This window comes from Phaethon aethereus, assembly GCF_964289735.1.
Source record: "Phaethon aethereus genome assembly, chromosome: 1".
Taxonomy (NCBI): Eukaryota; Metazoa; Chordata; class Aves; order Phaethontiformes; family Phaethontidae; genus Phaethon; species Phaethon aethereus.
In genome coordinates this window covers 139,189,449-139,261,537 of record NC_138575.1, presented here as the reverse complement: position 1 = coordinate 139,261,537, position 72,089 = coordinate 139,189,449, and the positions used below count along the sequence as shown (strand labels likewise).

Genomic DNA, 72,089 nt, shown 5'->3' with positions numbered 1-72,089 from the left:
TTGTTTTTTCTGAGACTGACCCTCAAAAGCGGGATAGAAACACAAAGCTGTCGCCGTACAAGGCAGCGGGGAGGGTCGTGTGCTGACAGCACCCCTGCGGGGTTTGTTCCCCGGACCCTCTGGCGCCAAGGCTGGTGGCGAGCCGAGCCGTGCCCCTGCTCACCGTGCGCAGCGAGGCTCGGCGCGCTGCCCCCGCGAAGCGCAGCGCAGGGCCGCCACGCGCAGCTGTTACAAGCGCGATGGGTTCCCCCCCACCCCCACCCCGGATCGTATTTGAGGGCCCTATGGAAATACGTGCGGGGCGGTGGTTCTCCTGGTCTCCAGGTCTGAGTCGGGCACATTTTGTGCAACAAAAGACAAGGTGCCAGCCTTAAAATGTGTACCGAGGCAACTCGGAGATTAAGGACTCAAGTCCTTTAACAGGTTTTTTTTAGTATAAAAGGGTGACCCTGGAAACATCCCCGGCTGGAGGGCTCTCCATCCGGCAGCACCAGCAGGCCGAGCCCTGGCTCCAAGATGTGGCTGCACGGGTGCTCGGCTCCTGCGCACGTGGGGGTCAGCCCCGGGAAGGCAGTGCCATCGCAAAGGGAGCAGCTGTTAAACAAGGACTGGAGGAGGAGGAGGGGATGGTGTTGGAGGGCAGCATTTGCCCCGGGATTGGGTCCCTCCCGTCAGCCTGGAGCGAACGGGCTCCCTGGAGCGCCACAACCTCCCGGGTCTGGGAGCTACTTCGCGGTGAAGCCGTTTGTTGGGCTGGAGGGGAAAGCGAGCAGGATGGGGACTGCAGCCCCATGCTTCTGTGGGGGGAGAGGCAGGCCTCCGCCCCAAGGCCTCACCCATGATTCAGGGCCGCCTCACGTGTGGTGGTGGTCAGCGCTGTGTTGTGTGAGCCTCTCGCAGGCCTGACCCGCTCTTAGCCCAGCATGGTGCCCGACCCTCGAACAGCGGCGTAGCGCCTGTAGGTACCAGTCCCTCTTCCCTTTGCTTTTGCCCTCAGGCTACAGCTTGCAGGGTGCCCAGGGCGGGGGTGTGGGGGGAGGGGTGTGTGTATGTGTGTGTTGATTTTTCCATTTAGTGAAATGGGATCAGGTTGTAGAGTAGGAGTCCAATTCGTTCGTGCGGGTGTGCGCGCGCGCATACACACACATCAAGTATTGGGTTTTCTCAGATTTCTTCATCTCTAGCCCAGCAGAACCAAAAAAATCACACACCATCGTTAATGCCAAAAGAGAAACTCCGGCAGGGTTATGGTAGGCTGCAATTCCTAAACCACTTCTAACATCACCCCAAGGACAAGGTTTCCCCATCTTGCAGCTGGGGGAACTCCTTCTTCGTGGTATGAAGCAACACATCTGTAAGCGCGCAGCCCATCAGCATCGAACGCAGCAGTACAAACCCGCGCCCTGCGAACAGAAGAACTTTGCCCGCCATCTGCATGAAAATAACTCACCGCCTCCACTCAAATCATGAGAAGAGACGTGCTAGAACATACTAATGCCTTTTCTCCTGCAGGTTTATCAGCTTTATTTCAAGCTGAAAACTTAAAAAGGTTTTCAGCAAGGGGTGTGTTTAATGCCATTAAACATCCCTTGTAAGGGGAGGCCTTTTTAGGAGTAGCTATGTAGTAGGGCATTTCCCTTCTCACACTGCAACTCTGAATGTATTTGCCTTTTTCAGCAGTCTGAGAACCATTTCTCCCCACCTTAATCCTACCATTTTCTGAGTGAGGAGACAAAAAGCAGCACCAGAAACCCCAACCTGCTCCTGCAAAGCTCGGCCATGCGTGGCACGAGGAGGAAAACCGTACAGCACCTCTGACCCTTCAGCCCTGGCTTTGAGATCTGTGGCAGTAAAACCAGCTGCTCCAGGAGGGAAATTCACCCTCTTTTTTGTGAAGAAGGGGGCTAGAGGAGAGTCAAGAATACAAACTATACGTGCTGCTACCAGTAGCCTGATTTTCAGTGCGTCCTGTCTTCTGAAGTTTAGTTTCTTACCCCAGATGCTGTAGGGTTTTTCAATTTTATCTAATCAAATCTTGTTTCCCTCAAGAAGCAAGGACATTCAGGGTTGATGCAGGCCCACGGGACTCATCTGACAAAGCCGATGGACTGTTAGCAGAGGGGCAGACTTTAATAGAGATCTTTCAATTCAGTTTGAAAAATGCAGATGGATCTTCCAGAGTCAGTAATGCTTCCCTCCTGCTTCTTCCACAGCCCTAACATCTGTGCTGACAGCTACATTTATTGGAGGAGCCTTTAAGACTCGCTGGAAAGAGAGAAGTGAGTTTAGCGTTTTTTTTATATGGAGCCAATTTTGAGTTATGTGAGTGCAAAAATTCCACTTGGAGCTCATGGGGAAAGGGCTGGGACTTCTTGCCCTTCCCTTTCTGACATAACTCAGCAGCTGAACTAATTTTGCTCAGACTTTCCAAGAAAACTTGAGCAGAGACCAGACACATGATATTTCATACCAAAAGGAATTGGTTTCTAAAGGGAGAGTCATCCTGGGATGGAGTGGGGAGTGGGGCACTGGGGCGAGGTACGCTCCCTTGGTAGGTTTGCCCCTCGGGGGAAGAGTAATATGGTGACCCAGGGACCTCCCAGGAGGAGAAAAGAAGAGGGCTGTCAGGCCATCGCCAAAGGGTCGGGAAGCCCTGATGGTTGGTATCAGCTGCCGGGGTGTGCTGGTGCACCCCATGTGCCCCCGTGCCTCCCTCCCTCCCCCCGTGCGCTCCTGGCCAGCCCTGTTATCTTCTCTGTGCTCGCCCCATGAGCATGTGTGGTGGTTGAGGACGGGTGATCAGAGACTGTGGTTTGGTCTGGAGGAGCCTTTTGTGCCTCAATTTTCCACCATTTATCCCAATTGTTCCGTCCCGCCTTCCCCTTCTCTCTCAGGCTCTCTCCCCTGTGATCTGGTGCCCTATGTTTTTTGAGCTCTGCTGTGGCTTCATAATTTTTTCCATAGAGGTTACTCAGGGTGAAGCTGCATATCAAAGATGTGACTGTATTTAGCTTGCCCACACTATCATAGCAGGAAACTCCTTAATACGTGGTGGTGGGGCCATACAGTAGAATGCTGCAATACTTTGCAGTAATGTTTCTGATGCTGCAGCCTGCGCTTGTGGTGGGAGACTGAAGGTTTGCAAGTGCTATTTACGTGTACACGGGGGTTGCGCAATTTGTCCTTTAATTGTTGGAAAGGCATTTACCAATTTTAATATCCTGTCATCCCTCTGTATTTTCCCAATTTAACTACTCTCTGCTTTTTATGTGCCATATTATGTTTCCAAAAAAGGCCTGTAACTGAGTTCAGTGTTTCCTTATTTTTCCAGGAGTCTGAACCTTGCTCTGATCCAAGGCCATTTTAACATATTTTTTTTTAAACACCATCATTAAGACAGAAGTTCAATAAATCAATTGGCTTGTGAAGTCTTAAATTGCCCATGGATATTTTTCAACCTGCAGAAAACTGTCTGTTTAACTAACCGATGATTTGGCCTGCTTGCTTTTGCTGAAGACATCTTCCCTGTGAGATCACCACCCAGCAGCATCCTACTTCTTGTTTAGAGGAATGTCCATAACCACTTACCTGCCTCCCATGTCTTATAGGGTGCGATGTGACATTGCCGTTTCTAGATCATCTTCTACACGGCAGGTGGTGGAAGAGGAATTACATCCACCCCGCCTTGGCCTTCCTGGCTCCAGGCTAAACAGACCTTGTTCTCCGACCCCTCCCCAAAAGGCATACAGCCCTGATCATCTCCCTGTACTTCTTCTTTCATGTCTTTCAAGGTGACCCTGTTAATAATCTTGCTTGCTGACTTCCTGAACCGGCCATTTTCTCTGGCCAGGTGGTACTGAATACCTGCAGCGTAACTGTGCTCACCTCTGGGAACTTTCTCCCTCAGCCTTTTCCTCTTACAGCTCTTTCTGAACGTTGACTTCAGCTCACTCTGTGGACAGCACTGACCTTCCGGTTATTTGGATTCAAGGCCTGGGTGGAGAGTGCTCTGTGACCATCCTTAAGACTAGGTCTTAAATCCCTTGGGATGGGTGGATGGACAGATGCTGGCAGAGCACCTGGCTCTCAAGATGAGGTGCTTTGCTCAACAGGTCACACTGAGCAGTTAATGGCCATGAGGCTGGGGCACCATGCTTGGCTGTTCTGAGAATATGGTACTAGGAACAGTCAATACAAGTATTAAGGGCATAGAGAGTGGCAAATCATCCATCAGCACAGAGGAGTCTTGTGATAATCACCAGTTAGTAAACCAGTCAGATATCACTAGTTAGTAAACCAGTAAGATTGCATTGTTCATTATTGGGTACTATGGAAAATAAACCCCAGGGATTTTCACAGCCCCCATGCTCCTCGTTTGTGCAGTACATGCTGTCATGTCACATCATAAGAGGACAGCTAGTCTGTTCAACCATTCAGAGCAGTGGTGTGCTCAACTCTGATGGAGTCATGATTGAAATGACCACGAATCATTTCAAAAGCATTGTGTCTGGAGTAGGATCTCCTCTGTTTTATCATTGTATGTATACTGGTACCAGAGCATAGAGAAGCCCTGAGATGCACTGTATTCTGCTTTGTCTGTTGGCTAACTCATTCCACATTTGGAAGAGATGGAACAGATGATGCTTTGAACGTCCTGGAAAAATCACTCCAAACAAATGTGAATTGAGGAACTTGCAACAGGCCTTTAGGCTTCTGCTTTCTTCCCCCAGCCTCTTGCCAGGTTCACTTCTTCCTTACACTACAGCAGAGGAATCACTTGAAGAGAGGTATGCTTTGCTGCCTGCATACTATTAGGTTTCACATAGTGACACCCCCCACTGTCTTCAAGGAAAATAGCATAAAGATGAAAGAGTGTAGGTGAATGTTCATCTGCTAGAAACATTTGAAGTGTTGAAGTAATTCAGTAACTGCGATCTGTTGAAAGTAATTTGAAACTGCTTGGAATTGCATTAAAAAATTGTACTGCCTGCCTCAGTGCAATGTCTCCAATTAAAACAGAAAACAGGATGAAGAGAACGTAGCATGGAACTAGCACGTCTAGTAGCAATAGGATGGGGCCAAGACTTTTCCTTTGATGACTGCTCAGCTAGTCGTTTCCCATCAGCATAATTCTCAGCTTCTTTGAACCATGGGATGTTTTGGTCTGTGCTTGCCATGTCAAATATATTTCAGATCTGATCAGTCAGTCAACATAATACCTAGAATGTCAGTTCACTGATAAAACTCTTCTAGCTGTGGCTTCTCCGTTTGCACATGCTGTAACAGTGCTATAAAGCTGAGAGGTTGCCACCATTTCTATTGTAAATGTAATTTATTGCTCTTCTATAAAACTTGGCTCCAAGCTGTATCATACAGCTGGTCTGAATCACATGATGAGTTTACTCACTGTGAGACCTGCAGAATTAAATATGATGATAACACTACCTTCTGGTTCTTTAAAAAAACAGCAAAAAGTGAGTAAATGTAACAGAAGGGACCTACAGTCCACGCGGTACCTGCTGTTCTTTTTGGCCTGGCCCAGCCTGTGGGGTGGCTCACTCTTTTTGTACCCTAGCTTCTGTAGATTGTTTTGCACTAATCTCTTCTTTTCTTTCTTTACATAGGAGGCTTCAGAGATTGCTTTAAAATTATCTGGTTTCCTACAGTCATCAACCCTCATGGGCTAATCTTTGGACTCACTCTTTTCACCCTTACCTCCAACTGCTCTCATGCAACACCTCTGATGCTTGTAGGGCAGTGTCTCTGGTTTCAGAATATTGTGCATCAAGCATGGCCAGCTGGGAAATCAGGGACTGAACATCAGGGTCACCTGGCCCAAGGTTTCTGGAAGGTATCTAGGGTTATGTGGCAGTCAGAAGAGCCTCTATCAAGAGGCACATTTCCCAGTCTAGCACTGTGACTTCTCTTGATTTATGAATTGATTCCTGCCAGGACCTTGCTCCATCTACAGGACTGCAGTAGTCTGACATGGGCCTAAATCCAGGGAAATCTGCTAAGCAGACTCCAAGGAGGAATTCTTTTGACTTCAGGAGAGATGTAGTTGAATCAAATTTCTTTGTTTCCTCATTCAGCTTTTAGCAAGAATCAGTTTACAATTATTAAAGCAGAGTGTTGACAAAAATGTTAAGTTGCAGTTATGCTAAGCTATTCAGTAAAAGTGAGTGCTCACTGTGAAAAGCTGAAGACGACTCTACTGAATTGCAAGGAGTAAAATGGCAGATGTAATTCAAAGTCAATAAAGTCAAAGCAATGGGGAAAATATCCTTAAGAGGCCACAAAATGAACGGCTTCAAACCAGCCACTGCTCCTCATGGAGCATAGCCTGGAGTCATAGAAGACTGCTCACTGAAAATGTTGGATGTCTACCCTAGGAAAAACTGGTGGAAAGGAATTATTAGGAAAAGAATAGGGGACTAAGTATGAAATGTTTGCCCTTACACAAATGATGGTGCATCATCATCTGGTAAAGTAGTGGAAAGTACAGCAAGGACAACAAAGACATAGAACAACAAAGACACAAAATACATGTGTCGAGCAGTTAGTAAGATTCAACACCTTTTGGTGTATATAAGCTCTGTCAGAGTATCCAAATCTCTTAGATGCTCAAGTGTTAGGAGTAGCTCTGAGTTGCATTTGTTACTAATTATGCATGTAATGGTATTGCAATACTTTCTTTTGAATTGGTAGTCAGAATAATTTGATGAAATGTGGATGACATTTCTTTGTAATCAGTGAACAGAAACTAGCACTTAGAGTAGTTTGGGCTGGAAGGGACCTTTAAAGGCCATCTAGTCCAACCCCCCTGCAGTGAGCCAGGACATCTGCAACCAGATCAGGTTGCTCAGAGCCCCGTCCAACCTGACCTGCAATGTTGCCAGGGATGGGGCATCTACCACCTCTCTGGGCAACCTGGGCCAGGGTTTCACCACCCTCACTGTGAAACATTTCTTCTTTATGTCTAGCCTAAATCTACCCTCTTTTAGTTTAAAACCATTACCCCTTGTCCTGTTGCTACAGGCCCTGCTAAAAAGTCTATTCCCATCTTTCCTATAGGCCCCCTTTAAATACTGGAAGGCTGCAATAAGGTGTCCCTGGAGCCTTCTTTTCTCCAGGCTGAACAACCCCAACTCTCTCGGCCTGTCCTCACAGGAGAGGTGTTCCATCCCTCTGATCATTTTGGTGACCCTCCTTAGGACCCACTCCAACAGGTCCATGTCTTTCCTGTGCTGAGGACTCCAGAGCTGGATGCAGGACTTCAGGTGGGGTCTCACCAGAGCGGAGTAGAGGGACAGAATCACCTCCCTCGACCTGCTGGCCACGCTGCTTTGGATGCAGCCCAGGATACGGCTGGCCTTCTGGGCTGCGAGCACACGTTGCCAACTCATGTCCAGCTTTTCATCCACCAGTACCCCCATGTCCTTCTCAGCAGGGCTGCTCTCAATCCCTTCATCCCCCAGCCTGTATTGCTACTGGGGGTTGCCCTGACCCAGGTGCAGGACCCTGCACTTGGCCTTGTCAAACTTCATGAGGTTCACACGGGCCCATTCCTTGAGCTTGTCCAGGTCCCTCTGGATGGCATCCCATCCCTCAGGTGTGTCAATGTCTGCAAACTTGCTGAGGGTGCCCTCCATCCCACTGCCTATGTCATTGATGAAGATATTAAACAGCACTGGTCCCAGTACGGACCCCCGTGGGACACCACTCATCACCAATCTCCATCTGGACATTGAGCCATTGACTGCTAACCTCTGGATGCAAACATCCAACCAATTCCTCATCGACCCAATGGTCCACCTATCAAATCCATATCTCTCCACTTCTGGGGAAACAGTCTGTCTCATTCTAATGTAGATGTCTAAAATACATTAGAAAACTTGCATATGAATAGAGTTTACCTCCCTTCATCAGCTATGAAAGGAGTCTAGATTTTAGTGTCCAGAGTCTAGTGCAGATTTCGTATGCCAGATGACACAAGTCACACCACGAATTCTCACACTCATCAACAGAGTGGATTGCTGCAGTACACCTGGCTACAATTCATGTTTGGATGAGATTAATTTGCCCTTAACTTATATGTATTAAATTAAAATATCTATAACTGACTTATTTGTGTAAGGATCCAGTTCTGCTGGCACAACTGGAAACATCTCTGCAAACATCTCTAAGAGGGCAAGTTATCTTATCCTGAAATCAACCCTGGAGATTGTTTCAGATGCCAAAGTAAGGTGAGATAAATAAATGCAAAATAAAGAGAAAGAAAGTGATACTTACGGTGCATTGTGCTAGGATATAATTTGGGAGCTCTGTAATACTCAGTCCGAAAGTGCTCTAGCCAGGTTTTATTTACTCGAATTGGGATTTACATAGTCTGATATCACATCTCTGCTTTCAAAATCGTGGTACCTTAAGTGAACTTTAAGGCTGATAATCATCCAGCTAGGTGTAATTTCCAGGTATTGTTACGCTACCTAGAGTTCAAAGTTTGTTTGTTTTCTTAGTCTTTCATGGCCCTGTGGTCTCTAGCACATTTTTCTTTCCCTGGACGTGTTGCGTAGCATGTATTTTTGGGGTAGATTCAGGCTGAGATTGTTATTATCCTACATACTTGTGGTCTGGCCTAGTATTATCCATCACAATATTGTCATGTGTTGGGCATTGACAACATACTTAAAAAGCTATTTTGTTATGTGATATAACTAGCATGTTGGGTAGTTTTCTCGTAGCATTAAGAAAAACTTGCCAACGCTTTCAGCACAAGAGTTCCCAGAAGTTTCTTTATGCAGCAGGGTGGGCTGCCTCGTGCAGGCAAGCAGCAAGCAGTCTGAACCGCAGGTTCCTTACAGGTCCTTCTTCACTGTATAGGAACTATAGGCTGAAGTAAATGATCTGCAAAATATCACAACGTTACAAAATAATAGCACGCTCTAATCCTTTCACCTCATTTCCGCTTGACGTTCCAGTCCTCGGTCATGGTTTACAAGACACTGAACTGAAGGTCTACTTGCAACTTCAGCTCTCTGGTGTCAGCCACAGCATCCCACCTTCAGACTCTTATTTCCCTTAGCAAATGTAGGAGCATGCTCTCATCTGTTTGGTGAAGTACTGCTATTCTCAATTGTCACTCCTCTTAACTGCTGCTTTTTAAATCACCTCAATCCTGTGGCAGCTTATTTGTACTCCGTGTGGGACACCTGCTCTACATTTGGTTTCCTTCCCCAGGCTGCGACTCCCTTGCTTGACTCTCTTTCAGACATGCCGTGGTGCTTGGAGGTTACTTGATTTCTGCTCTTAAAAGGGCTTCTGTAGAATTATAATGGTGACCTGCTGGTTGTCTGTAAGATAATGCTTTTCTCGGCTGCTTGCGCTGAGCACATTGTCTGTGCCGTCCAAAAAGTCCTACCTGATGGAGTGCAAAGAGCAGACAATGACAAAGCTGAGTACTCACGCTTGTTACATCCCTAAAGTCACCACCAGGGAAAAAAGTTAAATGAAAAAGATTCAAGTAAAACAGTTGAAAATGGAGAGAGAGGAACAAAAAAGGCAGTAAATAAAGGGGGCCAAACAGAGCAACAGGGTGTATGGAGAGTTGATTAAAAGCTTACCTGCCACATTGTTGCCTGTTCCAATTACAGAATTGGGAAGTTTTCTCACGGAGTCAAAGATCCACATTCTGTACTCATGAAATCCCCATTTCCATACCTGATGGAGGAAAGTGGGTAGCAGTGGTTAGTGGTGTGCTAGCCTCATCAGTGACCTGCAAAAGTTATCTCGTATCTGTCAAGGAGCTACAAGCACTGCAGGATCAGTTCTACAAAACCCCTAAAGTCTGCATCTGTCCCCATTTTTTCTTATGTTTTTTTCTTGTGTGTGGGGTGGTTTTTTTTTTTTGGTAACCCATTGTTACGTGTTTTTCTTAAAGCTTGCTATTTCAGTTTACAAACCCTAGGTACTGTCTGGAAGACCCCCTTTCCCAGGCACCTATTTTAGGGATTAATTGCTCTTTAGAGCAACACTTTGTGAAGTGATGTAGAAGTACACAGTCCCCTCCTTGAGCCGCCTCGACCACTGGAGCCCAGCCTGGGGACCTGGGGTGTCTGCCCAGGCTGAGGGATATGGCTGCCACTTTCCCCTCTGTATGCTCAACCAGTAGTGAAGCTGAGCATATACCCCAAAGGCACACACACAATTAATAGCTCTTCAATTAGTGTGAGTGGTGAGGTTTGTTTCTTGATGTTGTCTCCATGTTTGCTTTGTCAGGTCTGTGTCTCTGTGTATTTTGTTTCTGGTTTCCCCCTTTCCCCCATAGTTTCCCAGCTGACAAAGCCCCTGATCAGACAACCTCACTGGAATAGACATTCTCACACTCCCATGTGCCCCTACCAGTGAACGTGACTGACCAGGTTTGGTTCCCATCACTGTCTCCCTTATCCACTTGCATCAGGTTTGTGTCCCTGTACATTCTTGTTCGTGGCTTCCTCCTTTTCTTATTATCCCTTGCTGCATTGAAAAAGGTCCTTGACCAGATACCCTTAAAGGAGCAGGCACTGTCCTGCCCCAGACCCTTACACACATCTGCCTCTGTCTCTAGAGGCAGCCTAGGTGGTTCTTACAGTCCAGACACCAAACTTTTGGATGACTGAATTTAAGTTGGATGAATCCAACCCTGTGTGTCTGAAACTCATTTAATAGATTCTCATGTTACTAAAGGCTCCTCTCATTGGGAATGATGTCAGCCTTTTCTGGAGCTTGTCATGTTAGTGACTACTTTGGGACCTGAACTTTAAAGGAGATAACAGTAATTTTTGCACTTCAGATGTTGCTGAGCTCTTTATGGGAAAGAAAGGTACGGTGATTATGAGTTAACTTCTTCATGCTTTGCTTATGTAGATTGCATGAACAAGGTATAGTTTCCAGGGCTTCAGAGCAATGGGCATGGTTGTTTCTCTGCTTTCATACTTATAATCTGTAAACTCAGAGAGCATGTCCCCAGAAACTTCTGGGCTGAAAATGTCCACTCATCCTGTGTGCCACATTCTAGGGTGTATGTTATTTCACAGCCTACTTTGATCTCCTTTTTAGATATCAAATGCCCCTGGTAACTGCTTGTTACCATAAGTTTGGGGATATTTCCTCTTGCCCTCTAGCAGGGCATGCGGTGACTGTTTCTCCCCCTGCTTTCTTAAAAGCAAATTTGGTGAGTTTGTGGGACAGAAGGTAACCACCCAGGTTCTTCTAAGAATAGTTCTGCTCCTAGCCCTTGAGAAGCAAACTTGAAGAAGATACTGCGTTTCTAGACCTGATGCAGAGTAAACACATTGTGATATTGAGCTTTGCCTTCTGAGCAGTGGAAGGAAAGTGGATCAATGCAGGGAGCTTAGAGCATGCAAAACCAGACAACCCTGCAGTGTTATGACTAACGGTGCCATGTAAATTGCGCAGTTCATGATGAATGGTGAATTCTAGTGTATTATCATTTGTTTTCTGAGCTGGTGACCTTGCGTACTCAACGATCTCCCTGCAGGCAGGGAACTTCTTCCGACATATGATCAGGATATATCATTGCAGAAGTCGTTCAGAAACGTCCCAGGTTTGGGGGCTCTGTTTTCAGGAAAGTTGGGATTTCTGCACTTGGACACTGTGCTTTTTTGTATGTGCTTTTCAGGGTTTGCTAAGCTGTTGAAGCAATCTTCAGCAAAATACTTTTTCTAGTGGCAAGGCATAGATTTCAGCAAGTGCCCACCAGGACTGCTGACTCATGTTGTCTTGACTTTGTGGTTTGTGGAGGTATTTTGGAAAACTTGATTCTGAAATGTCTGACAAAGCTGCATGAATTTATTGACATATTTGTTTTTCCTCTACATACAGACCCTAATATGGTCAATGCAGGAGACATGAATGGTTCTGGCAACCTGATGGATTTTCTGGATGAGCCTTTCCCTGACGTTGGGACTTATGAAGATTTCCACACCATCGACTGGCTGCGTGAGAAATCACGTGACACTGACCGTCATAGAAAGGTAAAGTTGTCCGGCTTTGATGCATCGCAGTCCCTGTGTTAGAGCCATCCTGGCGGTGAGAAAAACAAGCAGTTTTCCAAAGTTATTGCTTCCTATCTTGTTGTATGACTTGAGGAGGACTTCTACAAATATGGATGTGGTATGTCTCGAGTTTGTAAATATGAAAGGGCTTCTGGCAACTTAATCAGCAGAGCATCTCTAAAAAAATAATTGAGATTAGGGGGAGTGGAGAGTAGAGAAATTGTATACACCTTCTAGGTGTGTTTTAAACATTATACAGTAAAATTGTGTCAGCCTGAATTGGCAACATGTTTCTATATATGTTTAATTTCAGATTACAAGCAAAAGTAAGGAATCCATATGGGAGTTCATCAAGAGTTTGCTGGATGCCTGGTCAGGATGGGTTGTAATGCTTCTCATAGGACTACTGGCAGGTATGCGTGTGTTAGCATTACAGTTATGCCCAAAACCATCTCACCCAAGTTTGCTGCAGTGCCATCTGCTTCTCTTTTTACTTCATTGTCTCTCCGCTGATGTTTCAAGCTAAAAAGACAGCTATGCATCCATGCAGTTATAATCCTTAATACAAGTACCCACTTGCAAAGTCTCCTGCTGAGTGCTGACCTAGAAAAACTGTTATTCACCAGTAGAGGGATTTTTCTATTGCTCTTGGAAGTATGCATCTGAGTGCTTTACACTTGACGGTCTACTTTGACTTTCTGAATCTTTGATTCACAAAAGTCAATTTTACTGGTAAGATTTTTTTCTTTTGTTTTCACTTTAATTCTGCAAGTGGATGTTATGATGTGGGGAAAAAGTTGGTTGTGGACACTCAAAGGGGAGCTTTGTAAATTGATATATCCACTGGGTTATCTTATTTATACATGTGTGAAGGGAAAATACACTTTCAGACTCAGTTTCAGATCTGCTTCCAGGCCAGACAGACATTACATATTTAACAGCCTGCTCAAACTCAGATGGCAAATTCATTAATTTCCCAAATTGCTGCTGTCTTCTGCTCATTTTAGCACATCTTCCAACTTGGAAAGCTGCATTTCTCTTACCAAGCTGAAACAGCTGCCATTTTTTATGCTTTTTCAGTGATGTCAGGGTGCTCTTGTATCACACTGCTTGGTAAAAGCACAATGTAAAGTTTCACAATTTCCAAGTGGTGTGAATTTCCTGCTTACCAACTGTCAAGTTAATATGTTTATTACAGTTGTTCAGGAGCCTCAGAAGTACAGGGGAAGGTCTTGAGAAAACGCTGCTGAAGTGGCATTTTTGGCAAATTATGTTATTTTGTAGAGATACATTTGTTTCCACAAAAGATTTGACAGGAGGGTGAGATGGGAAGGCAGTCTGATAGACTGTGTACTGCAAGGGCTGCCGAACCCTGCCTGTAGGCCGGGGTTGGCCTCATCTGGGATGGGGAATTCTACTTGCAAATAAAGTTAGAGCAAGCCCTTGAGGGCGCCAGTGGCCTCCCGCAAGCTGGTCAGTAATCCCCTCACTCATACAGAGAATGTGGTATACACTCACACACTCCCATTTCAGTAAAAATATCCCCAAAGGTTTGTTTCAGTTCCAGTTTGCAGCGAAGCCTCATGCTGAAATCCTTAAGGTTGTTGAAAGCCAGAGTTGCTGACCTCTTATGAGCTCTAATGCTGGTATGTCCAACTTGGGAACAGAGGTTGAGGGTGAGCTGCAGCTGAGATGTGTTAAATTTTGCAGTCTTTTCAATGACAGGGGTGCAGAGCAACATGTTTTACCTGAAAGAGTCAAATCAAATTAGTCTGTTTTTAAATTTGGACGAGGACTTGTGAATCAGCTAGAGAACAAAAATTACCTGTGTGCTTGTGATCTGGGCTGAGCCCTGGAGGTTTTTTCTGCTTGCCGTTGAAATGATACATGTGCTCTGTGCCTTCAGTGTTCCTGGGACAGGGAAAAGATGGAGTCTCACCATCTCAGCCTCAGCGAGGGGTCAACACCCCTTTGAAGAGTAGATGAGGTTTCTAAACCAGGTTTGGGGAGTGAGGAGATGAGGTTGGTGGTGTAGTCAAGAGGCACTTCACATAATTTCCCTCTCAACTTGAAATATTGCCTGCTCAGAGAAGCTGGCCTGCCATAAGGGCACCTGTGTGATCACACAGGGTTATTGTAGACCAGCCTGGCTCCTCCATGGTCCCTCTTCCTCTGCTGAATGGGCAGAGGCTACCACTCCAACGGGAACAGCCTGGCTGAGCTGCACGGACACTGGCTGAGCTCTTGGGCAGCTGAATCCAGGCATTGCCAGAGGCAAGGAGAGAGGATGGGGAGGAGCGGGCGAGGAGGGGGAAAGCAGCAGCAGTAGTATCCAGGGTGTGAGGATTTTGCAGAGATCCCTGCCCCTGCTGCTCCCTTGGTGGCGATGGAGGGCAGCAAGGTGGGACTCCTGGGGAAGGGGATGGCAGGGGCCTCTGTGTGTTTCCAAAGGCACTTGGAAAGGTTACTGAGGCACAAGAGTTTAAAGTGTTCTTAACTGATCCAGAAGCCTAAATCCCACCAATTTTGTCAACTGAATCTTTCAGATTTTGCAACATATCAAAGGCTGCACCTCCACAGCCAGCAAAAGCTGATGTGGCCAAAACGATTAATCGCTGCCCTCCAGTGTCCCCACCATTGGGCCCTGTTGCCTTACGCATGTGCAACTGCACAGGGCAGGTGAACCTGGGAACTGGCCTGGTGGAAAAAAAGGGTTTTGGCCAGAATAGTTTCCAGCTGATCAGGGGGCACAGCAGGGTTTGTCACCACAGGGCCACAAGTAATCAAAGTATTGCTGATGGAAAGGAGCTGATGGAGGGAGGAAGAAGTGGCATATTTGGCAGTATGAGTTGTGTCATTTTTGGCATGTCACCAAACCTGCATCCTTCTTTAGCCCCAGAAAAGCGTAGATGGGAAAGGGACCTCTGCAGCGGGTCTGCTCTGACCTCCTGCTCGTAGCATGTCCAGCTTCAGAATTAGAGCTGTAAGTTTTGAGTAACATCAAAGTACATTAAGACTGTGACAGCAACCATTTGGGATCAGACCAAAGTTTCACGAGTGAGTGTGCACATGTAGAGTAGCCTGAGCGGAGCCCCTTGCTGCTGCCACAGTCCGACACAGCTACCTCCCAGGTTCTTTCAGGACCAGGTACCTGCAGGGCCTCGAACACTCAGGTGCTACATGGAGGGAGAAGATGGTGTATGAGGATGTCAAGTGGCTGGAAAGGCGCTAAGGAGTGTCTGGAAATGAAGCCTTGGGAGCCAGAGCTTGCTCATTTTAGGAAGGGAGAAGGAGCAGTAACACCCACAAATACTGTTTGGTGTGGAGATCAGGTGAAAACTGCTCACATGGTGCTCCAGAAAAAGATACTGAGCTCTACCTGGGCCTCTCAGTCAGAAACTTTGCACAGTTTCTAGAGAAATACAAAGTAATGTATGGGGAAATGAGTCTAAAAATTTTAGGTGTGAGTGCCAAATTTTTAGGCACTCATTTTTAAGGAATTCTGAGTTTTTACTTTGCCCTTCCTGCCTGCCAAACAGTGGCCATCCCTCAACCTAACCATTACGACTAGGCAACTTTACGACTAGCCAACTGAATGTATATGCTGTTTACAGATCAACAAAAGAGTCTGTTTTCTAAAGCTATGTGACAAAAAGTACTAGCATACTAATGCTAAAATGCTCTGTTACTGGAGCAGGATGTGCAAATCCCCTTTGTATTTCAGTGCCATGCCACTTGGGTGGTGCACAGGTGCATTGGGAAAAATATGTTTTCAAAGCAAAGTTTTAGCATTTGCATTAGGGCATTGTAAAGTATGAGTATTGGCCATCATCAACCAAAGGAAAAGGAGAGAGGTAAAAGGCTAATATCTAAAATGAAGTTCAGCATTTCCTGGCTTTGGAGTGGCTCATTATTTTTCATTCTGGGCAGGAAGTTACAGAGAAGGGGGAACAAGTTCAGTTCTTTGATGGAGAAGTAGGAAAATAAACTTATGCTGTATTACAGAGGTGCAATGTCTAGACAGCTGTGGTAAGCACAAGAAATTAAAGGCTTGATTTTCTGAGATGCTGAACACTCTGCAACTTCCATTAATTTCACTTAAAGTTGCAAAGATACAGAACTTGGAAAAATTCTAGCCCTGATCACTTGGCTTGTGAAGCATTAACTGTTGCACTATTATCCTGCAAGATTTTCCTCTCTGTAAAGCATGAAGTATTTTCCTCTTTATGTGGATCCCAAAGCATTTGGCAAAAGGGATATATTTTTTTTTTTTAGGGGCACATTTTCCCAGAGGCACTGTGATGCATCTGAGCTTGTTATATTAGAGAACTGAATGTTTGTTCCTCACTTTGTTTATGAACTTTATTGGGGAAAAACATTCAAAAGCCTGACTGCCTTTGCACCTTCTGTTAGGTAGCATTAACACTCAGTTGGCTGATTAAGCGTGATCTGAGCTTTGAAGGATGGGGTAGCACCAGAGGACGATAAAGGTCCATCAAGAGATGCAAGAGGCACAGCATTTGGTGCTTATGGCCAAGGGCTGAGGATTCTTTGTGCTATTATTTCCTAAATGAAATGATAAATTTTCATTTCAGAAAATTGGAGGAAAATTTAGAGTTTACTGCAAAACTCAGTAAGCTATGCATGCTGACTTAGTAGTGATGCAGTGATTTATCATCATCTAAGAATATGGTTCATTGTTTCCATAGAAACTTGGGAAAATGGAAAAGTGTAAGCAAAGAGAAAGCCAAAGTCTTCATGAAAGAAAATAATTGATACAGACATCATTACTCCCTGCTGCAACCTTTTTTGTGATCTTGTCTAGTCTATCAATATAGTTCTTCAAATTATTCCTATACAACAAAAATTCTTCACTGCTATATGAGTCACATCACTTGTCAGTATGGTGACAAGTATCCTTCTTAAGGGAGCAAACTTATGTGTAAGGCTCTGTGAACACTTGTGGGGTTTTTCTGTTCTGTGGAATAAAAACCAGGTTACACATGCCTGAATTATTTGAAATGTTTGGGTTTTTTTGCTTTTTCACAGAAATGAAAAGCAGAAAACTTTAGTTTCCGGTCAAATAAACTGGATCTTTAACCCACCTGTGTGCCCCAATTGCTAGGGGAAAGGGGAGCAGCCCCCACCCCTGCTTCACATAACTGCATTCTTAGCAGGAGCCACAAAGCTAAAAGTTTTGGAAACATAAAACCAAACCGTTTTGCATTTTCTAAAACATTTTTTCAGTGTTTTAGTCCTACTGAAATGCACCTATGAATTCTGTTCAAATTCATTACCAGATTCCTGAAATTGTATTAATGATTACCAGTAAAAATGTTGTTGACTGATCCTTTCCGTTGTATGTGAGAGGGGTTTGGAAAACACTAAATGACTTTTCTGTCAGTTGGTGGTTCAATGCTTTCCAGAAACTATAGACATAGGGACCAACCACTGGTCTACTTTTCTGTGTGCTCCCCATTCCTGCTGGTGTTGCGTTCCTGAGCACACATCTGCTCTGAGGGTGCTGGTCCTGGGGCAGGTTGTTATCACTGATGGGCAAATGTCCTAGAAAAGGAAGATTTTCTTTTTTGTGTCTGGCCCACATAATTTTTACCGTTGTCAGTAGCCGGTGGCCACCGGGTGTCACTGTAGCTCTGTGTAACTACTGAGGAAAAACTAAAGGGTTAGTTTGGTACAGAGAGGATTTGAAGGATAGTTTTATTCTGCGTGTTTGGATTGCTAATGAATGTACACATCGAGAGTCCAATTCCGTTAAGTTCATAAATTATAATTTTGCACCTGTATTGTTTCTGTACTGAAATCACCCTTCTAAAAGGTTGCTGCACTGGCACCAGTAAGGCTATAGGAAAACATAGGTATCCTCCTCCCCTGCCCCTGGAATACAGCATGGTTTGAGACCTGCAGCTTAGTATGTGTATGGAGACCCTGCATAAGGCCTGCTTACCTCAGTCAAATGGTGCACCTGCCTGGGACAGACTGCAGGATCAGGCCCTGCATCAGTTATGCCTTCCCTATTTGGCAATCAGTCAGTGTGAAAATGATAACATTTAAAACAAAAGCTTATGAGAGAGCACTGAAGGTCAGACAGCAAGCTGGTGTGGCTGTTTCTTTGCAAACTCATTATTGCCCCCAGTTCTGTGCTATATTCCTGCTTACATTGCAGCTGCTTCCCCAAATCATGGGGGTTTTTTTGCTGTTATTATAATTAGATATATCTTCCTTGCAACTCGATAATTTTTAATGCCACGGTTTCTTTTTCTGCATTTCTTTTCCCAGGCACATTAGCCGGAGTGATAGATTTAGCTGTGGATTGGATGACAGACCTGAAAGAGGGTGTCTGCCTGTCTGCCTTCTGGTACAGCCACGAGCAGTGCTGCTGGACATCTAATGAAACGACATTTGATGACAGGGACAAATGTCCCCAGTGGCAGAAATGGTCTGAACTTCTTGTAAGCCAGTCTGAGGTACGGGAGACCTGACTAGGTTGGGCTCACAGCAGGACAGGGAATGCCCTTGTTTCATACTTGCTGATGCTCCCTCCAGAGATTTCCTCTGAAAGAGAAAGTAATGAACTGAGAGCATCGCAAAAAAACCCAAACAGACAGACATTTCCACAAGCAGTATCTGCTTAACTTGGGAGAGATCCTGTTTCAGTGTCATGTGTGATGGAAATTGGAAAACTGTGAGATCTCTCTCTACCAAAACTGTTTCATAACACTCATAACATAATCACCAGGGGACCTGAGCCGCTATCTATTTTTTCTTTTAAACACAATTTTATGGGACAAAAAAGATGATCCCTGGCAAATACATTTCAGAGGAAATTTTTGGGACTGCAGATGGTTTTTATGTATTCAAATGCTGTGAGTAGTAGTGGGAGCCACATAAGAACCACTTGTTATGCCCTTGCAATCAGTTTCTCTATCAGATAGCAAAATATTTATCTAGCGCCAAAAGCTAGGGAAAAAATGGGCTTCCTGGGAGAGGGCCAAAGTGAAAAACTTGCATGGGGAGAAGACAGGAAGGGAAAAAGCTGATCTGGACTGACATGAAACTTACATTTTAAGATTTTTTTTCCTATCCTTTTTTAAATTGTAGTAATTTTAAATACAAAGAATGTTGTTTCAAAGCAAAGCAGGTGAAAGTTTTGTTTTGAAGACATCAGATGAAGCCTTTCTATACTCCTTTCAGCAGATGATACTTTTATGAAAAATAGCAAAAGGAGATTTTCTTTTCAAGCTAAGCTTTTCAATGTATTGAATGATACTGATCCCTTCACAACTCAAATGTTTTGGTAGAACCATTGTCTTGAGTACCCCTTCGCCCCATTTCTACAGGTGACTTGAACATGACAAAAACTGAATATGACCTGGAGGTGGGATGAATGTGGCTTTGAAGAGAACTGGGACTTTAAAAAAAATCTGGTAATGTGGTTTGGTGACTAACAGGAGAAGAAAACATATACTTCCATGGAAGAAATCATCTCCAGCCAGGCAATTAAAAAAAGGGTGATGGAGAGATTGTCTCAGATCTTACCCCAGTGCGAAGATGGTCTGGTCCCGCAGAAAGTGCTTGAGGGCACCTTTATCGCCATACAACTTTGTCATTCATGTTCCCTTCAGTGCCGCTTTAGGTTTACAGTACCAATAGTACTAGATGAGAGCGCCTGTGAATATGCATAGCCCAATTTTCCGTAGTTCTAATTAACCACAGCAAAAGTAGAGGGGTGCTCACTGTTCCTGAATATTCCCACCATTTGATCTCAGGCAGAAATCTCTGGCAGTCCACAGTGCCAAGCTTTCCTTTGCCAGAGGTTTGCTGGGTTCACACTGCTTGCTCTTCATCAACAGATGGTTTGGGTGGTTGTGTTTTTGTAACAGTGCAGAAATATTACCCTGGTATAAAGTTGCAGGATTGGGGATGATGATGTAATTTAAGAGAACAGAAAAATGTGGGAAGGGAAAAAAGAGGAGAATGTTACAATTGTTAGGGGATTTGGAAATCCTGTGCATGTGTTTGACATGCTGTTACTCTGAAAGGCTGCAATGTATGAACAGAGCATATCCTTGAGAAAATTTATTGCTTTCACCTGCTACCCGAAATCAGCAGTTGTGAATGCTGTATGCTGGGGCTGATAAGAAAAGTATCAGCTGGGCACTGTGAAAATTTACTCACTTTGTATTTAAATTGGGCTTCTCACCCCCTAGTATACTGTCACAGTGGGAAAAAAAGGTTAATCTTTGCTTAGTTTTAGGCTCTTTCTCAAAATAAATGGGCCTCTAAGATCTTGTGGGTTTCTGGCTGCCAAGGCCTGATGGATGCTGTAAATATTAATAATATAGCTGTCTATTACTGTTACATTGAAATCCCAGGCAAAGCCCAACAAAAACGTGAATATGGGAAGAAAAAATTCTGTTTTGCAGCAAAAGACTTACCATATGGGCAAGTTTTGCATGATTCCTGTAGTTGTAGAGGACTCTACAAGGGATCAAAATACACTGAATTTGACTGCTTTTCAGAATAATTTTGCCTTTTTTTTTTTTTTTTTTTTGGTATGTTGCTTTATTTTGTGCCTGCTATTTGGGTAACAGCCCTATAAAATGCACAGTGCACAGAAGGACTAATCTGGAGCACATTTTAGACAGAAAATCATAGAGTCAGAATAGTTTGGTTTGGAAGGGACCTTTAAAGGTCATCTAGTCCAACCTCCCTGCAACGAGCAGGGACAGCTTCAACTAGATCAATACTTGGAACAGTTTCCCTAAAGGTACTCTGGTCAGATGTGTCTTTTTTTTAAAGCATGACTATGTCTCTTTCTTATCATAGACAACTAAATTTGTCATTTTGAGAACTAAGATTTAGGTATTTTCTTCCTTGTGGTTTTGCTGATATATGGCTGTGATAAACCCTGTACATGTGTTCTCGCTGAGAATTGTGACATTTCCTATGGCATCTCCTGAAAATTTTTTTCATTTTAGTCGTCCTATAAAATGAGCCCAAAGCAGAGTCTTGATATAAATTATTGTGGAAAACATAATAGCCCATCCGAAACATACCAGGCTATGTTTTCTTCCCTAATTACTGTTTTGTAGGCCAATGGTAACCTTCATCCCTCTGATCCAGCACTGCTTCCAAAGAGCAGGTGAAGAATTTTTTGATGCAAGAGAGTTTCAAAACCTCAAATTCACTGGAGGAGTGGGTGTCTTAAAGCACATCAGATGCCATCCACTTCAGCTAGATCTCTAGCCAGTATCTGGTGATCTGGAGCTTCCCTATTCTGCAGATCCAGGTTGGTCCTAACCTGAATTTCACTGGAGCTGAGGACCCCATTTCTGGTGCCTCACATCTATCCAAAGCAGAGGGAAGAGCCCTGTGTCTTCCATGGCTCATGACACTGGATCCAGCAATGGACTGGATTCCCATCCCAGGGCTTCTGGATCTCCTGTCATGAAGCTGAGACCTGAAAGACAAGGAAGGCCCTCTATACTTGAGACACATTTCCCAATTTGTAACATCCACTGGAGGGAGTCTGTAAGCTGTGAGATGCCAAGTCAAGTCAGAGTAGAGCTCTTGGCCTCTGGAGGAAACAAGCATTGGTCAGCCATGGACGGCATCCTGAGAGATGTGTTTTATTTCAGTATTCTGAGTTTGTGAGGGTTGTTTTCAATTGTCTCCATTTGTACATAAATTGGACTGACACCAGATCTGAAATACTGTGAGGTCTTGCAAACTAAAATACAATTTTCTTCAGTTTCCCTGCATGCTTCATTACTATTGCTGCCAGGGTAAGTCCTATGAGCCACTAGTGGAAAAGGTCTTAGCAGAACCATCTCTGCTGATGAGAGTTTTTGGTCTCTGATTCCAGTGAATGTGCTTAAGATTCTTACTGATTCAGGGACTTAGTAATGGAATGTAATGAGTGAGAAATGAGCCATTTGCTATACTGAGTTACTACTACTTTACTTCCCAAAGGTTTTCTTATTACTGATTATTAGAAACTCCTGCAATTGGACCTGCAGAATGCCAGATATCTGGAAAATGTAACAATGAGAGCTGTCCCAAGGGATAAGACTGAACTGGCCATATAGACTCTTCTGTGGTCCTGCCAACAGGGCTGTAGGTGTATGTGTGATTGCAGTAATGAGATGACATAGTTTTCATGTGACCTCTGAGATGTAACAGAAGAGGAAGTAAAGAGAAACAAAGTTAATTTGACTCCAGTGAATTTAGAAGCAAAACTGCAGCTTTCGCTCAACATTTTAGGGCTAAATTGCTGTAATGGCATTGGTCTTCTTTGGAGTTACTCCAGATTAACACTGAAAGGAGAATTTTTCCCTGGGGCAATATATCCATAGCTTTGTCTAGAGGAAGGGTAAATATTGCCATAGCTGTTTGTAATTAAAAGCACTAGGAGAAGACATTCATGATGAATTGAGATCATCTTCAGCTGTGGCAACAAAGATCCATGGTTACTACAGACAGATGTCAATCACTGTAAGTGTGGGATCCGTGACTGCTTAGTCTCAGGGCATTGAGGGGGATAGCATCGTATTGCTCTTCTGCTGTTACAAGAAAAGCCATCTGCTAACTTCAGCAAGCACAAGAGGACCTTAACAAATTGCCCTTCTTCCAAATATATCCATAAGGATAAGGGCAGTAGTTTCTTTACTGTATTTTCAATTGGATAGAGACCCGGAAAATGAAGCTAGCAAACATTCTTTCTGTTAAAGGTTGATTCCTTGCAGGCTTGCGAACAGGGAGACTTCTCAGCTCTAGGTTTTTTATGACTGGGAACTGGGCTTGGCCAGTTCTGCTAACTGAAGACATGATACAACTGATTAATGCCTGTTTTCCTACTTGATTTATCATAATGTTGATATCCAGGCTGCTGTCCTGCAGAGCAAAGACAGGGGCCCTGATGTTCTTGAGCAGCTGGGATTGTATCTGGTAGGAAGAGTTCACTTAGAGGTGAAGGATTCGTATCAATTCATGCACTGAGGTTCATCTTTTTATTCTGCAGTGTCATGTTGCTAGAAGAGATTGTTTGAAGACTTAAGCTCCTTTTATCAATTCAATGCCTCTGACTAGATTCTCTTGTCTGTGTAGGAGGGGTTTTCCAAATTAATCTAAAAATTATGCTTGTGAAGAGGGAGGTGTATTCTAAGGCAGATTTTAACAACAGTTTTGACTTCACCATTGGAGACACGTAGAAAGCCTGAAGGTCACTACTGACTATGCTTTCACTATGGCACTGCACAGTCAACCATTGCTAATGATCATTAACAATTCCATTCTGTCAGTAAAGCTATTCAGTTTGAAGATAGGTTTTATTATTGACTGGACTGCTTTTTAAATATCAGGGCAAAAATTATTGAGATGTGTCTGAGTGGGATCTGCCAAGCTATTGTGTTTTCAAATGTGTTTTTCAACCCTATCATAGATAGCGTCATATAGAAGGAAAGAATTTATTTATGGTTTTACCCTTCCTGTTTGTGAACTGAACTGGCTACTGATATACAGAGGGATGTAATTTGAAAAGATCAGCATCTGCATGGATAGTTGACCTTTGAATACCAGCCCTTGGAAAAAGATGTATCAGGGTCTCATCCCCTATCACCCACCATGGGATGAAACAGCAGATTCCATTATTAGGTGCTTTTTTATCAATTACTTTTGCCCTTATGACAGATCTGTTTGATGTTTTGGAACTTTTTGTGGTTGGCTTAATTTTTTAGTGCTTGAAAGATGCTCTGTTTAAGGTGTTTGAGTCCCTTGCAAACAGACTGTATGGACTGGGTTAGGTATATATTAGTATGATGCTTCTCTCCATGAGTAATAAAATTGTTGGAGTATATAAAGTCATTTGTCCTTTCTGAGAAAAAGCAGCAGCTAGCGTGTAAATGAAAAGACCAGGCTCCATGTCATCATGATCCCTAGTAGAAACATGAGATTTAACAACCTGCATTTGTCTAACAATGTTTGTTACTGTTATTTTTCTAGGGTGCAAGTGCTTACATTCTAAACTATTTTCTATACATTATGTGGGCTCTATGTTTTGCTTTCCTGGCAGTCTCCCTGGTCAGAGTGTTTGCTCCCTATGCCTGTGGCTCTGGAATCCCAGAGGTGAGTTTTTCTTTGTGGATGAATATCAAAAAAACATGAAAACAAAGACAAGATAATTTGCTACCTTTTCCCATTCCAAAACTGTACTATGAGATAGCATTTGAACAAGAAGATTGTCTTTCCATCTCATCTATCTTCATTCCTTTGTCTAACTTGCCTTTATGGTGCCCATCTAAATTTTCCATAGTAGAAAATGAATATTTGAAATGCCACTGTGAAAGTTTAATGTACATACTTCTTCATTGCCAGAGCATGAATTAAAAATCAATGGCTCCCAGTTATCACTTTATGGACTATAACTATTTGTGGCTGAGGCACATACTCACTAAAAGTTTATATAGAATTTTTCTTGGATAAAATTACTTGTGCCAGTTACAAAACCAGTCATTTTCTAGGCTAGGCTTTAAATAAAACAAAAATAAAATGAAGAAGGAGGGCTACAAAGCTAATGCTTCCTAAACTACTGAAGATGCGAGTTGCCCATCATTTGGGATGCCTGAAAATTGTCTGGCTGTCCATCTTCTGCAAATTGTGTCCTTGTACACCATGTCATGCTGGCATGACAGCGTTATGGCAGCCAAAATCTTCACTTGTCTTTTTACATATTGAGCCTCAATCCTTATTTAAGCTGTTAAAATGACGAACCCTGTAATTCAAGCAGCACAGCTACACAAAAATTTTGAAATCAGGGCATTCTTTTGTTAAAAGTGCTATAAATCCACTGGGATTATTATGTAGGAATCTGGCAGACAGAATCAACAGCACAAATTTTAGAAATCTTGGTATATTTTTTTCCTTCATCTCTAGAAGAAGCATCCAAATGTTTCATAGCCAATCAGCAAAAAACCCCACTGCAAATAATTCAGAATATTTAAATCACTTCCATGTTTCAAAGTGGTCACATGTGTGTGTTTGTTACATATTTGATATATCTGTAAGTGTTTTTAAAAAGTTTTCATACTTAACTGTAAATCTAGTTTCTGAGTGGTAAGCCTCTTATGTGAGGTGATGCTCAGCTCCAGTTCATTTCCAGGGCTAGAATCCAAACCCAGATCCTACCTTGCATCTATTCTAGCCACTCACATGCAAAATTAGAGGAAATGTGTAAAAATAAGATCTCTTGGACTTTCTCATTTCATTATACTTGCATACTTTTATGGCATGGCCATCCCAAATATTTAGAACTTCTTTTTCCTTATTTTAACTGGGAGAAGTCTGTGGTTGTTTATTTGCTTTTTTTCTGCTTTGTTAAAGTTGGGTCTAGTTTAACTCTGATCCTGTAAGCCAAGGAGATATGTAACAGTTTCATATTTCTATTGATCTCTGTAAGACTCCTTACTGATGCAGGGGACCACCTATACGAACAGTAAAAGTGTGGTCTGCTTAACCCCTGCTCATCTATCACTATGGGAAAATTGCCCTACTTATGGTTTCTTTCTCTCCATCGCTGTCTCTTTGCAAGCAGTCTGAATTTTTTTTTTTTTAACTCTGCTGGGGTTTTAACTCCATTTGCAAGTGCAGAGTAGAAAAGGTTTCTTCAGCTCTTCAACATGTTCTTCCTGCTTTCCAGATAAAAACCATCTTGAGTGGGTTCATTATTAGGGGCTACCTGGGAAAGTGGACACTTTTAATCAAAACAGTCACCTTGGTTCTGGTGGTGTCTTCAGGCCTCAGCCTTGGGAAAGAGGGGCCATTAGTCCACGTGGCCTGTTGTTGCGGAAACTTCTTCAGCAGCCTTTTCTCAAAGTACAGCAAGAATGAAGGAAAGAGGAGAGAGGTGAGGTTGGCTTAAATCATCTCTAATATCCCTGTCCAGATACTTGGCGATTCAAAGGACTCATGCCTTGTACGTAAATGTTTGCTTTGTAGGTGCTCTCAGCTGCAGCTGCTGCAGGAGTTTCTGTTGCCTTTGGGGCTCCGATTGGAGGTGTGCTTTTTAGTCTGGAAGAGGTGAGGCCTGGCAGTTCCCTTGCTTCAATTAGTATATATTCATTTGATACCTTTTTCTAAGATTCCTCTTTATTTTTCAAATATTTATATGCTTATTTTTCTTCTAAAGCAAAAATAATCTTTGGTTTCTAGTAATAAGAAATAGCCAGGTACTTCAGCCTAATTTGAGCAGAATAGCACTGCCTTTCTGGAAACAAATGAAATGATTCAATCTGGAAATGTGTCCCTGTGCTGTGGTTTCTCCAGCTTTCAGCTTGCTGCAGCATGGGCTGAGCTGTTGGAGTCTTATCATCTCTAGCCAGCAACTTTGGATTTAGATTTATCAATTTTTAACTGGTTGATGCTTCCTATCTGAAAATGCCTTTTTTGATACCTTTGTGAACACATTCTGGCTGTGGTAAGGACTAGTGCTCCCAGTAAAGTCAGACACAGAGTCACAGGTGAAACACATGATGATGGCAAATTAAAGCAAACACCCTCTGTCATACCCAGTGAAGTGTTTACGGTCTCTGCTTGGTTTTAGGTCAGCTACTACTTTCCTCTGAAAACCCTCTGGAGGTCATTTTTTGCTGCTCTCGTGGCTGCCTTCACACTGAGGTCCATCAATCCTTTTGGAAACAGCCGGCTGGTCCTGTTCTATGTGGAGTACCACACCCCCTGGTACATGGCTGAGCTCTTCCCCTTCATCCTGCTCGGCGTCTTCGGCGGCCTCTGGGGAACTCTCTTTATCCGATGCAACATCGCCTGGTGCAGGAGGCGAAAAACCACCAGGCTTGGGAAATACCCAGTGCTGGAGGTCATAGTGATAACGGCTATCACCGCCATCATCGCCTACCCTAACCCCTACACCCGGAGGAGCACCAGTGAGCTGATCTCGGAGCTCTTCAATGACTGCGGTGCCTTGGAGTCCTCGCAGCTCTGCGACTATATCAATGACCCAAACATGACCCGGCCGGTCGATGACATTCCCGACAGACCTGCCGGCCCCGGGGTCTACACTGCCATGTGGCAGCTTGCCTTGGCTTTGGTGTTTAAAATTGTCATCACGATATTCACTTTTGGCATGAAGGTAAATCGGGGACAAGTGCAGAATCTGTTGGGAGCATAAGGCACAAATGGGTTGCCATCAGCAGCTGTGGTCTATCTAGCAGGGTTTGTGTGTCTCTTACCTACACCCAGCCATGCAGGTGTAGTTGACATGCCTGCTGGTTCACCTGCCTGCCAGCACCTTGCTCTGCAGGCCCCTGTTGCAGCAGAGGGATGAGCCTTGCTCTTGCACCTTCTAGTCATCCACAGTTTTATTAAGTGAAAAAGAAATCTGGGCAAGAATTTAAATTGTTGCCAACAAGCAAATTCAAGATGATTCCCACTGCAGCTGTCTTTCATCTCTTCGGGGATATTGACTATTTATATTGTTGTTTGTCTTCTTGGATTGATGTCTTAATGTGCCTTAAGGTAGCTATATTCAGGGAAGTAATATCTTTGAATTTACCGATTTACACATTGAAAACCTCACAAAAATGTAAAAGTAGCTGAAAAATTCTATTTTTTAATCATTTTAAGGACTGTATCTCAGAAAAAAAAGAGGGAATGATTGGGAGGATTGACAGATTTTATCGTTTGATTATTCTGGATTTGCAGCTTTTTCATTCCACTCCTCCTCCTCCCCATACATGAGTGATGAAAGGTCCAAGAACAATTTATCCAAGCTTTCAATATATACAAAGCTGTTTGTCATGAGTTTTATATATCTGATTGCTAGAGCCCATATCAAACACATATCTGCCTGTCTACAGCTCCCGTTATCTGAGCATTTATTTCTGGATCAGATTGCAGCAGATGATGGGAAGTTTTTCTGAGTTACACACTATGTGTTATGCCATACTCAAAGCTGAAGCATCTCATCTTTCTCTTAAAAACTGAGCTGGAACTGAGGATCCATCTTTTAGAAGGCCTGTTACCTCAAAAGTAGTGGGAAGTTTTTGGAGTTTTGCCTCTTTCGTGTTTTCTCCATTTGGGATGTCCTTGATGACAAAAACTATTGAATGGTAGAAGGTCATGTAGGACCAGTGACTGAGCCCTGCTGATTTCCTGAGCACAGAGAAGGAATGGGAGTTTAAGAGCTCAGGGGTAATATCTCTGGAGGAAGGTTTGAAATGAGATGCCCTTCACTGCAGAAAGTGATTTGTGCTGGGGCTGGCAGCCAGTTGTTATGCTTGTTCATTTGTTTAAAAATTTCTGAGTTTGGTTCTTTGTTTGATATGTGATTCTTTATTCTATATATTTAAATTTTTTTAGAAACAGTTGACAGTTTCAACTATTATGGAAAAGAACAGACAAAATAGCTTTACCCACCAAATCTAGAAGGCCCAATCCAATTGTGTTAGCAAAATTAACACTGTGGTAGGACAGATAGCGCCTGCTGTTATCAGCCCTAAAACCCCTGGGCCATGCTGAGGTTGTTAGTTTAGTTGTCTAGGAAGCTCGAAGTATATCTTCAGAATTAGAAAAATATTACAAACTTTCCTCTCTAAAACCAACAAAAACTCCATGCAAGCCCTTGCAACAGATCTGAGTCATCTTCTTCACCAAGGAAATTGATCTCCAACTTGACGGGTACACTTGACATCTAAGAGGAAATGCACGTAGACAAGGCAAAGTGAATCTTAATTTTCTTTGGGTTTTTTTCCCCCCCTCATTTCAGTACTGTTTTTTGATGTTTTGTGTAGCAGACAACAAGGCAATGATTCATATTGCTTCCTGGAGAGTATATAGCTAACTGCGATGACTGCCTTTGAGCAGTCAGCCTCCTTTCTCTAAATTTTTATTGTGTGTTTGACATTTAATTTAAAATCTGGTCTGATTTAGGCTGAAAGAGTGGTAATAAAACCCTAAAGTACTCTGTGTGATAGGGGTTGAAATCAAGATGTTATTTTCAGTTAAGCTTATTCTCAAGCCCATGACAGAACCATCAGCAGCTCCTGACTTCCGGCTGAGAAAGCAATAAAGGCAAAACCAGGAGCATCTTGACTTTAAAAGCAAACTGTTATTCAGAAACACCATTTATCTATCAATTTCAGTATGATGCAGCAGACAGAATTCAAAATTACTTGAAAAAATGCATTAAAATTTTATAAAGCTATTAACACACATGTAGCCACACAAGCTCAGTCACGGCAGAAACATGTCTCAGATCATGGAGAACATCACTGTAGGATGCCAAAAGGCTACATCCTTCTCAGCTAGCATTTAATAAGGAAACGGGTTCTCTTACCACTAACAATAAATTGTTTAATCAATAAGTTCATTACTAGTCATTTTTGTCAAGGTGCTCATGTGTCCATATGTTATTCAAGATCCCTTCAGGTCTTTTCATTCCCAGCATGGCTGTTGGAGCCATGGCAGGCAGGATGGTTGGGATTGGAGTAGAGCAGCTGGCATATCACCATCATGACTGGATCATCTTCAGGAACTGGTGCAGACCTGGGGCAGACTGCGTCACGCCAGGACTTTATGCTATGGTGGGAGCGGCAGCTTGCTTAGGTACAGTACCTGCTGATCATTGCTTCCTGCATGGGTAACACTGATGTCTGGGGACCTACAAATTGTTTATGAGGGCTTTGTGTTTGTGTTAGGCACTATGCTGGCATTTCTGGGTGTAATAGATACGATGGGCTAAAGCATGGGTTCCTCAAATGGTGTCTTCAGTGATCTGCCAGGCAGTCAACAAAAGAGAGGCCTACTCCTTGTAATCTGCCAAAAAGCACATAGAAGGAAAGAAAAACTTAAAGGTAGGCTACAGGTTTCCAAAAAAGTGTGTTTTTTGCTTGGTTTTTTTCCCTTTTGATGTAATGAAATCCACTGTAGATGGACTAATGCTACTTCCTTGTTTAGACTGTGCTCTCTGTCAGTGCAGGGAACAAACTTCTCAGTTCTGGCCAGATTTTAAGCTACACAGAGGTAAAAATTCTGGGTCTTGTTTTGGCTGTGTGTCACATTATGGTCAACTGGGCTGTCTTTTGGTTTTTGTTTTGACCATAGGCCAATATCTGATTACATTCAATCAATAGGATTTATTGGATATAACAGGAATGATCTGTTAACTATTAAAGCAAGATCATTGAATAATACCTCACATATCAAATTTCTAGTCATAGATACAACAGGAATGTTACAAGCATACCATCTGAACATGTTTTTGCCTTATCATATATTTCCCCTTCTGTAATTGAATGTTCTAACTAACTGCTTTGTTGTTGTCATTGATACTGTCATTAGATGATGAAATAATAGTGGGGAGGCATAACACACAACTGATGTAATTAGGTAGACTTGAAATGAATGATGTACTTAAAGAAGAACTGGAAAAGTTTCAGTTTCAGAGCCTCTTGTCAGAAAAGTAAGATCGCTTGTGTGATCAGTTATAGAGAAAGGATGGGTGGGATTTGCTTGTCTAAATTTTATGTCTGTAATGTAGACATCAGCATCTGAGCCAGCTCTGTTGATACCCTTCACAGTCAAAACAGAAAAATGAGGTACTGGAAAGATCAGTCTCATCTGGCAATAGATGTCTAAAAGCAGGCAAACGGACAGATGAATTTGTCCTCAGAAGTGCCTGTTTCTCTCCAGAGATTACAAAGGCAATCTGGATCCACCCCTTTGGATGTGGACACCTACAGCAGTGTAGACACATTAAAATAGCTAGGATGAATCTTACTGTCAAAAAGAGTAAAGTGCTTCCTCTTGTCCATAAATGATCTTAATGTTTATAAAAGAAATGATACACAAAATATTTGCTCTGCTATGCCAGTTGATCTGTTAGTCAGCAATCACTTCCTCTTTTAAAAGGTCCAAATAAAGGTGCAGTGATTTTAATAGTATGGTGAGACATACAGCAGAATGGTCACTGCTCATTCTTAAGCCCAAGACCTGTCTTGCTTAGAGTAAGAGACACAGAGTATTAAATGATCCTTATTCTGGTATCTGCTTTCCGCTTTTCAGAGTCAGAAGTTTAAGGCATTCCTCAGATGAAAGTCGTATCCGGACCATTGTGTTAAATAACCTACAATTTAATTGTCCTGTGTGCTGCTAGATTAAAAGCATCTCGTAATGACCTGTTTCTGATTTCTCTCATCTAAAATGGTGCTGTATTTTGAGGCCTAAAAATAGCAGATTTATTACATTTACCTTTTGAACAGAGGCAAAGAAATGTTACCTAATAATTCAGTGACACATACACATTTGTCTGCAGTTATGTGATTATTTTTATCCTTTAATATAAACTGAGGGAGTAAGGAGCTCGCTTATGAAATTAATACAGAAAGACTAGATTGAAAAATACAGCTAAAACTCTGTCTATGGCTGCATGCCTAAATGGCCTCAAACCAAGATGTATACAGTTCAAACTATGTTATGCTGATATCAAAAGCTAGGGTTTAAGCTGTAATGTAGCTCTTGCAGTGGCCTTAAACTATCCTTACATAGGATTTTGCAACCATGGTGAGCCCAAAGATAATGCTTATCTTTCTCTTCAGTATGAATGCAATAGGTAAGCCAATGTGAAGGCCAGCTCCCAGTACCCCCAGTGCTGTGCTCCCACCTGCCCCAGCCACGGTACTTAGCTGATTCTTGGAGTCATTTTAGAGGGCTAATGGCAGGATTCAGTTTTAGTTTCTCAAGTATCCAGTATAGCTGGGGGTTTTTTGCATGCTTTCCAGTTTGATAGCTCAGTTGTTTGGTATTCATTATTTGTTTTTCAGTGTTAGCATCTTTGGCTTCAGTGAGTTCACTTAATCTTTTTGATGAAAATTGCATCAGATGAAAAATCTTTCTTTAGTGAAATAAGTCCCAAACTACTTCACAAAGTGTAAGGGCAAAGTACTCAGCTTAAATAATCTCATGCCTTTTTGAGTGTAAGGCACAAAAATACAAATGAGTTGCTTTGTATATATACTTCAAGAGCACTGAGGGAAACTTGACTTCTTTCATTGTTTTCAGGTGGTGTTACCCGAATGACAGTCTCTCTGGTGGTGATTATGTTTGAACTAACTGGAGGGCTGGAGTACATTGTACCTCTTATGGCTGCAGCTGTCACAAGCAAGTGGGTGGCAGACGCCTTTGGGAAAGAAGGGATCTATGAAGCTCACATTCATCTGAATGGTTACCCATTTCTGGATGTGAAAGATGAATTCACCCACCGAACATTGGCAACAGACGTCATGAGACCAAGGCGTGGTGAAGCTCCTCTCTCTGTTCTGACGCAGGACAGCATGACGGTAGAGGATGTTGAGACACTAATCAAGGAGACTGACTACAATGGCTTTCCAGTAGTGGTTTCAAAAGACTCGGAGAGACTTATTGGATTTGCACAGAGACGAGAGCTGATTCTTGCAATAAGTGAGTACAGTATCAGTGTACATATTTGGTTTTGACAGGTTAGTATGTTACCAGTGTTATTCACCTTGAAGAATGGGTAAGTAAGAACTGAACCTAACTCTTTCCCCAAGTCTGGCTTTTACTAGCTGCTAGGACCCATAGCTGGAAGCTTTTCTATTGCAACATACCACCTAGTAGAATTCTGTGGGCTTTACTTTTGTAGGCTTAATTTTGCTGTCACTCACAGTACCATATGATTCTGCTAGAGACAACAGAGATAAACCTGACTCGTATGGCCAGAATTTTTGTCAGAACCAGATCAAAAGCCACTGTAATGCTGAACTTCCTGCAGTCTCCATGGGCTGCTGGCAGCAGCTGGGGCAGTCGTGAAGCTTTGTCTCCCTGTGACGAAGTGCAAGTCCATGTGCTTCTTTCTGCTGCATTATCTCAGTTTTTTCTCACAGGCAGGCCTTTTGCACTAGGGGTGGAAAGCATTTCAGTGGAGAATGTTGTTTGGTAAAGACGGCTGAGTTTTGTCAAGCATTCAGTGGACAGCTGGCTGGTTACCTGAGAACCCGATCCAGGTCATTACAGGTTTTGACCCATCAGGTCCTTTCCTGGTTGGCCTGATGGCTAGGTGGGGATTGAAAAGACAGGTATGTTGGATGAAAGCAAGTATTCCCACCTTCCCTGCACCCAGGGCATCCAGTGCTGCAAGCCTGGCAAATCAACCTGTTGTGGTTTAACCCCAGCTGACAACTAAGAACCACACAGCTGCTCGCTCACTCCCCCCTGGTGGGATGGGGAAGAGAACCAGAAAGTGACAAAACTTGTGGGTTGAGATAAAGACAGTTTAACAGGTAAAGCAAAAGCCATGCATGCAGGCAAAGCAAAACAAGGAATTCATTTGCTACTTCCCATTGTTCAACCACTCCAGGAAAGCAGGGCTCTATCATGCATAATGGTTACTTGGGAAGACAAACACTGTAACTCCGAACGTCCTCCTCTTCCTTCTTCTTTCCCCCAGCTTTATATACTGAGCATGACGTCATATGGTATGGAATATCCCTTTGGTCAGTTGGGGTCAGCTGTCCCAGCTGTGTCCCATCCCAGCTGCTTGTGCACCTCCAGACTCCTCTCTGGTGGGGTGGGGTGAGAAGTAGAAAAGGCCTTGATTCTGAGCACTGCTCAGCAATAATGAAAACATCTCTGTGTTGTCAACACTGTTTCCAGCACAAATGCAAAACACAGCCCCATACCAGCTACTGTGAAGAAAATTAACTCTATCCCAGCCAAAACCAGCGCACAATCCCACAGTCTGCTCCCAATTCTGTCAGTCTGGTGACATTGAGGACCAGCTGGGCAGACAGGCAGGATGCTGGCTGGGCATGGTTGCCTTATACGTTGCAGGGGAGTGGAATATCTGGCATATCCAAATCTCCTTGACATGGAATTTTTCCTCTCTGTGTGGGCTTTTTTCGTCCCTCCACTTTAGGCACCTTTAAAAAGCTGTTGTGTCAGATGGAAACTCCCATATTCTTCAGAAAAGAAAATCCATAAACAGAAAAACAGGGCTATTTTAGAGGGCCACTTTCCTGATCATTTCTCACAAAGCTAAAATAAAAATAGAAATAACAGTGCTCTTTAAAGCACATGTTTTTTTAATGCATAATTATTTTCATCTCCTGCATGTAAAAAGACTCTAAGTGATTAGACCTAAAATATATATTCATTTACTTAAGGACACTCAGCTGTTACTTGATTCCCTCTCATCCCATAGCAGAAAGTCATCAATGCTGCATCAATACTACATGCAGAAGAAGAAAAGAAATGACAGAGCCCAGTTTTCTCGCCTTAAAATGTAGTGCAGAGTTCTCTTCAGTAAGAAATTTTCTCATTTTTTCCCTTCTGTGGTGTAAGTTGTCATTTCAGTTAAAGAAGATAGTTTATGAACTGAATTAATTTTGCATTTAGTTATACCACTAATTTCTCAAAACACAGGAAAGCAGAACAGGCCTTACTGCCAGTTCTACAGCTCCTCTAATTGTACAATTTTAATTTAATTTCCAAGGAGTGTGGGAATCTAACTTTTTCATTAAAAGCCCACTGTCACTGGTTGCTCCTTCCTCCCTCCTCCAAAAACAAGCAAAAAAAAAAGTCCCCATGAAGTTATAATCCTCTGTATACCAAACTCAGTATAAGAGGATTTTAAAGCCACCAAGATGAAGTCCAAGGCTGCTAGCTGCAATATCCCTTTCAAACAACCGATTTTCTCAGGGAGCTAATCTTCCTTCAGTAGAAACAAAAGATGCCTTGTATGACCAAGCTAGGAAAGTAAATATGTGTCTGAAGTTTCACCAAATGTGTAAATGCCAAGAGCTGATGGCATTTATAAAGTAGTTTGTATTTTATCCTGCTTTTGGTAATGATTTTCAAATGTTTTCTGCATTTCCCTGTGAGAAGTAGAAAAGCCTTAATTAGATGTATGTGGCCTACCCCATCTCAGTCTTTTATACCATCCATGGCATGTCATGGCTGTAACGCTTGCTGCCATCCTAAATTTATAGCCTTTTGTGTCTCCTTTGCAGAAAAGTATGTCAGTGGGAAAACTGCATGGAGTGAAGATGCAGAGCCCTTATTTTAAAAGCAGAAAGATCAGGCGTTGTCTGAAGCGAGTCAGAGAATATTGAGGAACTGAGTCATGTCTGAATGGGCTTGCTAGGAGATGTGTGAAAATGTCCAGCTATGCACTGATAACAAAGAAATCAATTTAAAATAAACTCAGCGAACATTTTAGATCAAAACGCTTTCCTGTTTGAAAACTGTTTCTTTGACATCCACATTGCTCTAATTAAGAGCATATTTCATAGGATCTAAGGCAGAACTGAGATTTAAAATCAAAAACTTCACTGCATAGATAAGTTTTCCTGAAATCCTCAGTCGTCAGGGAGGTTTGATGACCTTTTTTCTGTTGGGCTGAGTATGACAGCTTCTGATGTCATTCTGTGCTAACTCTGTGATAAACAGTTAATTTTTCCAGTATGATTTGTCTTTGAGACTTAAAATATGGATTCGGTTTCACTTTTCCAAAAGACACAGTATATGGTTCCAGTACAGGGCAGGGCAAAACACTGGTTTTTTTTATTCTCCTGTTCAGGTTCTTATCTCCTGCTCAGCCTGACAGCATCCAGAGATACTGGAGTTATGTCTGAGAACAGTATGAGCCCCATCTGTGCCACACTGTAGCCAGGGAATGAGGTCTTCTGAAAAGCAGAATCAGGCCCATACCAGCATCTCTTCTTTCACTGCATTGTGCTCTGCAGAATGTCTCCTCAGTTTGAAAAAGCTTTGGTATCTCTATAGGACAACATGTTATCCTCTGTAGAGATATGCTTTCAACCAAGAAGCTTCAGCTTCTTTCCCTGGCCCAATAAATTGTGCATCAGCAGTGTGGTGGCCCAGTGAATATTCTGGGGAAGTACTCTGATTCCCTTATGCAAATGACTTCTTGGATAAAGGCAATTGCCATTAAGTCCCACATCAAATACCAGTTCACACATAGCTCTCTACCTTGAGATTTACCCCTACGTCATTTCTTTCTTAGTAAGTGGAGCACTAAGCACGCTCTAGAAATGCATCCAGTCCCTGCAAAGTGAATGGCAATGACACTTCCAATCACTCAAAAGCACCTTCAGCAGGGTTGTGTCCTTCCACTTGTCCTTGTTGAGCAGGCAGGAAGGTCAGGCAGGCAGAGTCTGAGGTGGACACTCTTAGAGGCACCTACTTTACAGTCTTACAGAGGGGAGTATTTGACCTTGTAAAGCTGCTCTTAAATTTGGCCAGCTTCAGAGGCATCGTACAAAAGGCAGAGTCTTGGACACAAACCAGGTGTCCTGTATAATGTATTTTTCTCAGTGTGGAGCTGAGAGAGCAACATAGTTAATATAGGCTGTGAACCCCTGAATATCAGAGGCCGTTTCACATTTGGGAGAACCAATTCACTCTCTAGCTATGACAAGAGCCTTCTGCATAGATTACTCTGTAAAACCAGACATCGTCATCCATTTGCTTTGTTCTTTCTCTTAAGCTGTCTCTCTCTTTCTTACCCACTGGCTGCAAAAATGATCTATTCTTCTCTTTTACCTTTACTCTAACTCCCTCATCCAGTGAGACTGCATACAAAGTCAACCATTTCTCTGATGCCACTGAATTTGCTCAATAGTACTACATCATTCAAATTTCTCTAGAGAGACGTTTGACTTTGAAGAGTGAAGTCAGGGCTTTGGCTAATCACTGTTGTCCGGGGTCGTTGCTGCCTTGGGAACAGCAATGGGGTAACTGAAATGCTTGGGCCTGTTGCTTTGGGTGCAGCTTTGGGAAGGAAATACCCAGCTGTCAAGGCTTTTTATCAAAGAGTGGGAGTTACCTTCAGTCTGATTAATGTTACCTCTTAGCACAGATCATATATCAAAGAGCTATGGAGGCATGTTCACACTTGAAATTAGATGTATGAATCAAAACAAGATGAGACAAAGTTAGCGTAATTTCTATAAGTTGCAATAGGGCTTGTAATATGTGGGGTGAGAAGGTTGAAAATCATATACTGTACTGATAGTAGGTCTGAGCCAGCACTGCTCCAGTTCCAGAAATATTACAAGACAATGATCATTAAAGGGAAAAAAATGCAGCTGGAACATGTTGCAAACCGTTACTGTCTACACATTACAAGTCACAGGAGCAGATTTCTGCACTTTGATTAATGGCAATGAGATCCAAGTATATATACTATGCTTTGAGTATGTCTGATTTGCTGTACCTCTCAAGAACAGAAGCAACCTATATTAATCAAGGATAATAATTCTAACCATTCCCAAGAATTTATACAAAAAAGAAAAAAAAAAAGAAGAAAGAGTTAAACCCTCAGAGCCAAACCATAATGGTGCTTATTCTGGGGAGAGAAAAGTTGTCTATCATTTGGAAATCTGTCTCATATATTGCTCACGCCCTGTAGTGTTGAGTAGAAATGAGGTAAACACTACCAAGAAAATAAACCACTTCAATGCTAAGAATTCTTCTTGGAGCATACTTTAAAGTAAAAGGCTTATACTGTTCATGTAAACTCTAGATGTAGTGTGAAGTTCAATTTATAGTTTGATTGAAGTATGAATGATAACTTTTGAATTTTTGAAAGTGGTTGAATAAGTACTTTTTAGAAAAACGTATCAAAACTAATTTACTGCTATATATCGTTCCTCCCTTTATTACTTACCTTTAAGTAGGATGTTAATTTTTTCTGCCCTTTTAAAATCTAAATATGCAAACAACATTTAAGGAATTAAGTGCAAAACCACAAAATTCACCCTGCATGCTAAAGAGGTGTGCCAGTCTAGAACCATTGTCCCTGGATCCCTGGGGCGTGAATTTGTCTTTCCCTAGCTTTGTGTTCATAAATCCATTCACCATACCCAGATTTCCCCAACTCCACTGGGAAGTCTGGGAACAAACATACTGCTCCAAGCCAGCTGGGACCATACACAGCTGTTGACTCCACTCCTTCGGGCATATAATAGAAGTTTCTGTTGTGATTCTCACAATGGAGGAAATGACACATAATCATTTGAATTCGACAGAAATTGGATTAGTGATGTTTGTGAATGCCATGAGCCTCATATTTATTCAGAAAAGCATTAATGCCAACCAAGCAAAAGTATGTGTTTGTAAAAATATTACTTACATTTGCTTCAAGAGAACAATGTCTCAAGGAAATTCAAGTTTGCTCCATAACCCCAACTTTTAGGACCTCAGTACCTTAAAGACAAAAAGCAACTAGTACCGTCGCTTTCCAAAGGAGGATAATTTTTTTTGTTTTGTTATCAAGCCTGACTCACCATATACCTTGATTTTTCTGTTGTACAGAGAATGCAAGACAGCGTCAGGATGGGGTGGTGAGCAATTCCATTGTGTACTTCACCGAAGACCCCCCAGAACTGCCACCCAACAGTCCCCATCCATTGAAGCTGCGGCGTATTCTCAACCTGAGCCCTTTCACTGTCACTGACCACACGCCAATGGAGACCGTGGTAGATATTTTCCGAAAACTTGGACTCCGGCAGTGTCTTGTCACTCGCAGTGGGTGAGTAGATGCTGACTCAAGCACATATAGAGAATCTCAGGAGATTTTCTTCAGCATTAACGCCACCACCATTTTTCCTGTTTTAAGGCAAGTGTATACAGTAACCTATTAATCAGCACCTCTGAGACAGTCAAGTGAATATTTTGATTTTGTCTATTTTGTGAATGGAAAAACAAGGGAAGCATGCCCAGTGTCTCTCCAGGGCAGCAAAAAAACCCCAGACTCAGAACAAAAATGGCCCTTGTTGGGTGTCATGTTTCATTCTGTTCTCCCGAATCCTTAGTGTATTGTCATTTAGATAAGGTAAAGATAAATATAAAATAAACAGTTCTGTCTCCCACTATCATTCAGTTTTCAACAGAGGCAGATCTGACAAGTAGTATTGTTTTGCAAAGGATGTGCCTGTTTCTAGACATCCAGCTTGATTAAATGTTTGTGAAGACTGTGATAAAGATGTCAGTGGAAGAAAAGTAATCTGTTCGGCTTTCTTTAATGGAAAATAGAAAGGCATATAAACCAAAAGTCCACAAAAAACAGCTGAAGAAGAATGGGCAAACACGAAATTAGAAGAGTCAAAAGCTGCATCATGTGCACTAGAAATAACATCCCATAATTCCAGTGGTATCTGAGCTATTTTGGGATTTAATGGTAAGAATAAACTTTACAACAGGATAGCAAAACCAGAGCCATCATTTTCAAATGCACAAGACTAAAATTTAGTCTTTTGCAAAAACCCTTTTTGTTATTCAAAAATATTGCATGCCAGCTGTTACTATAGATTCAATGTCCTCAGCACTAAGAAAATAAGGACCTTTATCAAGACACAGATTTAAGTCCTGATTTTAGGTGCCTGGATTTGGAAATTTTGATCTTGATTTCTAGCACTTACATGAAATGAAAGGTGGAAAATTATAACAATGACATAGTTTCAAAATGCAGTGCCTCATGGCCTTCAAGGACTGGAAGTAAAAGCCCTTGAATACTGAGGGTTAGGAAATTTTTTACTCTTGGGGCCATATGTTCCATAGACCTCATCTTTCCTGACAGATATAATTCATTTAGGATCATATAAATGAGAAATTATCACTCAAAGTTGAAGGAATTATGCTGTCATACAGTGAGAATTTCAGAAAGGCCATGCTTTAGCTTAGTTGGTGTATTACTAAACCCCATGCCCTAGCTCAGGGCACTGGTGTCTTGGTTTTGAGCTGTTAGTCCTCTGCAGACTGAGCCTAAGGAAACTCATTACTTTGTCATACAAAGTGTCAGTAGTTGTAGCTCCTCTTTCAGTCATGTTCCTGACAAAACCAGACAACAACCCAAAGTATTTAACTTAATGACCATGACCGGAGTAGTAAAAATACATGAGGTGAGAATGCTTTTTATGAAAGATAATCATTGTGGAATGGATGGGATGGACAGTCTTAATATGGAAGCGCGCACAAAATGACCCTGCAGCTGAACAGGGAGAAAAAAATGCATGATACATGAGATGATTGTTGACCTTTCCTTTCTTTTTCTCTAGGAGGCTGCTGGGTATCATAACTAAAAAGGATGTATTAAGACATATGGCTCAAATGGCAAACCAGGACCCTGAATCTATCATGTTTAACTAGACTGGTAGAGGAAGAAGAAAGTAACCCCAAAGGAATCCCTTCTAGATTAACACAAAGGCTATGTTCGGTGTTTCAATTTTGTTTAAAGAGAAATGTAATGTGTATGAGGAATGGCCCAATATGCCTCTGACAGAGGGATTGGATGCAGGATGGCACTTATTTAATGAGGAAGGCAGTTTAGAAGCTCTAAGCAGCTGCAGACATCAAGCTGTGTTTCCTTAATGAGATTCCCAACAGCTCAATTGGAGTGTTGGTGGGTGTAAGTGATGTGGTGCTTAGAGACAAAGAGCCAGGAGCACCAGTGGGTTCCATCAACATTCACCGTAACTCTCGAGGCAGATGTGGAGACTAGCAGACACTGCCTATGTATAAGCTGCTAACAAGATAAAGATTTGTATTCCAAACTAGAGAATGATAAGAAGAACATCAGTTGGTTTTGTTACTGAAATCATGGCTACTTATTTGCTACTGAATTATACCATTTTCATGAGGAAGAAAATCACCATATTTTTAAATGAAAAGTTTTGTCATCTTCATTTATTTTTGTAAAATTTAAGTTAATCAGGACCTGGTATAAAAGGAGTGAGAACACACTTCAACTCACTTTAAAACATAGTGTCCTCTGCTCCCTGCTTTAGTCCTTTGAATTTTATACAGTTTAGCATTTCTGTCAATCAGCTTCCCTTTATTAATGTTGAAATGTGACTTATTTGTAAGGATTTATTATTTCTCTATGCAATCTTGCGTACAGGTACTGTAATATTCAGTATTATGTGGTTTGCTGTTACAACAGGAAAGAACATAGAAGCCTGTGGAGGAATTTTCGACGGCGCTAAAGGGGGACTGGTATCCAGCTCTCATTGATATTAGTGACAAGAGATTGAATCCCTCACTTGTCTCCCCTTGTGTACATCATCATTTTTCAAAAACTGATGAAGTTATGCATTGATTCCTGTTTCTCCATTTAGTTCCTTTTCGTCATTGTGATTTTTTAGCATTTGTCTGCACCTGCCAAGAGATTGCTGAAGTTAATTTAAGAGTCCCAGACATTTATTCTGTTGCAGATCTACTCCTTATGTATCTGCCAGTCATAGGACTGTGGAATCCATCCCCACAGCACTGTGGCTGAATAAAGATCAAGGGGACTGAGAATGCAAACAATAGCAAAGCTTTAATTATTGATCTGTTTGCAGCAAGAACAGAAGATTTAACAGTCCCTGGTAGGAATGTCCAAGCCACTCGGGTAAAAATACTAAATTTTCCTAAACCCTTGTTCTGGTCATATGTGAGGTGCACAGTGTCAACACTGTCTGCATTGATATACTAGCACTTTAGTCAATACTGTTATCAGTAACTGAAGACCAAATTCTACTCTCAGTAACACATAACTGTTATTGGAGAGAGGTTGCATCCTTAGATGTCCTGAAATCCCTTCAGACCCTCTGAGACTCTGAGAGTCTGGTCCCTTCATTTAGGCATCGAACAACTCTGGTATTTTTGTTCAAATTCATACAGAATTGTAGCTCAAGTCCATTGTGTCCAGATGGTCTTCATGGACAGAGATGAGGGGAGTCCTTTCATGACAGAAGAGCCTGTTGCTTACTCCAGACAAAAGCCAGACTGTTGATCCAACCTGTAGGCCATGTGCATGATTATTGTGTCCCTGAACTGACACAACTATCCAGGTGCACTCTCAGTTAGATGTCCAAAGTTACATATCACAAATTCCTCCTCTTATCTCTGGTGACCCTGCTTCCTTCTGGCATGTGTCCCATTGCATTCACACAAAGTATGGCCCAAATTGTTTAAATAAAAGAAACGGAAGTAAAGGGATAATTTTAATCTGCTAAGTACTCCATTTAACAATAGTGTTTGCAACTGACTGACATAAATATATGTAGCTCTGGCCAAAGCCCATAAATGTTTCAGTGTATACTTTTTGTTAACTGAACATCTGCAGTACAATGCATTATTAAAGGGATATTGTTGAAACTATGTAAACTATAGAACTGAACAACTGTTCCTTCTGAAAACAGGAAATACAACATAATATTGTTGTTTCTTGTGTTTTTCTGTGAAGCTGTCATCAGCCAAACTCATAAAAAATCAATCAAGTCAACAACCAAGCTGATAAACATTGGATTCCTTCATTTGAACAGAGATGCCATCATAAAATAAAATCAGTTCATTCCCACAACTAAACCCAAGTGAGGCTTAGTACAAATGTCAGTTCCTACCCAAAACTACTAGAATCTAAGGGATTTGGACTAAGATAAATACTTTAGAGGGAACTCTTGTTCTGAAATCAAAATTGAAGGATTGTGTTCTACTTTTCACTTTTATAGCTCTTAATACATACATGTTTGAGGAACGCTTTCTCCATCTTCCTTTATGTTGACATAGGAAATAAGAATGTGTTCTCTTCCCACTTGAACACTTTTAAATATCTCTTTTGCTCATAAGTCAAGAGAAGTAAGTTGGGAAGTGAGGTCATCTGCTGTTTGAAATCAAACTCAAGGCTTCATGTATGTCAGGGAAAAGGAGAAGTCTAAAGCCTTCTCTGTCAGTGAACGAAATTTCAGTCCATGTTGCATTATAATGTAGTCCATGACAGAGCTAACTCAGAAGACCATTCATAGTACTGAGGGCAATATTTGCTTATAGGAACCAGGATGGTATACCAACACTGTAAAAAATTGTAATTTCCTGAGCAAAAGACATGGAGTCACCTAACTGAGGTTAAACTGGCCGTGAATACAAACTCACTTGGGTATTGACTTGGATTATCAGCTTAAACTCAGTCCATGGCAATGCATAAACATGAACTTGTGTGGCTAATTCCCATTAATACCCAGAGGCCTGATCCACTAAAACCAACAGTCAACTCTGTCATAGCTTGTAACCTTGTCTTATTAGACTGCATATGAGGAGCCTTAAGGACTTAAGAACAGGATCCATAAAACCAGCATGGTGGTTTGTAAGAAACAGCAACAGAAGGAATTGAGATTTATGCACTTATTGCAGGTGCAGTTTGACCCTGGGACTACCTCCCTGTAAATGCATATGCAGCTCTTTTCTATCAAACACATCCCACTTTAGATGGAATGGAATATCTCAGCTGTCAAGGAAAAAAATCTTTGGATGTGTAACTGTACATGGGTGGTTAGACTGCTGCCCCTTGTTCCAGTATCTGTTCAAAATACATTAAACTCTCCTAGAGCAGGGACTTAGAGCAGGAGCTCTCCAGGAATGGCATAGTCACAGCTAACTTCAGCTGCTTGGCGTTATTGAGGCTGAGGTGATGCTAGAATAACAAGAAGGGTTTTGAAACTGGACAGACTTTGCTAATTAGAAAACTCAGCTCTTCACACACTTCCAGAGATGGTAATTGGATGTAAGTGTTTCTGTTGAACTTCCTCCATGCTACAGTCTTCACTGCTCTTTTAGCTTGAATGGCTGAGTGGGGAATACTCTTAATAGAAATTAATAACATGCTTTTCTCAAAAAATGCAGTTCTGATGTAAAGATTTAATGTATTTCCACATAACAAGCTCATTATCAGTCACTATTTCCCATCTGTATTCCCAATTATGTCTCAGAAGTTACTGAATAGACTCCAAGAGGCATAGATCTCAGCCTTAAGTATTTGTTTGAATTTTTAGAGCTCAAGATAGTCACGTAGCCTGATCAAGCTGAGAGTTACATAAGTACTTTAGTATATAGTGCTCACTTTATGTGACCTCAGTTCAATCCTTGTGTTCAAGCAGTAGGACTTTGAAGATGTCAAACTAAAGAGGGAACAAAAATCTCTGGATGATGCAAGTTCATTATTGTACCTTTGTTTTGCATGAACTGTGTCCAGTTACATTCAGCTTCTGACGTATACTTGAAGAAATCTGTACCAGAAAGCTAATTTTTAAAGTACAGAACATGGATGACATTAGCCAGACCCTTTGGCTGTCACAGTGTTACTGATTGATTATTAATTCTTATGCTTTGATGAAGCAGAAAAAGAATGTTTAAGAATTACAGGAGACCCACTGATTCCGTGTTGGAATGACACTATAATTATGAATACTGTTTTGCTTTGGTTTTGGTTGGTTTTTTTTTCTAACTGTAGAAAACAGTATATATGTTGCACCTTATTAAAAAAATGTTTGGACTCTATTTTTTAAATAAAACTGACTTACAGTACTGGAAACATTTCTTGAACATCTTATTAATTGGAGAAGCATTTCACTTAATGTCTCTCTATGATTTCAATGTTTCCTTTTCCCACCTATAGAGATAACTCAAGTAGGAGTTAGTAAGGTTCACTTAGTGAAGTAGTAGACTTCAAAGAATCAGCCTTTACTGTTGGCTGTTTTATTTCAGAGAGAAACGTTTTTTACTTCAGCACCACAAATCCTTTCTTAAAGAAATCTAAAAAGAGAACAAAAAACATTTATCCTACCAGATTGTTCTGTTTACAATAATAATGACACACCTTTAAAGCTAGGTGTTGCAAAGCGCTTATGATTTCAGGTTTTGTATGTATATTTCAGTTGCACTTCAATTCAGAGCTAAGCTCAAAGACTAAAAATGGCATGTTCAGTCATGCCCATTTAACTGGATGAAACATCCCTTAAATCCCTGCTAAAGGCTAACTTTTAGGTAGTAGCAAAAAATATGGTCCTGATCGACATACTAACCAAACAAGTAGAAAGGCACTATGGCTTTATGCAAATGAGACATTAATCAATGGTTTATCCAAAAGCAGCATTACAGATTTCAAGACGTGCTCCAGAGAACAAGTTTGATAAAACTGGTATATCAGCAATATCCTACTTTAAGTTAAATTACTCATTTCAGAAGCTGGTGCTGGAGTTCCAGAGCCTCCAAGTTTCTTCCATGGATTACTGTGGTCCTAACACAACTCAATGCACACACCGAAAAGTCAGGAGGCATCAGGACTACAGCAACTTAAATAAGTAGCAATAGTTCTGCTAGTTTGTAGTTGGTCACGAGGGACAGAGCCTTAGACCTGCCTGTCATCACTTGTGATGGCATACCTGGAAAATGGAAGAGAAAATGTTGAGAGGAATTACGTGCCACCCTGTTACAGCTGTGCACCCTGTATCCTGGCCTAGGTGCCCGTTTCATCTAAACCAAATAGCCTGTTGTCATCCATGTGCCTTTTTGCTCTTTTCGGAGGCCCTTCCTCCCCATATATTTCCTACCAGCAACATTATTCCCTTATGCTGTCCTGCTCCTCTAAATGTGGTCTTTCTTCCAGCTCCTCTCCATTGTGGTGGCCCGGATGTCCACCAAGCACAGTCTTACAGATACTATAACCCAGACAAGAAAGGTGCACCTCTGGTGGATGGGCTCCTCTCACTGCATGCAGGATTTTGTATTGCTGCCTTCTGGAGGACATGGCAAACACAGTGTTGCTGCACTGAATTTTTTGATTGATTGGCTTTTGTGTTGCTATCTTGATGCAATACCAAAAAGGTGGACTTCTCAGAAAAATAGCTGCTACTTTTGCACAGATTAATCTATACGTGTTCACCACTTCAACCAGCAGCTAGTGACTTCACAGTGAAGGCAAGCAGGAGCTGAGACACGACTGTGAGAACTGCATCCTGAAGCAGTTACGAGGCAATATTAGACAGGAATTGTTGACCTGTAGCTGCAGCATTTGGTCAACTCTGTGTCCCTCCTTTAATCTTTCTTGCATTCTAAGCATAATTAATATGCTCAGTTTGAGCACACTATAAGCACAGTTTGAGCACAGTTAATGATTTCAACCCTTGCTATCCTCAGAATTATCTTGTATAGTCAGGGTCAAAACAATCTGAGTGCTCCTACAGATACAGTGCTTTCCCCAGCCACAGCTGTTAACTGTTTAAGAAGACACTACCATATGTAACAGCCAGATTGGAGAGAGACGGTATTTGGCACTTCTTCAGCTGTGTTTCATTTGAGAAATGATTCTGCAGCCTGAACAATCAGTGCATGACTCTTTGTAGGGATTTGCAAAGCCCCTCTAGTCCGTTCCTGGCTTGCACAGCATTTGGAGCAATGTCTGCGTGGGCCAGCCTTCATTATAGAGCACATAACCTGCAGATTAACCAGCCTTTCTTAATCCACAAAGATTTAGCAAAGGGCACAGAAAAAATGCACAGATTGCTTAGGAAACTAGACAGTCAATTATTTTAGCTGTGGGAAGCTGCTTCATTGTCTCAATGTTACATCCAGAGAGGCACCTAACTCTCAGAAGGACCATCCCCTGTGAAGTGTTCACTGGCTAGTTTCATCACTAGGAAGGAGTAATACCTAAAATAAAGCTAAAATCATATCTGTTTCTATCAATCAGGTACATCCAATGTTATCGTTTTTCTTTACTAATGTATTCTACAAGACAACTTTTCCTCCCTTTGAAGTAAGCTCTTTCTTGCAACAGTTGCTAGTGAGAACTGGACTATGACTGTGCTGCACACAATTTGATGCAGAGTGCCACAGGGCTGGTGCATGAAATGCTATCTCGGTGTTTCTCCTTTGATAAATGCAGCAGAAATGAGTGGCTGCAATAATTGTGCCATGGGAAAAGACCATTCCAATAACTTAAAAAGTGAGATGAACTGTAGTTCTCTACTTCTAAAGTTTGCCGCCAGGTAACATGGAAAGGTATTTCCATGTTACTAAGCCTTATGATTTATAAAATATATTTATGTTTAGATCATTACCAAGGTTGCATTTTGCCTAGAGACAAATTTTACTCACCTAACTCTCAGGTTAGATGACCATAGGGCACCAAAAGCTCTGAATGAATTAGAGGGGGCAACCAGACCCTTGAAGTCCCCAAGTCTGGGAGAAGAGACACCTAAGCTCTGCTGCAATTTGGAGATGAGGTGGAGGACACAAACTCTACCAAAGGCTCCAGAATGGCCCCAGTCAGCACTAAGTTCCAGGAAAAAGAAAGCACAAGAGGTGCCACCACCAGCCCTTACCTTTTTCACAGTAGCCTCATGGTCAGAGATTCTTGGGATAAGGTAGATCTGGGATCCAGGTATAACTTTAGGTAAATGTCCTAATCCCCATGGTACAGGCTCTTCTAGGTGTTAAGCGGCACCTGACCTCCTGTGTGAGCGCAACTCACTTAGGCCAGCACAGCTCCCTCTTTGCTAACTGCTGCTCTGGCTGGCTTTCTGGCAAGTCAGAAGGAGCACTTGCCCTACAAACATTTGTAGACTTCTCCTTAGAGATGTCTCAGCTGGCTAGTCTGAGTGATGTTGAGATGCAGACTCTGCAGCTTCATTTTTGTAGGGAACTTAGGCTCCTTCATATACTCTCATAATCACCATACTGGGGAGGTGGACTACGTCACATTTTTAGGCATTGCTACAGCCTGAACACAATTCTTGGCTTCATGGAAGTAGTTACAAGAACAGAATGGATAAAGCCTGAGGTTGCCCTGTAAAATTCCTTGCTTTTGAATATCCTGTTTTCCAGACTGCTAAACAGTTGGTTCACAGTTTCAGATTCATTTCAGTATTTCACTGGCACTGAATATTCAAATGGTCAAATGGTTGAAAAAAACCCCAAGAAACAAAGCCAAAGAACAAAACACCTAACACCCATTTGTCATTGACCAGAATATTTAATCTTCATCTATGCGATCACTGCTTGAGGTCAATCAACATCTGGATTATTGTAGTAATTAATGATTTTTAATCTTCATCCTACTTTTAAGCACCTGTTTCATCATACTGTCTATTTATTTATTTAATTCAAGTGGTACTGTCATTAAAGGTAGAACAAAAGTATAAGCGCTGTCTGGCTGAAGGTTTCCACATCACAGATAATAAACATTGAATCTGAATTATGTTTTGGCCACATCTCAACTGTTAAAGAACACTACCACCAAGCACTAGTCACAGGAGCACAAGGAATAAATCATAATCTCTGCTTCACCTCGCCTTTCCAAGTCTTGAGGAACATACACAAAACCATTCCCTTTCTCTCTGCCAAGCTGGGTTTGGGCAATAGAAATCCTGCACTTTCAACAGCTACAGCAACTTCTGTTCAGCGAATCTCGCTGTGCCAGACTGTCTCCTTCCAGATACACAGGCACTGTTCGAAGCGTACCAGTTGTCCCTCTGGGTAAGAATAACCAGGTAGGGCATGTAACAAACTCCCCCAACTCCCTCCTCCTTTTCTCACTTCCCTGCTCTGCTCTGAACACTTCTGCCTTTCTCCTCATTCAGCCTCCAGTCCCAGCCCACTCTGCTTCCCTACTGCAGCTTTTCTCTAATAACCCAAAAACCCCCAAACCCCAAGCAAATCAACATATTTGCTCTTTCTGTTGAAGTGGGACTACTGTGCAGAATGCAAATTTGCTAGGAACAAAGTCATTAACTAAGCAATAGTCTAGATCCCAGCATTATTTCCACTGAATAAGCATTCAGTGCTGGTGAATTGTAAAAGAGAAGATAAGCAGTTGAGGGACCAGGACCAGAAACCAGCTTGCTCATCTGATGGCCTGGTACACTATGGACAATAGTACCAGATGCTCTCTCATTTGCTCTTCTTCTGCCTCCATGTTATACTGCAGGCTTCTTGGTGTTCAAGTCTCAACAATACGGGGGAAGAGAGGCAACTATTCCCTTGCCAAGATTCCTTTTTCTCAGGAGAATGCCCCTTTCATGAGAATATGAAGTATTTTGCCTCTCTTACTGAAGTTGTTTCATTCTCCATGAAAATATCCATTGGACCAGGGAATACAACAACTTTTTTGGCAGTGGTTACATTTGCTCACTGGATGGAGAAGGAAGAACTGAACCCAAGGCTCCTGCCTCCCAAAAAGATGCTGAAACCATTGAGGCATTTGTGTTACAGAGGCAAGTCTGTTTGTGTGGGGAAACAAGGGAACTGTGAGAAGTGGTTAGTGTATGTGTCAGACCCAAACAGATTTGAGATTCAGCTGGACATCATCCCAGAATAAGACCTGTGGAGAGGCAAGGCTTAATGCACATCCATCTTCCATGTTTCTATCATCAGGCAGCACCCCACCAAGAAGACCAGCTTCTGCAGTTTCTATCGTAGGTGCCCAGACTTACACCACACATCACATAGGATGCGTGAGCTCTTCACATCAGCCTGTTAACACTGACCATCCTCTCCAGTGTAAAAACCTGTAACAGCTGTGATGATTGATTGATTGATTGATAGACATGGAGGGAGTGAAGGGCACGACTAAAATGCTTTGCTATGGTGAAGGGGAATGCTGGAGCACGTGCAGTTGTCTGGTGGCCAGCCCCTCACAGAGAAGTATGGGACCTGCCCTTCTGTGCATCACACAATGTGGCTCTGCAAAAGGGTGAGCCTTCTCTTCCCACTCCCTTCTGGAAGTTTACTCTTAAATGGAGAATTGCAACTTGCTATTGACACAAGGTAAGGACCAGAAACAAGCGGTTGACCCTTTCTACCCCTGCCCCTGCCACAGTAGTGCCTTCATCCTGTATGCTCCCTCAGCAATGTATTTTATGTATTCATTCACCTGGTTCCCAGCACAAAGCCTGACCTGCACCACTCCCTTCCCTCAAGCCACTGGCACGGCAAGCCCCACGCCCAGAAATGCCAGGCGTTCTTTACCTAGAGCGACATGCCACAGAAGTCACAGCGGCAATGCGGATGCCTCCTCCCCAGCACAGCCGGAGGCCACCGCCGCTGCCGCCACCTCCTCCCATCTCCATTGTCCTGGCGGTGCAGGGCTCTGGAAACAGAAACGCACAGAGGAAAAGGTGGAGAACTGAGATACTTGGCCAAGGACCCTCCCTGTCGGGACTGACCTTTTAGCTGGTCCTTAGAAGGCCTGGCTGGCCATTTCCTTCCCGCAGCTCCTTCCTGCTAAGCTCACAGCCCATCAGGGGAGGAGTACGCAGTGAGTAACTGCATCGTGCTACACAGCCGAACCAGGAATCGCAGTTAGCTTATTTTCTTACAGATGCACACAGTGGGCCTTTCCTAGATCAACGGAAAACCAAATCCACCGTTACATCTACCACAGCTCCACCCGCGCCGAGTGCGACGGGCTGGCAGTTTCTCACAGCAGGCAGCCACCGTCTACCCTCATATCTCCCCTGCAGCGCCAAAAGTTCCCCACGATTTTCTTTGCATTTAGGTTTTCTACGAGCTTCAAAGAGAAGATCTTATCTGTTAAAAGGGTATTCAAATACCAGAGGACACTCAAGAGAGGCCAAGGTCCTTGTGTGCAGGGGGAGCAGTAGCAGTGGCAGCCGCGCTCTGTGGGGCCTCCAACCCAGCAGCCGACATTTCCGGCAGTCCTGCAACACGCTGGGGCAAACGCTCCCCTTGCCCGCTGCGGCCGCTGCCGCACCCGTCACCTGCCGTGCTTGGTCATCTGCTGGTGCTAGCTTCAACCTCAGTATTGATTAATCGGGGTCAGGGTAATGAGCAGGGGTTTAATTTAATGGCTCCAGCGGGTTCAGGGGGCGGAGGCCCACTAGGTGGCATTCGACTCCTCGGCATGGCAGCGGCACCGGTGTCGCGGGCCACGCACAGGCCCACAAGGGCCATCGGGGTGTCCTTGCTGTCCACTGACTCCTGGTTCCTGTAGGACAAGCTGTTTCATTATTTGATCTAAATGTGTAGTTTTTCCTAGATATGCCAATTAAAAGCTTTTTTTTTTTTTTTCTCTTGATATACTGATATATCAAGATTATTTTTTTAGCTTGGTGCTCTGGAGGGAAAGGGAGAGGAAAGAAAGAAACCTTTTTCTTTGTTTGGACTATTTGGCAGGGCTAAAGCAGGACTGTCTGCTTTGGCTTCTTAAACCATGTGTCACATCTGTAAAAACATAGTGGCAAAAGGAGGAAAAAATAATCTGCAATGCTTTCCTGGTGGTTTCTGTGAGGCTTTCATGTAACCAATACATTTTCATCAATTATGCATTTAGGTCACAGGAAGAGTTGGAAGAAGGAATTCCTTTGCTGTTTCAAAGTTGCTGTCAGGAAGAAAATATAGCCAAGCTGATGGAGCTAGAAGAAATACAGTTTTGTTCTTCTGTCCCGATATTTTTCTTCTCCACTTTCCTTACCATTGTTCCTATGTGCATAAGGATTTCCCCCGGTATAGCAAAGTCTGTGTAGGGAGTAGACAGAGGCCCTCAGAGCACGTAAATCTCTTATTTTGCAATGGTAAGTCTCAAACATAGGTAAACACTATGAAAAAATTGAGTAAAAGGCCTTCCCTGTAAAACATTTGGTCGGGTCTAGAAAACAGCATAGGCTCCTCGGTGGGCAGCGTTACCATGTGTAACCTTTAGGCTTCTGTGCAATTTACAACCACAAGTTAGGTGCTTAAATACCCTTTTAAAAATATAATGAGAATTGAGTGCCAAGGACTGGATTTCACTGTAACCAACACACAGAGCAGGCAAAAGCTGATAGTAGCTACTGAAAAATACCAGAGACGACCTTGAAATCTCACCTATTCCCTGTATTGGAGATCACAGGAGTCTCCTGTCCCTCCAGACAACATGCCTGAGCAAAGTCTCAGAGCACAGATTACTTGTTCATTCTTTCATTGTGAAAAATGTCTGAGAAATTGCGGAAATGCTTCTGGTGCTGCAGCCCGCATCTTACGTGCGCTTAGAGCATTGAACAGGAAGCAGAAAATGAGGGCTCAGGGCTTTCTATCCCCCACACTTCTTTTCAGGAGGCTGACACCCCCCCATCCCACCACTCCCCCAAGCAAAATTGATGTGGGAAAGGCAGGAGGGAGAAGAGAGAGATTAGTGCAGCTAGTAGCAGAAGGAAGTCCTGCATTCCCAATCCTTCTCTCGACTCTGCTTATGTATTTTACTTACTTACCTTAGATGCGCAATATGCTACCAGGCTTGGGAACAAGGTCAGAATCGAATTCTTCTACCTCTGAACTAAGTGTCACAACAATTAGGCTATAGTAGAGTCACGTTGCCCTTTGCATACTGCCTAAATCATGCGTTCCCGTAGCCCAGCTTCAGCAGGAGAAGCAGAGTGCTTTAGTCCCTGCTCTTTCCTAGCCCGAAGGTCAGGGCAGTCCCTTGAGAGATGATGCTGTGGCTGCTGATCCAGGCTGAGTGAGGAGCCAGCAGCCAGGTGCTGCTCTTCTGGTGCATCGCTTCTTCCTTGGGTCATGTAGGTGAAAGTAAGTAGGTTGTGACCTTCAGCAATACCATGGCACCAGCCCAGGCTGGGGGAGAGGTCAGATTTGTGAGCCCCAGAAGGTGGGAGTTCAGTGCCAGGAGGCTGGCTTGGCTAAGACCAAGTTCTCCCACATGTTGGAGGCTCCAAAAGCTTAACGGGTCATGGCAAAGCACAGCACACATTTAGAGATCTCTAGCTGGCTCTGAAAGATGTGGATCCAGATCAGGAGACAACACAACTTCTTGCTTGGGCTAGCTAGCCTGCACACTCATAGCTTGCAGCATCCCTCCCAGGAAGGGTGGAGAAAAGATTGGCAGAGGGTAAGTGTTGTACCTACAGAGCTAGAATACCCCAGGACCAGGGCTAGTGTCTTGGCGTAGGACATATCGTCCTGTACCAGCTTGTTTGGATCAGCGCAGCTGGCAGTGAGTACATTGATACCTACTAACTCTGAGGGACCTGAGAGAGGTGATGGAGATTTTGTGAAACCTCATTTGAAGTTGTTAGGGACCAAAACAGGTACCTTTACAGCCCTGAACTGAGGTTTCTCTTTGCCAAGAGTGAAATACAGAGTATGCCTCTTTAATCATGAGCAATTTTTATTCAGTAGATTTGATTTTGGAAGCAAAAGAGCTAAGAACTACTTCAAAGGTTAAATTTAGCATATTTGTACTATATATTCACAATAATTTTGGATATTTAAATTGATTCTTAAAATAGTCTCGCCAGTAAGCAGAAAAATCTCCTAAGTGGCTTAAAAGAAAAAAAAATGTTAAATTCTGCTATAATTAAAGTTACACATGAAAAAGTTCGCAGTTTGCTTATGTTTATGGAATAAAACTGTCCCGCGAGACAGGGCATTTGGAGGCAAGGCTCTTTCATGCCTTCCTCTTGGAGGTGTCCTAGTTTCCACAAATACTAAATAAGCATTTCACAATATGAGAGTGACTTTCTGGAACAACCTCCAGGACTTTTACCTAAGGCCTGTGGTTCTGCTGTTCCATAGCTTTCTCTAACAAATCATTAATTAGTTAGTCAATGTTGACCAGTAAGTACTGAAGAAATTCAAGTTCCCTCTGATATCATCTGCTAGTCCTGCTGTTCTCCTGAGGATGCCTCCTAAATCACTGGGCTGCTGACTAGCATTAAAAAGCAAAAATGGCCTTTCCGAGAGTAAAAATCTCCATTTCCTTTACTTTTCTGGCAAATACAATAAAGTGGATCATGCGGAATGAAAGAAAATCTTTTTGTGACATTTTTGTGAAGAAAAAGCATTCAAAAATATTGCGGTCTCCCCTCACCCAAGAATTTAGTTTTATTGCTTAGGCAAAAACATTAGTCATTTCTACAGCCCCTCTTAACCCCCTGTGGGTACTTAGACTCAGATCTTACCATTTCTTCCAAAGCTCTATCTACTAAATTGGGGGAATAAAATCTTGTCCTTTGTTAGAGTAAGTACTAAACCATCCATTTACTTTGTGGGGCCTAAGATTTACAGCCTGTTTATGAAAGGTAAGAAAAATCAAGCTTTGAAATTCCTGCTGACAAATTTTGCAGATGTAGAAATATTAGCTTTGCTCTTCTAGTCAATTCCTAGTTTGAATAGTTCCAGCTTACTTTGCTTTAAACCCAGTTTACTTTCTGTTTTCCAGCATTGCTATCAGCTACAAATTACCTTTCACCCTATAACTGTATTTTTAATATATACTATTGCACACGGAATAGAAAAGTGTGTTAAGTGCTTTTAAGCCATAGACTGGCAGGTGCTATATAAATATTTATCTTTGTTATGATTGCTTAAAGCAGAAGGGTCAGAGGTACATAAAAGAAAAAAAATAAGTAGCCCCACCTTCTGCCCTTGGTTTTCACATCTATTTCATAATCAATTCAGCAAGAGAAATCCCTCACAGACAGCAAGCAAAGTGCCTTGCAGCACGGATAATTTTAATCCGTGTTAAATTCCCAGATTTACAATCACAGCTGATTCAGTTTTGAAATGACCTGCAAAACCGTTTATCCCAGACAAATGTAACTGAATAGTTCCATAACCAAAAAAAAAAAAAAAAAATTATATTCTCTTCTTTGCAATCAATCTGGGTTCTTTTTTGCTTTCATTGAAGTAGAGTTTATTCAGAACATTCCAGCTAGGGGGATAGTAGAAATGGGAAGGATGTCTTTCTTTGGGGAAAAAGACAATGTGGCGCTCAGCAGAATGTGTGTTTGCTAGACCGTTCTTGTGCAATTGTTCCAGGACAACTAAGGTTTACTTAAAAACCTCAAAAGTTTCAGAGAGGCCAGGTGCCTTATATTATATGCTTGAGTGTTTCTTCCTGACCGAGTTGCTTTTCCCATTAGAATTTTGTCCCATTCTCCATTTGAGGTTTGTTTCCTGTTCCTTTTCATTTCACCTTAGCTTTTCATGCAATGATATCCAAATAGAAAGAGACAGTCATTGCCATGGTTTTCACTCTAAAACTGAACTTCCTGGCTTTTATGGCTTATAATCAATCCCACAGTGTCCTGTGATTTCTATGTGTGAGTGGCAAAGCAAAAGGGAGTTTATTTTGCCTGTATGCAGACAGGCCAACTTTCACACATTAGGAGCAGCAACTAATCACCCACAACATTTCCTAAAGCTTATGGTGCTGGCAGACAGCTGTTTTCATTCTGATATGATGGTTTCTTTGTAGACTTCTGCTGCCAGCAGCGTCTCAACCACTTTACTAGCGCTCCATGCATCGCACATCCTGAGCTACTGCCTTTAAAACGCCTCTCTACTTTATACACGCAAAGGCAAACTAGACTGCCAACACATACTAAGGAGACAGACATACTGTTACTGTAGCCATCTGCTGTACCAAAGGGAAATTTCAGTTACGAACACCTAGAACTAAAAGAAGAAAATGATAACATGTAGGTATGCACCCCAGGTCCTCCAGGAAAATCTTTTAATCTTACTTTTTGTTTTGATTTTTTCCTTCCCCTTTTAAATCTTGGCCCTTGAAGGAGTAAAACTGCATTAACTCTACTGTTTATGACACAGGAATTAAAAAACCCCCACCCTATATTCCCTGAAAGTTAACCAATGTTACTGCGAATACATGTATCCCACATATGATATAAATGTATAGAAGTTTGGGCCTTGCCCAAAGTAATAATTGGTAAAAATATTTAACTGCTCTTTAATATTTGACTTGATTGGTGTGGAGCTTGAGAGACTGGGGAAAGCATTCATCGCAGCTCCGCAATGCTGGCTACACAGCTTTGTCTGTAATCTCCTATCTGCAAACTTGTTCCAATGCTTCTTGTCTTCAAACACTTCAAAAGTATGCTCTTGAATCCAAGAATATATCCCACTGCCAACCAACAGTCCAAGCATCTGTCTTTAAAGAGAACTAGTGTTGGAAGCATCTTATTCCATGGATAGCATGAGGCCGAGTTCACAAAGGATGGTGCGAGGCACCCAAAAATGTTCCTTTTAACCAGTTCAGCCTGATGATTGGCAGCCTGAAGATAAAATCTTCTAGGAATGAAACATGGGAAAACCTCAGCAAATCCTGCAGATCTCAGAAACGTCATCAGTTGTTGAGTAGAGGAGAAGATACGAGTGGATTGGGGAAAGAGGAATAGTTCCTTTTAATCCATCCTTTAAATGAATATTTATGATCTCTGAGTAATGAGGTATTAAAATCTGAACATCTGAAATATATTCACTTTCACTCCCACTGATACAGACACACTTGTGATTATGCATATTTGTTCAGTACAGTCATGCTGTTTTTAACTTCCATCTAAGTATTATTTGATTGATAATTGATTGATTCCATCTAATTATTATATGATTATAGTTCCTACAAGCCCAGCCACAGAACAGAAACCTACTGTGCTAAATGTAGGCAACGTATGAAAAAAGGTCTTGAACCCCAAAGATTATAGGAAATCCACGCATGAACTTCAGTGTTGTTTTTCCAGTTGGTTTTATCATGCTTCTAATTAACCTGCTACACACAAAGACAGTAGCAAACATCATTTACTAAAAAAACCCACAAAGAACAGATCTTAAACACGGCAGGTACTTGCCAAAGGGTCTAAATCTCTGGCAGTATAATGGAAATTATATTTTAAAATTAATAAAAAAAATTTCATCATTAAAAACCTTACCAACACGGGTTTAGTAAGTAATGGGTGAAGGCACAATTTTATTTGTCTTTTATGTGAGCGATTGTGCTTACATGAAAAGAAGAGCAAGTCCCTAATACAGGGATTAGAGTGAAATTCTGTGGAGCCTCCATTATACAAGAGCTCAAACTAGTCAGTTGTAACGGCCCTATCTTGTGTTACATCTGAGGCACGTAGATTTAAAGAAGCTGAAATAACTGAATAAATAATGCTTCTTTTGGAAAGTAGCTAATGCACAAAAGAAAACATTGTCCCAAAAGACACCGAAAGAGCACTTTTCTCAAGCAGCAAAGAGTTGCTTGGGCTCTCGCAGAGCTGCTGGGAAGGATTGTCAGAGCCTGCTTAACTAGGTGTCAGGAGATACCCTCTCTTCAGGTGACTTCTCCAATGACTCAAAGGCGCTGCCATAGCTTCTGCCACGCTCCTTTCCACAATAACGATGCAGTTTTCATGACTGGGGAATACCCATCTCCCCAGATGGATAACAGCCTTTGGTTTCAGCAACATCTAGTGCAATATAACGTTATTGTGGGAATGGCTTTGGTAATCAGATGGGAGGGAGGAAAGAAGGTATGTTATAGCCATGTTTTAACTGCTAATCGCAGGGTACAGGAGAGCTATACCTGTGGGTGCAAGCCTGGTAAGTACAAAACAGGCACTGGAAACCTATTTGGTATCGGCTAGATCCCTGTTAAATGCATTAAGTGTGTTCATATTAGGAATGGTGCCCGGTGGCTTGTTTTCGGACTCAGGCCGCATTAGGCGGAGCATCACTCCAGCCTCCAGCGAGACACGGCCTCTCCGGCGAGCCCAGCAGGCGCAGCCCCACCAGAGCTCTGCTGAGCGTGAGCCGTCCCCGCTCCCCTCCTGTGCGTCGCTTCTCCCCTGCCCTGGGCAAGACAATCATCTCTAATGGTGTTCCCTCTGCCATCTCAGGGGTCCCCCGCTGTTAGCTGCGTGCCTGAGGAAGACAGCTGTGGCCGGTGCCCCAGCAGTAGAAGTGTGGGCTCAGAATTAAAGGCAAGAAGCAGTCACAGCTGAGGCCCTGCCATGGGGCCACGTAACAGCGTGAGTCCTATCGATCTGCGCAAAGAGGGACGGGTAACCCTCGAGAAGCAAGTATTTGCACCCTTCACATCAAGCACCTAGCTTGGGTGCCTGCGCCCCTGGCACCCTCTTCCAAGCAAGAAGATCATAAGCCTCTCCTCTGAACTACGTGCTGGGTGCACGTGCCGGTTCTGCACTGGCTACCCAGGGAGCCAGCATCCCTCGTCTGGAAACGTAAAGGTCGTAAAAGGCTTAAGTAGATGGTGCGAGCGACTCCCTCCGCTGCTCCACCTCGTCAGTGGGTTGGCAGTCGATGGCGATGCACACAGGTGAGAGGAGAACAAAGGAAATCACCTTTAGTTCTGGAAGAAGAAGAATGTTCTATTTTTCTTTTAAAGTACGCAGGATTACCGATTCATTTATTCATAGCACTTGGTTTTTAATCTGTCAGGGAATAATGACCCATTATTTTATACTTATGGGAAATGACACTTTCTAGTACCTGGTATTTGCAGCTGTCAAATTATATATGTCAGCATCTGTCACTCTGCAGTGGTGCTTAACGAATGAGTTTTGCATATCCCAGTGAGCTTCTACTAGAATGGAGAAAAATATTAACACCTTTTCTGGCAACTGTAGAGTCTGACTGCTTTTTTGGCATATTCACTTCTGCTCCATATAACCTTAGCATATACAGCATAGACTGCATGGTCTCAGTGGTTGTAACAGGCCTGATTAAATACACTAACATACAGATTTCTGCCCGTAAACTGCAGAATGGAATATCTTCCTTTCCTATTTCAAATGACTTAATGAAAAATGAAAATAACAACATTAAAATGAAAGTATGGAATCCCTAACAGCATGAGCTGTCAATAAAAATTTAAAACCTTTAGGGCTTTGTCAAGTCAGTTTGGAGCAAAAGCAGTCCTCTGTAGTCCTCAGGCCTTCCATGAGGCTGTCTTGTCCTACTTCCATGCAAAACTTTCCAGAGGAAAAAGCAACAAGTCACTCATCACATCACAAAAATGAGGGGGAAAGCAGCAGATGTTCACATATTTACATTTTTAATTTTGCTATCCTAAGAAACTAGGAAGTTGTGCAATTATCACAAAGAAACCAACAAAATCCTATCCCAGATAAGCTTGGCAATGTAGTGTCAACAGCATCAAGTGTCCCTACAGACTTCTTTGTGTCTCTAACTCTGAACAGCTTCATCACTTTCAAGGATACCATGTCCAACTTATAGCTGATCCACATACAGAGACAAGACCCTTTCTTGATAGATGTTTTTTACACAAGCTCAGAGAAAGAACCTTTTCCTTTTTTTGTCACAAATTCGTCACGTACATTGCAAACTGATATCTATTTTATAACGAATTATTTGCTGCAAAATACGACAGTTTACCTAGGCATTGTTTAACAATGCCAAATGGGCAAGCTCATCATTAACATACAGGCTCATTGCATCACTGTGATGTACATAGAGTGAAAAGAACAGAAGCCAGACAAGTCAGACAGCAAAGAAAAGGTGACGCTCCTCCAGGGAGGAAGTATATTGTTCCCCTACTCAAAGGCATACTAGTGTGTGTATATATATATATATATTTTTTTTTTTTTTTTTAATATAAGAAAGGTTCTTGTGGCAACTCATATTCTTCCCTAATGAGCTTTCCAGGATTGCCAGGGCTTCTGGGCTCTTCATGCGATCTGTGGGCAGGACCCTGGACCTGTCTTAGACACAAATCCGTCCTCAGGCTAGAAACTTTGAAAGGGTCAACATATGGGACTTTGGTCTAGGTCCTTTGCTGCAGGATGGGCCATAATCCAACTCCTTGATTTTAGGGAGGACGTCTATGGTATACCAAAGCAGCTGTATTTTTCAGTATTGGGTTCTGTGTGTTCTAACATGGTGTGTTAACTTTTCTCGCTGGAAATTCAATGGGGGAGAAGTGTTATTTCCTTGAGTGCGTCAGGCGGAGTAAACTTTTGCTGAACTTATATGACCAGACATAGCTGCTCCTCATATTAGGTACAAAAATTAAGTATTTCAGAATCAGAGTCTTTATATTTTAAAGAAGATCCTGTTTGCTAGGATTCCCTACCTCTGATGCATGGCAGTTGCCAAATCCCTGTACGCTATATGTTCACAAGTCTGTGAGCCTACGTGTTTTCCATGGCTGAACAAGGAGTCAGGAAGAAATAGGAATGATCTGCCAGGAGCCTGTTTCCACCTTGTGCTCTGCTTAGACCTGTTTTCCTACAGTTCAAATAGGCACCACAAAAGAATGCAAGTTACTGAATCTTTGCTTACACTGAACAGAAACTGATACCATCACACTTGAGTCCTGGAGACTACACAAAGCCTTCTGCTGATGAAACTGGTGGATGCTATCCACAGGCAAGACACATCCATACACTACAGACCCTACAGACCCTATGTACAGACTGCTGGGAGCTGAAGGACGAGGGCAGCGAGACTCATGACCCTGCATAAAGTCCTAGAAACTCAATCTGACTCCTATGTACAACTGACGAATACCCACAAATATCTGTATTGTAACACAATATCTTTAATCACAGAAATCTTTTAAGTTGTTCATTCGGTCATACCATTTTAATAACTGAGCAGAAAATCAGCCCCAATATCTTTCTTTCCCCATAGCATTACGTATGAAACAATATATGCCAATGAGCTAATAGCCAAAGCGTAAAGCCAACCTGAAGATACAGCAATACCACAAAGGAAAATAAATCGGTGATGTCATGAGTTCACAAAGCACTGCTGTTAAAAAAGAAAAATGATCTTCTGAAATTCTCCTTCCATAGTTCCTCTGGCCAAAATTGGTTATCAGATTCAAACTGGATGTATGAAATTAATTTACTCACTGAAAGCCAAGTTTTCAGCAAAACTGCTGTTCTAAAATAGCACTTCTTGGTCTACTTAAAGCTTCCTAAAATTGTCTGATACACCCTAATAGCAGTGATTCCAGTTATTTGTTTTGGAGGTTGGTTTACAAAAGGTTTTATCGCAAGCCTTTCATTTATGCTTGTATTGACAACAAAAAGTACCAGTATTCACTGTGATTGGAACATACCTTAGCAATATTTCAGATATTACCCATGGGATTAATCTGACTAAACAGATTTCTGCACTGTAGATGTCTTCTACATCTGAACCAATCACCTTTGGCTTCCTCTATATGGAAAGGAATAGAGGCATTACAGCACAACATATCTCATCCTAAAGTCAGCCTCTAAAATATGTATCCAGTGAATCTCACCACATATCTAATTATCTTTTAATGAAAGAAGAAAACATAGAGTAATGAGATGAACTGTAAGCATCTATGGGACAGAAATCTGAGGGAAAGTGAGAGGAATTCCATCATCAGAAAATATTAAGGTTAACGTGAATCGGGTTGCATTAAGATTTATGGTGACCAGCTCAGTACTTACATGGAAACCTGACTACTTGCTGCTCCTTTCTGTTGAATGCTGTATGCAGTAGGGACTATTTGAGCAGCATGTTCAATGGGGAATAACAGAGTTTGCTAGATCAATACAAAGAAGTAAAAAAGAGAGAAAGCTCAACAATAAAAAAGAACTGGTGGAAAGTTGATCTCAGCTGGCAAAGGCTCAAATTAAAGCCCTTCAGTGAAATCACCAATAGTAACCCATGAAATTAAAGCCACTGACCTGAAGCACAAGCTAGACCTAGCATCACAGCACTTTTACCCTTCCAAAATGCTTAAAGACAGTTTTTCCTGTTTTAACTATTTGGACATTAATTCAGCTTATTTTAGTGTACTCACAAAAACCTTATTCAATTGGGCAAATCAGTGAAGTAGAACATAAACCAGCAGTGAACTAATATAGTTTGAGTAGCATTAAAGAACATGCATGATAAATTTTGGGTTTTAAATACAATAAATCAGACATTTAAATTTAATATAAGCTGCATAATTTCATTCTGCTTCATTAGCCTATACAAACACAATAAAATCTGTCAAATGCAAACAAAGGGCCTCCTAGAGGTGATATTTTAATTGTAATAAAACTGTCATCTAGATTAAGAGGCCAGCTGAACAATTCATTTCTTCATAGAAGTTAATGCTATTCTAGAAAATGAGCGTTAGGTTTAATTTCTCCTGATGTGCTGGTGCTCAGGAAACACAAACTTTGTCTCTGCTTTCTACTGCAATCAACCTGCCCCATGGCTCTAGCATCCCATCAGAAGAAAAAGGGGGGAAGAAAGAAAAAGGGGGGGGAAAGAAAGAAAAAGGGGGGGGAAAGAAAGAAAAAGGGGGGGGAAAGAAAGAAAAAGGGGGGGGAAAGAAAGAAAAAGGGGGGGGAAAGAAAGAAAAAGGGGGGGGAAGAAAGAAAAAGGGGGGGGAAAGAAAGAAAAAGGGGGGGGAAAGAAAGAAAAAGGGGGGGGAAAGAAAGAAAAAGGGGGGGGAAAGAAAGAAAAAGGGGGGGGAAAGAAAGAAAAAGGGGGGGGAAAGAAAGAAAAAGGGGGGGGAAAGAAAGAAAAAGGGGGGGGAAAGAAAGAAAAAGGGGGGGGAAAGAAAGAAAAAGGGGGGGGAAAGAAAGAAAAAGGGGGGGAAAGAAAGAAAAAGGGGGGGAAAGAAAGAAAAAGGGGGGGGAAAGAAAGAAAAAGGGGGGGAAAGAAAGAAAAAGGGGGGGAAAGAAAGAAAAAGGGGGGGAAAGAAAGAAAAAGGGGGGCCTAATTTGCAACACAAAGCTCTGCCTCTGCTGCTTCCTTTGGACTGCTGCCTTTCACAGCAGTGGGAGTTTACCTTGGAGATGGGATTCAAGAGAAGACCTTCTAAACTAGACAAATATCCTCCAATGTGCTTAGTCAGGTAGAAAGGGGGGGGTTTCCCTGATGGCCCCTGCATGGACCAGGGCACCGCAGACCCTTACCCACCCTCCCCGGGCATATCACCTCCCACAGGAGTCCCCGAGCTGTTCCCCCAGCGGGCGTATTCTCCACAATTACCACACAGCAACATGCACTTACTGACAAAATTGTAATCGCGCTTCTGTCCCGTCACCAGTAGTTTTTTGTTTTTCTTGGGTTTTTTCCCCTTAAAATGTTAATACAACTGCTTATAACATGGCTTATTTTAGCTGGCTGAGAAGAAAACACTCAGATCTTCCACTGATTGGCTTTAATTGCTTGACTAGATGTCTTTCAGCTGGTAACTATGAAATATTCACAAGTGACATAATCTCATTCCAGCTGGGATAGTCGACAATCAGAAGCTAATTTTGCTGGCTTTACCTCCCCCTCCCCTCTCCCCTCTATATACATTCGTGCTGCTCTTCCATATTTTATTACTTCACCTGAGACCCTGTGTAGCCTGTACAGGGAAAAAAGCAGCAAGGGTTTCTTTCATCAGCCTGTTGTGAAAGCATTCGCCTGCGCTGAAGGGAAAAACCATCTTTTGTGGTAAAAGGTTATGTGCAACTGTTTACGTTATTCTTTTAATTTTAATCCATAAAACAATTTCCTCCCTAAAAATAGACCTGCATACTTTCTAAGACAACCATTTAGCAGCCAGACAGAAAAGCCTCCAACATGCTTTTGACTCTGATTTCTTAATATCACATTTTAAAAAGAAACATCTCAACAGCTCTTCTAAGTGACAGGAACAAGAGAAAGCTTTAACGGGGACAAGAGGCATCTTCATTTCTTCACCAAAGAAGAGTATCTGCCAGGGATTTTATGGATGCATTTACATTTCTCCAAAACTACTTCTCTAAAACCGCGTCAGTGCCCCGGATTTCTTCATCCCTGGTCTGGGTACCTCTGCTGTATGCAGGTGCCAGCAGCCCCTCTTTCATTTGACTAATTGGCCACCTGCTCCTGCCGAAGCCGTTAGCCGAAGCCTTTGTAGCTGAGAAGGAGCAGCTACAGCTTTAATTCCTGAAGGCTGCGATTCCTAACGCTGAAACGGTCCCAGCACTTCTGCGGAGTCCCCCCGCCTCGCCCCCAGAGCCTGCAGCCTCGCTGCCCGGCTGCGGCGGGCGCGCGGGGCAGACACGCCTCCCGTGGGACCCACGCGGCTCCCTGCGTTTGGGGGGACGGCAGGGGTGCTTGCGCCATTGCCCGTGGAGCAGGTTAGACACATCCTGACGATCGCTACTGTCGTACGACATTTTCCCTTCCTCACACAGCGCAGAGCCCTCCCTGCCAGGTCTTGGGTCTTGGAGCAGAGAGATCATCCATCTTCCTAAGACTCAGCCAGATGTTTTTAACAGGAGAAATGTCTCTGATCAAACCCAGTTCCAGAATACAACGTGCCGTATTGGCCTTACTAGAAAAGCTAGCGAAGAAGTCTTTCACACATGTAAGATATTTAATGAATCCAAACCAAAACGTTTCCATGTCCCTTTGAATTTCACTGTTAAGGTTTTCTTGGCCCCCAGAAGACTCTTTGATCTTCAGAAGTGAAAGGCCAGTGTATTAAAATAAATATCTTGAGGGGTTACCAGATTGCTGGATACCACCCTTGTTTTGTAGATGAAGGGAGGGTAAACACAGTTTGTTTGTGGATGTATAAAAAAGAAAAAAAGAAAGCAACCATAAGAGATGAGGACAATTTTAACAAGTCCAAGACGATGCTTATCAGCTCTGAGGAGCACGGGCAGGCAGCCGGCGCACGCGGCGGGAGGGAGAGGAGGAGATCTCCCCACTGCCCGCCGCGCGCCTCTCCGGGCTCGCCTCCCGGTAACTCCTCTGCGCTCGTGTCTTCACTCAGCACCAGCTCAGCACCCGCTGGGCTGGGAGGATGGAACGGGGGGCTCGGGCATCCCTCCTGCCCTCATGGCCTTGCTCCGCCGGCATGCACTGGAGCCGCTCCAGCACCACCGCTGCCACAACCCTGGCCGTTCCCAAATGTTTAAGGGTTTACAGAATCCGGGATAAACCTGTAAGCCGTTACAGATAATCTCAGCCTCCAGTGAAAAGGGAAAGGCTGTCCCCAAACTGGCCGCACCCCAGTTCCAGTCAGCAGCGAGGCGCAGGAGCACACACACCGGTCCGTGTCCCTTCTCCTCCAGGCTGGCCGTCCGCCTCTGGATGCAGAGCCCTGAGGCACAGCTGAGAGCCGAGATGCCTCCAAGCAGCTCTCCCTGCAGCCCTGGGGCACATCTGCACAGAGGAGTGCAGCGAAGTCCAAGATCCCCGTGCTTTCAGGCAGCTGAGCCCCTAAAGCCAGCTGGTGTCCAAAAAAGCCTATGAAGTGCTCTGCCTGACATAGTCCACCCGGCATCTTTCCATGCTGACATGAGCATTTAGCTTCAGGAAGGGAGTTTGGTTTTAGCTAGCCACTTCAGACAGGAACCTGTATAAACATAGCCCTGTGCAAATAGATATAACCTGTGCAAATATTAGCATATTATGCATGCAAACAACCGTATCATTTAGTTCTCAAAATCAAAGCTCCCTAGAGCAAACATTGATAATTACCTACGTGATAGCATGATGTCATTTTTTCCAGCAGAATTTAATGGCAGTAATGAGTGGTGGTAAAAGTTAGCTTCCACAGATTTGGTTTCAAAAAATTGCATCACAGAGGCTATCAAACTGTGGTCATTTTCTGTGGCGCTGGTGGTGGTTTACTACAATAGAATAGAGATCAATACAATCAGGTAATGTCTCTGGATTTCACAAGGGCACTATCAGCTGAAATTTGTTGTTTTAAGTCATTCGTGAAAAGACTGACTGGAAAACATTTTTCCCTTTCTTTCTGCTGCTTTTTGTTTTCCTGGAGTTTAAAATTACTCTGTTTGTGTGGGCCTTTCATCCAGCGAGAGAGAGATGAAATAATTTCTGCACTTTTAATGGCAGGAGGTAGTAGTGAAAATAAATGCAGTTATAAATCCATCATAAGGGTTTTAAGTCTGTCACAGCAAGTTCTTCTCTTAAAATAGCTGTGAGTCATTCATACTCCCTTTGGCATATTGCAATTTTTGCCCATTGGGAATCTTCAAACGTTCGCTCACGTACCTTTGGATTTAATGCTAGAATCCAATCAAAACAGCAGGGCAGCAACCAGCCACTTTCAAAACCGGTTGAAATTCAGCAAGTTTTTAGTCTGATCACTTAATGTAACTACAAGTCACTTGAGACACCTGTATAATTAATAGCATGCTTGTCAGTGTTAGGTAGAGTACCAGCAACGATACCTTTAAGCACTGACACTGGTATTCATATCTTCTTTGGTTTTTGAGATGTAGCAAAATCTATTAAATGTATTAAAACATTAATTCAGCTGCATGCAAACCCATGTAGCTCTGCAGTGTAGCAGAACCAAGGACACTGGGTTTGTTTTGCAGTTCAGAAGAAATATTCCTGGCCCTAGCATGCTGGCTATTATATATCTAACAGAGAAGAAATTTTTCCCATTGCAAGAACTCCAGATAAAAGTTAAAATAGAGATATCTAGATCAATACTAATGAGTAGTCTTTCTTAACTTTTGGCAGTAAAGAATCATATTTTCAGATAGTCAGCGGATGTAAGATATGAAGAGCAGCTCCTTCTAAAATCAGTTGAAATTTTTTGTACAGATATCGTTGGATCAAGTTTTCACCAGTATGTCAGATGTAACTGTTTGTAACAGAATGTAGAAGGAAAGTCTTTTCCAATCTTCTGATGATTTCTGAGGTTTTGGTTTGTTTCCCATCCAAAAATGAGTTAGAGAATCATATTTTCTGGAATTTCCACTGTCCAGTAACCCGAAGTATTTTTCTTTGGGCACGAAGGGAAGAAAAAAAGGGGGAAAAGGAAGATTAATAAGAGGGAAATAAAAGAGAATCAGGATACAGGCACAAATGTAAGATGTCACGGGATGTGTTTTCATACATCACAGAATGGTTTGGGTTGGAAGGGACTGTTTTAAAGATCACCTAGTCCAACTCCCCTGCCACAGATAGCGACATCGTTCACTAGATCAGGTTGCTCAAAGCCCTGCCCAACCTGACCTTGAACACTTCCAATGATGGGGCATCCACAACTTCTCTGGGCAACCTGCTCCTGTGTCTCACCACGCTTATCATAAAAAAGTTTCTTCCTTGTATCTAAGGATATTTTCTGACTGAGTAAGAGTGCACCTACACAGGATGAGTACGAGCTAGGAACAATGGAAGAGAGAGCTAATGTCAAGGCCAACATTTCTTCCCTGGGCTCTTTCTAAGCTTTGCCAGCATCATGTAAGTGACAAAAGGTGTATTAGGTTTTCTCAGCAGAATTGGTTCTGTCTATAGGTGCTTAAAAGACAGGTTTTAACTTCGCATTATTCATAGAGATACTCCAGTTTCAGCTGACTTCAGTATGGTTCACTGGCTGCATGTGAGAACGGAATTTAATGGCGAAACTTCTGTATATACAATGGGAATACAAGAAGGAAATGTAGATCAAAACCAACAAAACCTAGCTGAGATTTCTCCTGTTTTGTTTCACCCCCACCTTTTCATGGCATAGTGCACAGGAGAACTCCTGGACTCCAACCAATCCTCATCCATCATCTAGGAAATGCAGAAGCAGAAGTGTTGTGGGAAAATTCAAAGGTCTGTTTTTTTCATTTGTACTTGGATCTAACAACAGCTGGGATTTTCCTTGCAGATAAGCCAGTGGGATAAAAATATAGAGAGGAAATCTGGGACAGATACACTGGAAAAAATAATTAAAGATCACAGATTATTAAATATTGGGTATGTTTGTATTAAAGGGAGATGCAGTTTTACAGCTTGAGAGCTAGGAATTTCATTATTTCTGTACAAGTCAGTTATACCAACTTAAAGTATTTTTTAATTAATCCATCTATTTTGCCATAGAAGGGTTACAAAATCCTTAAAAACATTTAAAAAGGTATATACAGGGATTTCCAGTTGTTCCAAAAATTTTCTTCTTAATCAAGAACTGGACAACCCATACTTAATAAAAAAATTAATTGAAAGCAGCTTGTGTGTATTATGTGCTCTACAGTAGTCAAGTATCTGTCCAAAAGAAAAAAAATGTACTTGAAGAAAAAATACCTTTCTACTGAAGAAAATTAAGGTTCATATGTCATTGAAGGTTATTAAATCTGGGCTCAATGCCATGTTTTGCCTTGATCCTTGGGGTTCCAGCAAAAGATTAATTGGTTTTTTCCCCAACAATTAAACTCCCCTGCTTTTTTACAATCATGCAGAATGATACCAGTTAGACTTGTAATAAATTGCTTACATTTTTCTGAGAATGAGGTCTGTTGATTTTGTAACACTAAGCATTTTCTTTCTTTTCTCTGTCATGTATTTTTGGCTATGATAAACCAGATGGAGCATGTTGTGTATTTGCCATATGACAAATAATTTGCTGTTCCTAAAGAAAACCACACTGGCTATGCTGGAGGTAGAATATGTGGACGGGGGCCTCCATTCTGTGGCTTTACCTTCAACTTTTTCTGGTCATTGCTCACAAAGACAAAAAAATTTGCTGGCAAAGCTATTCCTCTGAAAAACTGAAGTATTTTGCTTTAGATGGAGGATAGAACAAAGACCCCAGCAGAAAAAAACCTGGCAGCAGTGTGTAGGAAGCAGTTCTATGTGACTAAATGAATGGATGCACAGTTTGGTTTTCCACCCGTGAAGCACTGCATGCCATGACCCTTTTACCCTTTAGCTGTATGCCCACTGCTCTTGCCTTGCTCTTCCACACCTCTTTCTGACATTTTCTTTGCATAATTCATTGAAGTCCTTGGAGAAGGTGCCTCTTCTGGGCCAGCTCCCTGGGAGCTTCCTGTGGTCAATGCAAGAGGGAGAGTGAATGCTGCAACTCAAGGGGGCAGTTCAGCAGATCCTAAAACAGGTGTTCAAGAGAGGTGGCTGAATTGCCCTCTAAAGGCTTCTAGCATTTTTTAAAGCAGAACCTGAAAGGTTAAACCAGTCCATCTTTTAGGCAAGTGAAGATGGTCCCCACTTGGATTAAACAGTATGGGCATAAATAACCTGTCCTAAGCTGGTGAAACCTTCTAGAGTAATTCATCTGGGATTCAGGCAGGCTGAGTTACAGAGATCTGGTTGTCATAGCACATGAGGTTGAGAAGAGCTTCAAGGCAGCTATTTCCCACTTAGAATTTAGCACAAATTCAGTCAAAGTATGCAGGCTTGCAAATTAATAATTCCCAGATGGCATGAGAGGAGATGCTAACAAATTTCTTTTTTTTATTCCTTCCCCTCTGTTGTAAGTTAAGCATGGATAACCAGCTCAGACTGGCCATCTAACCTTTAAACTGGTACAGTGATGTCCACTTTTCATCCTATTTTATCCAGCATTTCTAGCTGCAAGAAAGTCTATGAGCTGATTTGTTGAGTCCCAGAGTGACTGTCATATCAGATTTGACCATATCTCTCAGACAAAGCCCATAATGGTCCAAGAGAACTGTGGTGGGAGTCAAAGACCAACTGTGTAGAAAATTCAATTTTTTTTCAACATTTGCTGTCAGGCCTTAATGTAGTCCAATCTTTTCAGCCTCTGTCACACTGCTGGGCAGTGAAGAAATTTTATACCTCCCTGACGTCAGTAGTTACTGGAGTGGTTTCTCTTCTGACTCTTCTCTGTGGCACCTGACATGTGCTGAGAAGTGTGGCGGTGCATTGGGAAAGCATTGCTGTTCACACAGCTTGCTCCCTGGGCTGCTTTTCTTCCATTTAGTGTAGCTGTAAATGTATTCATTATCTATATACACACATAGAAACCCCAGGAAAGAAATTCCTTCACTAGACCAGCTAGTGCGGGACCGTGGGTGAAAGAGTGAGCTGCTCTGTCTCATGTTTTGCAGAGATGAGGGTACTTCAGCTGTGGGAGCTTGGGTTGAAGAAAGCTTCCTGGAGATAAACCTGATCTCGTGCAGGCTGGGATTGCCGGCTGAGAGACAATAGATGCCTCTGGCTGGAAATTGTTCTTCTAAAGACTATTTCAACACCTTAGGTCCTTGCAAAACTTCCACTCATATTCCCTGCCTCCAAAGTCCCCCATATGAAACTTCTAAGCCTTGCGTTAGTAAAGCAGACCTGTGTACAAACTGGGTACTGAAATTTGCATCCAGGTTCTGCTTTGTCTTGTGTATTTTTTAATAACCCATTGTCCTGGTTTCAGCTGGGATTGAGTTAATTTTCCTCCTAGTAGCTGGAATAGTGCTGTGTTTTGGACTTGGGATGAGAATAATGTTGATAACACACTGATGTTTTAGTTGTTGCTGAGCAATGCTTACACTAAGCCAAGGACTTTCCAGCTTCTCATACTGCCCTGCCAGCAAGGAGGCTGGGGGTGCACAAGAAGCTGGGAGGGGACACAGCAAGGACATCTGACCCCAACTGACCAAAGGGATATTCCATACCATATAACATCACGCTGAACATATAAACGGAGGTGAATTGGCCGGGGGGGATGGTGGCCACTGCTTGGAGACTGGCTGGGCATCGGTCAGCGTGTGGTGAGCACTTGCATTGTGCATCACTTGGTTTGTATATTCTTTTATCATTATTATTATTATTATTTACCCTTCCTTTTCTGTCCTGTTAAATTGCCTTTATCTCAACCCACGAGTTTTACCTTTCTTTTCTCATTCTCTCCCCCATCCCACTGGGGGGGAATGAGTGAATGGCTGCGTGGTGTTTAGCTGCCTGCTGGGTTAAACCACAACACTCATTTACCAAAAAAAGTGGGGATATCAGCTGTTTCTCTGAATTCCTGGTTTTCCTGTTTATTGCACAATTCAGGTAGCTCTAAACCAACTAAGAGGATAGAAAGAAAACACCAAAAATTAACATTGCTGCGAATGTTAATACAGTCTTCAGTGAATTTAACCACAAGCCGCTTCTAGGCTCATGCATATTCCCTTTTCTAAATGCGTGTGTGAAAATGTGTATGTGTTCTTTCCCTCCTCACCCAAGATATTTGCAACATTGCTGCTTGCGTTAAAAATTCGCTTCCTTCGACCATTTTTTTGACATAGTCCCCACGAAGTAAAGAAATGAGGAAAAAAAAAAAAAGAGGGAAAGAATTTTGGTAAGGGCTCCTCTCCTGTCATCTGGGGATTATTAGTTTACAAACCCTCAACCTTTGACCTGGTATTTTTGCTGAAGCCTGAGTGAAGAACAAGCTCCCTTTGAAGCTCTCCACATCACGTACCGAGGAATGCAGGATCGCCAGCACTTTGACTGTTTAAAGCCTGGATGAGTTATGGTAGCAGGTTTCACTGGCTCAGGAGGGAGGCAGGGCTCTCTCCCCTCATGACCAGTCAGGAGGGATCCATCTCATCTAATTTTTTTTCCTCCGTAAAAGCTGCCGATCTATTCTCAGTATTCATCAAGGCACCCTCCGTGGAGGCACGTAGGCACCCAGCGAGGGCATTTCAGCTGCCATGATAGGATGTGCCTGGAGGTGATTATTTCTCTCCGCTGAACGTAGTGGGAGACCAGACAGATAAAGTCTGATCAGAGGAAATCATCTGAGCAAAGAATCCAGTTTACAGACACCGTTCAAAAGAAGGCCGAAACCTTACTTCTTCGGTGTTTGCAAATCTCTCTGTTACCCAGCACCGCCACACTCAGCCACCTAAAGGGCTTGGAAAGAAGGATTACTGCTTTAAATATCTAAATAAATATCTAAATAAATAAATAAATATCTTTATCTAACCATTTTTAGACAAGTTCAGTATAAACCGTTAAAAATAAAATCTTGGGTTTTTTTGCTTCTCCTTGTTCCAAACAAACAAAAAGAGCTGAAGGAGTCTCATTTCTTTTGATTTGCAAAAAATGTAGTCAAATCTTGGTACTCTAAACAACACTGCCAACTTTCACAATTTCTGACAGATCTCACGATAATTCACGCTACTTATAAATGTCTTGAAATCATTCAATACGTAAGACATTTTAAAAAAAGAGCAAATACTATGTTAGCCATTTGGATTGCAGAGAAAAGCTAAAATATGCATATGACTGAAGTGCACTTTAAAAAGTAATAAATGCTAGAATATCCTATATTAATTACATTGACATGTTCATTCTGTTCTGTTCTATCTTCTTCTGTTTGGCTTTATTCTATCCTACATATTTAAATTAAGACTCAGCCTGGAGGTAATGTTTACATGTTTTCTGAACAGGGAATAGATTCATTAAAACAAGATCAAATCCACAAGCAGTGCATATAAAACCAGGTGTACATGAAGAGGTAAATGTGTTCCAGAGGAGATATGTAAGAGTAACAGCAGTTTCCCAGTTGCTTCACTGTGTATTCTAAAAATACTACTTCAAGGACCTATATTTTCCCACAAATACATATATCAGTAAGCATATTTTTCAGAGATATGAGCTTCATTCCTCTGAGTTAGTGCAGAGGGGAAA

The 72,089-nt window shown here is 42.4% G+C and overlaps 1 protein-coding gene across 2 annotated transcripts; it reads left to right on the top strand.

Annotated features, from left to right (window-relative positions):
* Positions 1-11,891: 11,891 nt before the first annotated feature.
* Positions 11,892-40,277, top strand: CLCN4 (chloride voltage-gated channel 4; the record flags this gene model as incomplete). 2 transcript variants are annotated; one of them, XM_081997298.1, is made up of 11 exons in its annotated part: positions 11,892-12,038; positions 12,373-12,472; positions 18,357-18,544; positions 24,081-24,203; positions 25,774-25,980; positions 26,073-26,153; positions 26,677-27,222; positions 29,510-29,696; positions 32,151-32,549; positions 38,445-38,661; positions 40,187-40,277. In XM_081997298.1, the coding sequence occupies exons 1-11, from the start codon at positions 11,895-11,897 to the stop codon at positions 40,275-40,277; spliced, it is 2,283 nt and encodes a 760-aa protein (XP_081853424.1). In that variant the 5' UTR covers positions 11,892-11,894. The 2 variants fall into 2 exon arrangements, with proteins under 2 accessions (XP_081853424.1, XP_081853425.1); XM_081997299.1 differs by lacking the exons at positions 11,892-12,038; positions 12,373-12,472; positions 26,073-26,153 and having other exon boundaries at positions 18,380-18,544.
* Positions 40,278-72,089: the final 31,812 nt, after the last annotated feature.